General features: G+C 44.7%; 1 protein-coding gene across 4 annotated transcripts; it reads right to left on the bottom strand.

Moving 5' to 3' along the window:
- Positions 1–7,041: 7,041 nt before the first annotated feature.
- EVA1A (eva-1 homolog A, regulator of programmed cell death) lies at positions 7,042–54,698 on the bottom strand. Of its 4 annotated transcripts, none has more exons than XM_081796647.1 (3): positions 54,565–54,698; positions 23,725–23,898; positions 7,042–8,330 (listed from the first exon to the last, which is right to left on the bottom strand). In XM_081796647.1, exons 2-3 carry the CDS (start codon positions 23,768–23,770, stop codon positions 7,957–7,959), a joined length of 420 nt encoding a protein of 139 aa, XP_081652773.1. In that variant the 5' UTR covers positions 23,771–23,898; positions 54,565–54,698; the 3' UTR covers positions 7,042–7,956. The 4 variants fall into 4 exon arrangements, with proteins under 4 accessions (XP_081652773.1, XP_081652772.1, XP_081652776.1 ...); XM_081796646.1 differs by lacking the exon at positions 54,565–54,698 and adding an exon at positions 31,064–31,214; XM_081796650.1 differs by lacking the exon at positions 54,565–54,698 and adding an exon at positions 24,185–24,590.
- Positions 54,699–72,089: the final 17,391 nt, after the last annotated feature.

Consider the following 72,089-nt stretch of genomic DNA (forward strand, 5'->3'; position numbering starts at 1 on the left):
CCCAGTTCTTCCTTCCCTAACTGATAATAATTGAGCTCTTCCTTGGGTGCCTTTGCCAAATGTTCTATTAAACCATCAATCTGCAATCAGCAACATGTTCTACACACTAAACTTCCTCTTCAACTTCACCTCTCCCTCTTACCCAGCTTGTCTATAGGAATTTCCTATATTTCCTGAGACTATGGTGAAGCCTATGATTCTTCTACAACCCAAGGAGCACAGGGTTAATAAACATATCATTTCCTGTTGTTCCTATTGCTGTTGTAACAAACTATCACCAATGTAGTGGCTTAAAACAACACACATTTATTATCTTACAAGTTATGAAGTTCAGAAGTCCAAAATGGGTCTTAGGGCTAAAATCAAGGTGTTGGCAGGGTTGGTTCCAACTGGAGATTCCCGTGGAGAATCTGTTCTTTTTCCAGCATCTAGAGGCGGCTTGTGTTTTTTGGTTCATGGTCGCATCACTGAAAACTCTGCTTCTGTCATCACACATCCTCTCTGACTTAAACCCTGCTACCTCATAAGGACCCTGTGACATGGGGCTTACCCAGATAATACAGAATAATCTCCTATCTCAGTTATCTCCTTAATTTAATCACATTTATAAAGTCCCTTTTGTCATGTAAGGTAACATATTCACGGGTTCCAAGGATTTGGATGTGGATATCTTTCGGGAGTCATTACTCAGCCTGCCACAGTTGAGGAGGGGATAGAATTCTGCATTTATCCTATTTTTTTTTAAGATTTTATTTATTTATTTGATAGAGAGAGAGATAGGGAGAGCAGGAACACAAGCAGGGGGAGTGGGAGAGGGAGAAGCAGGCTTCCCTCGGAGCAGGGAGCCGGATGCGGGACTTGATCCCAGGACCCCGGGATCATGACCTGAGCTGAAGGCAGACGCTTAACGACTGAGCCACCCAGGCACACCTGTCCTATTCTTTATCATTATTTCCAGACCATTCCTCTACAACAGTGTCAGCAAACTTTTTCCATAAAAAGCCAAATGGTAAATATTTTAGACTTTGTGGGTCAAGGCAACATTGAAGATATTATGTAGGTACTTACATAACTAAACATTTAAAATGTAACTATTTTAACATGTAAAAACCTTTCTTAACTTGCAAGTGGTACAAAAAACGTGGTAGGCTGGATTTGGCCCATGAGCTGAAGTTTGCAAAATTCTGCTTTACAAGCTCTTATAAAGTACTTCCTTAGAAGCTCATGCCATTTTGCTAAATCACTTCTGCTTTATTTTGCTTCTGTCACTTACAGATATCCTGGTCACTCTTCAATACCCACTGATGAATTGCCCACCTGGAGAAGTATTCAAAAAGGTAGGAACAGCCACTTGAGTCCTAGATATGCAAAAGTCTAATTCTGCAAAATAACGTAATATCCTAAAAAGAAAATTATATTTCTGTTTATGTATCTCTCCTTCCTATCAAAAGTTCCTGGTTCAGAAATGCATTCTTCCCATTCAAGGAATCCACTAGGGTATATCCACATATTATCCTGAGTGATAACAGTTTTTCCATTCTGAGGACATATATGAGACTTGGTGTCATAACACAGTCTAAAGAATCAAATATTCTCCATGAAAAGACCAGAGACTATGGATAAAAACACAAATTTGGGGGAGTACAAAGGACAGATTTTGGTTCATCACCTGGTCTTTTTGACTATGTGGAGCTGGTTGCACAATTCTGAATCTGAACAGGCTCCCAAATATGGGGCCTGGCCTCAAGCCCAGAGAAATCTTTCTTCTTTGAGTCTCAGAAGTTCTTTGTGTTCTTCAGATGGGAGCTGGAAGGGAAGGTCATTTTTAATTTCATTGATGCCACTCTTAGACCCTGATCTCTGCCTACTGCTGAAAGAAAGAATACAAAAAGGAAGAGAGAGCTAGGGAAAGAGACTTTCATATGACAGTTCCCTCTCTTAGAGACTGAATGATGGTTTTTCCTACAGAAAGGAGATTTTAAAATGCATCTGAGGGTCAAGTGCCTCAGATCAAGTGAAGCCAAGATGATCTTGTAAGTAGGAATAATAAAAGATAGATGATGTAACGATTTTGGAGGCACACTCCCAGTGGTTAAGCCTAATATAAAAGTTTCCCTTTATTTGGTTCAAGCCTGAGGGACTGGAATATTGGTCATCAGTGAGGTTAAGAATAGCCATTGCAATTTCTTTTCTTTTTTTTTTTAAAGATTTTATTTATTTATTTGAGAAAGAGAATGAGATAGAGAGAGCATGAGAAGGGGGAGGGTCAGAGGGAGAAGCAGACTCCCTGCCGAGCAGGGAGCCCGATGCGGGACTCGATTCCGGGACTCCAGGATCATGACCTGAGCCGAAGGCAGTCGCTTAACCGACTGAGCCACCCAGGCGCCCGCCATTGCAATTTCAAGAAGGAATACCCATTCCTTATAAACCTGTAAAAATTTTGTATGACTCTCAGTGCTGGATTAAACGTGGAAAGTGCCCTGAGAGTCCTACCACCTGGTCACATCTAAGCTAATGTAAAAGAAGATGGGAGAGATTCTAAATTGGAAAGAGACAAGAAAATGGTTAACAGTAGAGGAAAGAATAAATGATAAAGCAGATAAAGCAGACCTTCATAAACTTAAGAAAAATCATCTTCATTGCAAACAGTTAAGGCTCTGAAGCTCTGTAGAACAGCACACTGCAATTAGCCCTATTTCCCATTCTCTGAGGCTTTGTGTTATTTTATTATTCAAAACTATCTAATGAGAAGCTACTATGATCCAGGTCCTGCATGCACACTGAAAATACAGAGGTGAATAAGGTACTGTACAGCTGCCAAGGGCTTAAAGGCTAGGGCACAAAGGCAGGTACAGAAAAATCACATAGAGTGTGAGTGCGCAAGCAACAGAGGGGACACAAGGGAAGATTTGATTCTATCTGGAAAATGTAAGGAAGATATTCTTATCCCAGGGTGAAAGAGCAATTCATATATTTAAAACTTAAAGAAAAATTCATGAATTTTTAAATCTACAATTAGGATAAAATGAGGTCATGATGCAGATTCTCAAGCAAGACCTGGGGAGACTCTTGACTCTTACCCTGAAGCCTAATACTTACCAGTACTAAATTTGTGAAAGATTAAATCCAATATTTAGGGCAAATAAAGAATATATCCTGATCTATAAAGACTGATTTGGACTGGCAGATAATTAGAAGACTGACACCCCTTCCTGACCACAATTTTTTTTCAACCACAATTTTCAAGAGGAATCCATTTTTCAATATGTGCTATCTCAATATAGGTTGAGAAGATGAGGAAAAACATAATAAATGAGGCTCATTTTGCTCTGCCCAAAGCTGACTAGAAGAGTAAGTATAGCTCTCAGAACAGCCACTCTTTTTTTTTTCTTTTTTATTTATTTATTTATTTATTTGAGACAGAGAGAATGAGAGAGCCAGAGAGCACATGAGAGGGGGGAGGGTCAGAGGGAGAAGCAGGCTCCCCGCCGAGCAGGGAGCCCGATGCGGGACTCGATCCCGGGACTCCAGGATCATGACCTGAGCCGAAGGCAGTCGCTTAACCGACTGAGCCATCCAGGCACCCAGAACAGCCACTCTGATAAGAATGATGCTGAAGCTGTGAAAGCTATGGCAACAGGCAGGAAGTGCTGCCATTTTACTTCAACACAGTGAATACTAGAAATGTATATGTGTAAATAAAATATTAGCATAAAAGGGAAAAAGTACCATGAGAAAAATAAATAAGTATGAAAATATTTAGCATCAAGAGTGGAAAGGCAGGAACAAGTTAACCTTGACTCTAACATGAATTATTGCAAAGGGAGATGGATGGATAGATATCCTCAATGAATATAAAGTAAGCCCAAATAAAGCATAAGAACTTAAATGTATCCTTTCATAATAACAGTTCTCAATAAATACTTAATAAAGGCCACATATGACAAGCCCACAGCTAATAACATACTCAACAGTGAAAGGTCTAAAACTTTTCCTCTAAGGTCAGGAACAAGACAAGGGTGCCAGTTCTCACCAGTCCTATTCAACATAGTACTACAAGTCCTAGCCAGAGAAATTAGGAAAGAAAAAGAAATAAAAGGCATCCAAATAAGAAAGGAAGAAGTATACTTGTTTTGTTTGAAGGTTGCATTATCTTATATATTGAAAACCTAGAAGACTCCACCAAAAAACTCTTAGAACTAATGAACAAATTCAGCAAAGTTACAGGATTCAAGACACAAAAATCTGTTGTATTTCTCTATAATAATAATGAACCATCTGAAAAAGAAATAAAGGAAACAATTCCATTTACAATACCATTAAAAACTTAAGAATAAATTTAACCAAGTAGGTGAAAGATCTGTACCTAGAAAACTGTAAGACTTTAATGAAATATATTGAAGAAGACACAAATAAATGGAAAGATATCCCATGTTCGTGGATTGGAAAAATTAATATTGTTAAAATGTCTATACTACCCAAAGCCATCTATAGATTTAGTGCAATCCGTATCAAAATTCCAAAGGCACTTTTTACAGAAATAGGAAAAAATAATCCTAAAATTCATATGGAACCACAAAAGACCCCAAATAGCCAAATTAGGCTTGAGCAAGAAGTAGAAAGCTGGAAGCATCACACTTCCTGGTTTCAAATCATAGTACAAATCTATAGTAATCGAGACAGTCTGGTTTTGGCACAAAAACAGACACATATACCAATGGAACAGAACTGAGAGTCTAGAAATAAGCCCACACATATATAGTTAAGTAATATTTGACAAGGGAGCCAAGAATACTCAATATGAAAAGGATTGTCTCTTCAATAAATAGTGCTGGGAAAGTTGGATATTTACATGCAAAAGAATGAAATTGAGCCCCATCATACACCACTCACAAAAATTAACTCAAAATGGATTAAAGACTTAAATGTAGAGGTGCCTGGGTGGAGCAGTTGGTTGAGCATCGAACTCTTGGTTTCAGCTCTGTTAGTGATCTCGGGGTCATGGGATTGACCCTGCATTAGGCTCTGCGCTTATCACAGAGTCAACTTGGGATTCTCACTCCCTCTCCCTTTGCTTCTCTCTCTCTCTCTAAAGTAGGTAAATAAACCCTTAAAAAAAAAAAAAAAAGACCTAAATGTAATATCTGAAATGGAAGAACTCCTAGAAGGAGCACTATACAAGCCAGGCCAAGTAGTCCTTCCCTGTGATTTTAATTTTGAACCTTGAGGCAAGATGTTTCTTTCCTTTCATGTCCTTATATTGGAATGATGTTAAGTCCAAAAGTGCCTAGGGTGCACTCCCCGCCAGTAGTGAAGGTTCAGCTGAGGGGGTTCAGATATGCCATGAGTGGATGGTGACCACCTGTGCCTCACAGTGCAGAAAGAAGCCCTTAAAGGAAGTGGGTGGGGAGCTTCCTAGGGTAAATGTACTCCTAACATCTTCTCAGATGTTTAACTGTCAGCCAGTGCTTCTCTGAGGAACCATGGAAGACCAGGGAAGCTTCATCAGAAGCATCCTTTCCATGCTGTCTTCTGAGCTAAGTAAACTGTGAAACTGCCCCCCCACCCCCCACCCACACACACACAACCTGTGAGCTATATGGGAGCTTGGTCAGTAGCAATTAATCCAGTACACTGTAGAGGTATACATAGGTCACAGTTTCATCTGAAGTAGAAGAAAATGAGACCAGCAACAGAGAGAAGCAGAGATGAGAGCTGAGAAAGAACAAACTTTTGATAGCATTTCAGCATCTGGACCCCGTCATCCATGAAGCCTGATCCAACACTACTTTTCCCAGTTATATGAACCAATAAATGCTCTTAAGTTGGATATTATTCTGTTGCAAATGAAATGGCCTAATGCAGAAACTGGAACAAGGAATGACAGACCTAAATGTGTAACTGCTTGGGTCAAGATAAGGAATATAATAATTGAGGTCTCCCTATCTTTGGCTGAAAAGCTGAAATCCTTAGTATATGGAAGTGAAGCAGTGGGTTAAACTGTTATCTAGTATTTTGTGCCTTAGGCAAAGTCCCCACCACCCTAAAGATAGGAACTTTATGGACTTGGTAGAAAGGCATCAGGATATTGGGGTGAGAAAGCCTGATGACCCAGAACCTTCCCAAACACCTCCATCACTGCAGCGCCCTTAGCCCCTGGCCTAACAAGGGTCATATCCTTCCCTATTATCAGCTTTGGGTGAATTCTGGGGATGAAAGCAACACCTTGCTGTTTCACTTTTCTAAGAGAGACCAAGGTGATGTTAATCTGAAGCCCAGGCAATTATTGCCTAGGGACTGAAATCATAAGAATGGGAACCCAGATTCAAAGACACTGATTTACAAGATTTTTGGCATTTGTTACTAGCCAATGGGGCAACCCAAAATGATATAATCAGATCAGCCACCAAGGTTTCAAGCCAACTGTATCACCTCCTGGGCAAACAGAGATTTGTGAGTGTTCACTTCTTAAGACAGCCTTCCAAGCCCTTATCACAGACAGTGGGTTGCTAAAGCAATAGAGACCCCAGCAGAGGAAGTCTCCCAACCATCCTTTCAGTCTTGGTGATGACGCCGATGGATGTCAGTAGGAAGGCTTGGGAACGCCCAAACTGGCTGACTAAGGAACCCACTGCATGTCAAGAGAAGGGAGCCGACAGAGATTGAACTCACTATTCCTGTCTATAAGGCTGGAGGATGCTGCTTGCTTCTCTGTAACCCATTTCTAAATGTGTTTCAGCCTTGCTGTCTTTCTTCTCTACTGACTTCCCTTCTCCATATGGCCACCATCTTATTCTTAGCCTTGGACAAGCCTATCCTCTGCTTAACAACAACTCAGCTACATTGTAACTATAATATGCAACACACAGCAATGAAAGGTCCCCAGTTAGTCACACAGGGGCCATTTCTTTATTCTCCAGTTTCTCCATTTCTCCCAATTCTCCAGTTGTTGAAAGGGCCTGGCAAAAGACCATAGCCACCTATGTAAAAGGGCTGCCATTTAAAGTAAGCATTACAGCAGAGATGGACATGAAACAAAAAAAGATTTTATGTAGCATTTATTTTTTTTTTTAATCTCATCCTAATTTTGGCTTTATTCCTCATCTCCTATTCCCATTCTTTTCTTGGAAATCCAAACTTTTTTTTTTAACAAAATGTTTAAAATCATAATTATCTAGAGTCATAACAAAATTTCTTCTCTCCAAAAAGGGGGAAAACACAGCTTTTATTCTTATGCACCATCCTCAAATACACACATTAATATATATTTTATAAACTATTTAAAATAAAACCCTTCATCCTTTGAGGTTATTGATATTTTCTAGCTCACTGACACATTTCCCATAATACATTAATTCTACCCATTTTCATGAATGAGGTGGGAACTATACTAAAAAATAGGATTTTAATCCCTGAGGTGCCAGTTAAAATGGACAAGGTTGCCATTGCAACACAAGATTTTTAAAAATCAGCCTTAAATAATAATCATAAATCATGCTATCTGGATGAGAGTCACCTCCATAGCATGGGGTCATTTAGAAAATGGAATTTAACTGGGTTGAGTTCACCCTGCTACTTCTAGCCTTCATGCCATGACAATCTTCCTTTTGTAAAGGAGTAACACATAGCAATGAAGTCTGCAGAAACTTCTGAGATCCTCAGAAATCAAGAGAAACCACAGTCCCGTTTCTCTATTCTCCATCCAGATTGCTGGAGAGGGTTTTTCAGCACCATCCTACGACCTGCAAAGATTGATGAACTGACTTGGTTTTTCTACTTCTGCATACATTTAGTCGAAAAGGAAAGCTCAGTCCTCCTGGCTAGAAAATGGGCGTGCCTTCTTATCTCTGCCCCCAGGACTGCAGCAGAACTACGTTCAGCTCTGTGCCCACCCGCCCTGCAGCCCCTGGCCCTTGCCGACGGCTTCCTGCGGCGCGCGGGCTTGGGCTCCCGCCGCTAGTAGTAGCGGTTCAAGCTCCTGGTCCCGGGAACCTCGGGTTGGCCGTTCATCCAGATCTCCCTGATGATGCGCTCCCGCTCCTCCAGCCGCTGGGCGCGCTCCAGCTCCTCGGCCGAGGTGAACACGTTCTTGTTCAAAGTCCTTTCGAAGCGGCGGTGCCTCCTGACCGAGATGTCAGACGCCGTGTCTGAGCTGCCATCCTCGCTGTCGCTGCTGTCGCTGCTGTTCTCTCGGTCCTGCAGGAACTTCTTCCGGGGACGCTGCCGGCAGTCCGTGTGGCAAGAGATCCTCATCACCAAGGCAGCCAGGGTGAGCACCAGCCCAATGCACACGCCGGAGACAAAGTACAGAGCTGCTCGCTCGGGATTTTCTGCAGGAGGAGGAAGAAGAGGCATTTGAGAGATGACGACTCCATGTGCGGAGAGCACATAGGGCTCCTGCCCGCCTTGCGCACCTCTCACCACCCCCCAAAGCTCCGACGGTTACAAATATTGCCTTCCCATGTGACAAACTACATAGTGTATTCAAAACATAATTATCAACGAACGGTGAATCTGGGTATAGGGCGTATGGGATTCTTTTTTTTTTTTTAAAGATTTTATTTATTTATTTGAGAGAGAGAGAATGAGAGACAGAGAGCACGACAGAAGAGGGCAGAGGGAGAAGCAGACCCCCTGCCGAGCAGGGAGCCCGATGTGGGACTCGATCCCGGGACTCCAGGATCATGACCTGAGCCGAAGGCAGTCGCTCAACCAACTGAGCCACCCAGGCACCCCCTTTTTTTTTTTTTTAAAGATTTTATTTATTCATTTCACAGAGAGAGATAGTGAGAGCAGGAACACAAGCAGGGGGAGTGGGAGAGGGAGAAACAGGCTTCCCAATGAGCAGGGAGCCCAATGTGGGGCTCGAACCCAGGACCCTGGGACCATGACCCGAGCCGAAGGCAGACGCTTAACAACTGAGCCACCCAGGCGCCCGGGTGTATGGGATTCTTTTCCTCTATTCTTGCAACTTTAAGTTTGAAGTAATTTCAGAATGAAAAGATAAAAGAAAGAAAAGTATTATTTAGGATGTATTATAAGCAAGCAACTGTACCTAAATGTCATTTGCTTAGGAGGTGTATATGTGTTTAAAGCCTATTTTCGCCTACAGAGGAAGATTCTTGGCTTCTGAATTTGCTCCTGCAACCCCTGAAGAAACTTTTAATCACAGATGTAAGCAGCTTTTTTTTTTTTTTTTTTTTGACGACAAATTTATAAATAAAATCCAGGACCAATGCCTCCTTTATTCTAACTATACCATCACAGGCCTAAGTCAATACATGTGGTCAGTTCCTGAGATGCCCCCCACCTCTTAGTATTCTGACTCTTATACAAGCCCCTTCCTTTGAGGGCTGGACCTAGTGGGCCGGACCCAGTGATCTATTTCTAAAAAACAGAATATGGCAAAAGAGATGGATGAGTCTAAGATTAAGTTACAAAAGACTAACTTCCAAATTGCTTATGCGTTTTGTCTGGCTTTTCTCACTCACTTGCTCTGATGAGGCCAGCTACCATGTTGTGAGCTGCTCTACAGAGGGGCCCATCAGCAAATTAGTTTTCCATACTCTCTATTCACTGGTTAGTATGAATCAAAACATATATTTTTTTTTGTGGGTTTTTAAAGAATATAAGTGGGATCATATATAATACATATCTGTTTTTTTTAAATTTAAGAATGTTTCTTAGAGAGATTTCCAGATATGCCAATAGCATTCTTTTTGACTGCTGCCTAGTCTTCTGTAGTATAGACATATCAAAGTTTAACTATTTCCTTATTACTATCACATAAATGGTTTACAATTTTTCACTATTATGAGCAATACTAATGTCAACATGCTTGTATCCTTGTACACATCTCTTTATATACATGTAGAATTATTTCTACAGGTTAGTTATCTAGAAATAGGACAACTGTATCAAAGGGCATAGGCATTTTGAAGTTTTATGCATTCTTAATTGTACCCAAAAAAGGTTCTATCAGTCTAAATACAGCATATTGAATGCATGTGTTTATGATGCCTCCTTCCCTTTGAAACTTCTACCAAAATGACAGTGATGTGAATACAATAGATATAAATTATAGGTACAAAGAGGAGAGGAGAGAAGAAAATAGAAGACACTAGTAGCAGATACAAGGGTAGTCAACAAACAACATAAATGTGGTGAAAGGGGGTGATCAATATCATGGTGGTGTAAGATATCCCAATTTTTGTGTCCCTTTTTTTTAAACAGCTAATTAAGCATCCATCCACAAACAAAAGTGTCTCTGTGGGGACCCTCTGATCCAACAGCATAGGCCAAGAAAGCCAGGAGGAGTCTCTCCCACCCGCCCATCAGATCATCCAGTAATAGACAGACTGCAGACAGACTTTGGTTTGGACTGTGGAACGAGCAACCCCAACCCTGACCCTTCCCAGCTGTGTTTGGGGGAAAATCTTGAAAAGTGTTGACCTGGGCAAATACCCATGGATGAAACAGAATTCCAGCACATCAATGAAGGAAACAAACAAACAAAACAAATTTGAAGGAACTTTTCCAGTAGTGCCCCTCCCCGCCCCCCGAGTTGACACAGCACAGAATTGAACTATCCCGTGGCACCACTCTGTGGGGGAAAGGGGAGCAGTGTGTGAGTGCCTGGCTACCCTAGCTTTGCCAGATGCTGCACAGGAAACCCATTTCCCTCCAGCAACATCCAGAGTACTAAAGTGGGACCTCCATGACTGAGAGGAGGGAAGAAATTGGGAAAGAGGCAAGTAAGAATATCAAAGGGCATTATAAAGGGACACAGTTCATGCTGACTGAGCTCAGCATGTCTGGAGAAAGTCCACCCACAAGCCTCTGGGAGAACCTCAGCCAAGGATCTTCCTACCACCTGGCAGACATCCCTAATACCCCAAGTGCTAAACCCATACCTTCCCTCACTCTAAGGTGGTTCCTTACTTGGGCTCCAAGATGGGCAGCAAAAGTTGGGTAAACCAGAATGCTATCAGAAACACAGACCTGGAACTGTGGGCAAGAGAGAAACCACAATCTTGAGCTGTAGCACCACCTTCTGGAAAAACAAAAGAGAGGTTTCCAGGAGCCAACCAGGTGAGCTGTAAGATCCAGAGAAGACATAAAAGCTTAAGAATTCTGCCACAAGAGGGAGCAAGAAGTGTGGAGCAGGTGTATAAATACAAGGTCTGAGAGAACCCCATATACAACAGGACCAACAAACAATATACCCCATCTGAAAGCAACTAGTGAAGAGTTGAGGAGGTGTCTTTTACTTCAGAGGCAAAGCAGCAACACAAAATTACAAGGAACATGAAGAATCAAGAAAACATGTCATCATCAAAAGATAATCCTTCAATAAAGACTTCAAAGACATGAAATCTTATGATCTAGCAGATAAAGAATTCAAAATAACTGTTTTGAGGAAACAATGAGCTACAAAGAAACACAGAAGATAATTCAGTGAAATCAGGAAAAAATACATGAACAAAATGAGAAATTTAGCAACGAGATAGAAACCATAAGAAAGAACCAGACAGAATTCTGGAGCTGAAGAATTCAATGATTGAAATGAATAATGCAATAGAGAGAATCTGCGGCAGAGTAGATCAAATGGAAGACAAAATAAGTGACCTAGAAGACAGTGCTTTTCAAACAACCCAGTGCAAGGCAAACAGAGAAAAAAGAATGGCAAAGAAAGCCTATGTGATCTATGGGATTCGGTCAAATGTACAAATACTAGCATAATCAGGGTTCCAGAAGGAGAAGAGAGGAGGAAGGGGCCAGAAAGTTTGTTTTAAAATATAATAGCTGAGAACATCCCAAAACTGAGGTGACACTTTGACATCCAAGTTCACAAAGCTAATAGATCACCCTAATATCTCAATGCAAAAAGACCTCCAAGCCACATTATAATGGAACTGTCAAAAATCAAAGAAAAAGAAACCTAAATGTATCTAGAGGGAAAAAAAAAAGTATAACTTATAAAGGATTAGGCTATCAGTGGATTTCTCAGCAGAAACCCCACCGGCCAGGAGAGAGAGAGTGGACTGACATAGTCAAAATGCTGAAGAAAAAATTACCAGCCAAGAATACTCTATATGACAGTTATTCTTCAGATATGAAGGAGAAATAAAGACTTTCTCAGTGAAACAAAAGCTGAAGGTATCCTGCCTTACAAGAAATGATGAAAGGAGTCCATCAAGCTGAAGTGAAAAGATGCTAATTAGTGGCACAAAAACATCTGAAAGTGTACAACAAACTGGTAAAGGTAAGTATGCAATCAGATTTAGAAAACTCTAAATCTGTAATAGAATAGTGTGTTAACCACTAAACTATGGTATAATTAAAGGAAAATAGTACTAAAAATAATTGTAACTATTATAATCTGTTAATGAACACAATATATAAAAAGAGGTAAATGGTAACATCAAAACTATAAAGAGGGGAATAAAAGGGTGGAGCTTTTGTATGCAGTTGAGAAGTTTTCAATGTTTTACCAATGAACATGATGTTAGTTGTGGGTTTGTCATATATGGCCTTTATTATAATGAGGTATGCTCCTTTTATACCCAATTTGTTGAGGATTTTATCATGAAAGGATGTTGTATTTTGTCAAATGCTTTTCCTGCATCTATTAAGATGGTCAAGGAAACATAGGGAGATGAAATCACTGTCTTTAAGAGATATCTGCACTCCCATATTCGCAGCAGCATTATTCACAATAACCAAGACATGGAAACAACCTAAGTGTCCATCAAGAGATGAATGGATAAAGAAAATGTGTTGTGACCTTAAGTACATTATTCTAATTGAGATTAAGTCAAAAAAAGTAAGATAAATACTGTATGATATCACTAATATGTGGAATCTAAAAAAGACCTCATAAAAACAGGGTATAGTAATGGTTAATAAACGCTGGAGAGTGAGAGAATTGGGTATGTGTTGTTTAAGGCTACAAATTTGCAACCAGTAGATAAATTTAAGTCCTGGAGATTTAAAGCACAGCCTAGTGAATATAGAAAACAATATTGTATTATAGACTTCAAAGTTGCTAAGACACTAGATCTTAATTGTTTTCACCATGGAAAGAAAGATAATTAGGTGATGTGAAAGACATGGTAGTTAATGTTATGATGGTAATCATACTGCAATATATAAATGTATCAAGTCAACACCTTGTAACCTTAAATCTACATAATGTCATATGTCAGTTATATCTCAATAAAAATTAATTGATTGCTTGATTTAAATAAATAAATAAATATTCAGTGAGGGAGGATGAAACTGAACCCTGTCTAGTTGATATCCAGGAAACATTGAGAGGATTGAGGGAGCTCTTGGCCTTGAGGAGCTTAACAGCCCAGCAGGGAAGCAGACCCACCCATTCCCATACTAAAGGGAAGAGTTTCTATAGAAGCATGAAGAGGGATCTCCAGAAACACAAAGGTGAGTGGAAAAGCTAACGTTCAGATATGGGAATCTGAGAAGGCTTTCTAGGAAAGATACCCAAATCCATGCTTTTACCAGGATGGAAAACCACTGGGCAGACCAGCATCAATTTGAAACCTCATCTCAGTCATCTTTTAAACACTACTTACCTACCCTGCTGAGTTGTGGTAAAGGTTAAAGGTATTACAGATGACCAGCATAAAGGGATTATCCAAGATCTTGGCAAGGAGAGGCATTCAATAAATGATAACTCTATTTATTTATTTTCTTCCTTCCTCCCTCTCTCCCTTTCTTCCTTCTTTCCACGTTCTCTACCTCCCTTCCATCCATCCCTCCATCCATCTAATCTTTTTTCCTCCTCCTCCCTTCCTTCCCTTCTCATCCCACCCTTTCTTCCCTGGAGTGTGTCTCCATGTTTTTCAAACCCTGCCCTCACCACGCCCCCATTTCAGAGGTTAACTTTGAAGATGGTTACTGAACTTTATCTTGGGAACCCCTCTTCTCCCTCTAGCTTAACTAGTGCATCCTATCCTGCTACTCCAACCAGAAAACATACTCTTTTGCCTACAGCTTTCTTAGACATGGATTCCCAGAAAAGCCCAGTAAAAGCAATGAGAGAGGGCAAAGAGTTGACTGGGCCTCACTGGTTCCTGAGGAGGTGACTCAGGGCTGATTTTCACAGCTGATATAATTTGTTTTGTTTTTCTTCATCATGCTTCTGCAAAAATCAAAACTGTAGCTCTATTGTGGTTGTTTTCTCTAGTCTGTGCTCCAGGTCACTTCCTCCTGGCCAGTGATCCACCCTGGTCTTGGCCAGATCCAGACAGCTGTTAATTGCCCAGGAAGTAGAGTGGGGAGGGCTATTGTCGGTTGTTTTCCCTCAGTAAATAAAAATAAATGTATTGCTGTATCTTGCTTCCTGTAGGGTCATTGTTTTCATGGGCAGGAAGAGGCTCTATGTGGAGATCCTGGGCTAATTTCATTTGTAACCTCGGAGGTCATATCATGCCCAGCAGACTCTATAGGAGAAGAGCAGCATCAGTCTAGGCCAGATCAGCTGGTCTCCGTGCAAGTGTAACTGGTTCCCCTGCCTAGACTTTTGGCCTCAAAGCTTGCAACCCCCCTTTTTTTAAGATTTTATTTAATTAATTTATTTATTTGTTTGTTTATTTATTATTTTATTTTATCTTATTTTATTTTGAGAGAGAGAGCATGAACAGGGGACGAGGCAGAGGCAGAAGGAGAGGGAGAAGCAGACTCCCCACCGAGCAGGAAGCCCAGCTGGGGACTCAATCCCAGGATCCTGGGATCATGACCTGAGCTGAAGGCAGACGCTTAACCAGCTGAGCCACCCAGGCACCCCAAGCTTGCAATCCCTTGATTGGAAAGAAAAATGTTTACAAATAGGTTTTAAAGAAGAGTAATGGGGCTTTTGTAGAATCAGGGGGTATTCAGCATAATCTCTTCTCTGAACTCTTAAAGCATTGCAAGGATTCCTCTTTATGAGATTCTGCCTCTCCCCATAGAGAAGCAAAAACTCCCACTAACACTTCTGCCCTCTCTGAAATGCTGGAGAAAGCTGCCCTCTTTCTTCCATCCCTGACTTGTTCTTCCTTGGGAAGAGGAGGTGTGGGAGAATCGCTGCCCCACTAGGCTGGCTCTGGAGTATATATACTCCCTCCCTTTCGCCTCTTTCATCTTCCCTTACCACCTGTCCAGGCCATAAGCATCCCTAAAAGAGGCCTTCCTTTGACCTTACCCATCATCCTAATGCACCCTGCTCACCTTCCTTCATCTACAGCTGGAAAGATCTATGGTCCTATGGCCCTAGGACTAAGGGGAGCTAGGTAGAAGGCCCTGAATATTCTCTGCTCTGGCGTAACCAATGCTGCAGTTGATACCCTATTCTGATTATTTGCTGACTCCTTGAGTCTGGAAGGGGGGGAGAATGTGATTAATTAGCCCCTCTGATCTAGGCAGCACTTTATGTAGTTGTATTATAGTTAGTTATGTAATGACTATATTTCCCATACAACAGTGAGAAATTTGTGGGCAGAATCCACCTGTTTCACTTTGGATTTACAGAACATGCAGCACATTGCCTTGCTCATTGTGTGTATCTCACAAATATTTACTGAATTAAATCATGAATACATAATTTCTAAAAGTCCAGGTAATAAATCTATTATATATGGATAAATATGTATAATAGATGTACATATGTGTATATATGTGTGTATACATATAAATGTGTGTGTGTGTGTATAATGGTACAACATTAAAAGAGTAAGGGATGAAAAAAATTTATAAAATCACCATAAGCCCACAACCTGAATATAACTACACACTGTGTAGTGTAGTGAAGTGAATTTTCTTCTGTTCTTTCTTCCTATCATATAAATATGTACATATTTATTTATATTTACTTGGTTGTATTTACATAATTTATATTTTTATCTGCATACTTTTTTTGTTTGCTTGTAAGACTATGTTTAAAAGCAGTTTTAGGTTCACAGCAAAATTAAGAGGGAAGTACAGAGATTCCCCATAACCCTCACCGCCACATACCCATAGCCTCTCCCATTATTAACATCCCCCACCAGAGTGATACATTTGTTATAACTCAGGAACCTACACTGACACATCATAATCACACAAGGTCCATATTTTACATTAGGGTTCACTCTAGGTGTTGTACATTGTATGGGTTTGGACAAATGGATAGTCAGAGTACTGTTGTGTATAATGCTACTTCCTTTTCTCCTTGTTTCATGTGTTGCCTTATAATGCATTCTCAGAAAAGGAATATTTGTGTTAGAGGATACGTATTTTTATACCTCTTGATACATATTGCCAGTGGCTTTTCAAAAGTAATACATTAAATTTTCTTGCCATCAGCTGTGTATGAAAATACTACTTTTACCAAACCCTCTCCAGGAGAGTATAGTCCAACTGTTAAAATTTGTTCTAATATGATAGGTCAATAAATGGTTTCTTTATTCCACAGAAATTTACTGTTAGTCTGTAGTGTCTTTGGGGCTAAAGACACAAAGGTTCTCAACTCTCACAGGATTCCCAGTATAAAAGGGAATAACATGAAACAGAAACTACAGTACTTTCTTCAAACCCCAAATTTGTGACTATCAATTGAGTTATGCTGGATTAGACTCCCTCACTGCTAAGAGACCACCTCTCTCAAGTCAATCTCATGGGAAAAGTGATTCAAATTCTGGCTGGCTACTACATAGTTCACACCGCTGTACTTACAGTTACACATTCAAAGAATATTAGGTGATGGACATTAAGGAGAGCATGTGATGTGGTGAGCACTGGGTGTTAAACGCAACTGATGAATTATTGAACACTACATCTGAAACTCATGGTGTACTCTATGTTGGCTAATTGAATTTAAATTAAAAAAAAACAAGGAATATTGTTTAAATAAGAAAAAAAATGGGGGCGCCTGGGTGGCTCAGTTGGTTAAGCGACTGCCTTCGGCTCAGGTCATGATCCTGGAGTCCCGGCATCGAGTCCTGCATCGGGCTCCCTGCTCGGCAGGGAGTCTGCTTCTCCCTCTGACCCTCCTCCCTGTGATGCTGTCTCTCATTCTCTCTCTCTCAAATAAATAAATAAAATCTTTAAAAAGAAAAAAAAGGAAAAAAATGATCCCCCAGTACATCTGCATTGGGAAAAATTACTGTAAATAAAGCTAAAAGACAAATGCCAAAATTATGAAAAATATTTGAAATATGCCACAGAGACAAGGGGCTAGTATATAAAGAACACCTAGAAAGAGCATTAAGAAGAAAGACCAACAACCAATACAGAAAATGGACAAAAGATTATGGACAGTTCACAGGAAAAGAAAGACAAATGGCCATTCAATGTATGAAAAGCTGCTCACCCAAAGCAGGACTTGGCACACTATGGCTCCTAAGCCAAACCTGACCACCGTGTGTTTTGTTGTCAGCACACAGCTGTGCCCATTCATCTATGCTCTATGTCTGCTTTAGGCCAACAGCACAGGAGTTCGGTAGTTAGAACAGAGACTGTATGGCCCACAAAACCAAAAATATTTATTATCTGACCCTTTACAGAAAACGTTTGCTGACCTGTGACCTACAGAAACAGAAATTAAATGACATTTAGATATTTTTCATTTATCAGATTCTCAAATCTCAACAGTTTAAAAATAGCGTTGCAGGACCTTCTTATGCATCTTAAAAAGAGTAAATGGGTAAAACTCCTTAAGTGGCACTTTGGTGATATTGACCTTAACTAATAATTCATACACCTTTTGATCCAAGAGTTCCACTTTTGGGAACTTATTCTACAAATGCACTTGAACATGTATGTGTGCCCACAGTTCTTTTTATTGCAACTCTGTTGCCCTGTTTGAAAAGATTTGAACTACTCCCACTGGCCAAGAGAGGACTGGTTAAATTATGGTTCATCTGTACAACGGAACAGTATATAGTCATCTAAAAGGAGGAAGCTCTCTATACGCTGATATAACATATCTTCATGATAACGTTTTTGGTGAAGAAAGCAAAGTACACAAGAGTATGTATGATATGCTACCTGTGTTTAAAAGGGGCGAGGATGAGACTGGATGTTCATCTTTTCTTACCTGTGCACAAAGAACTCTGGAAGGATGCAGAAAGGACTGATGATGGCTCAAACGTAGGGACTGGATGGAGGGGGCAGCTCTGAGCTAAGACTTCTCACTATATATCTTTTTATATCATTTGATCATTTAGCCATGTTTATTCACTGATTAGTTGAGCACCTATTGCCAGTGCCTCTAGAATAGTGCCAGACACTATTCTAGAGGCTGAGGAAAGAAACAAAAATCTCAGTGTTCCTGGGAGCTTATATCCTACTGGGAGAGATAGTAAATAAACAAGATAAACAAATAAAACAGGTTGTATGTTAGATGGCAATGAGGTGATAAGGAGAAGAAAACAGTAAAAATAGGAAGGAGGATATGAAGTGTCAGATGTGTGCTGGAGGGGAGCAGGCAGGTGGAGTGACCAGAGGGAATCTAACCGAGAAGGTGACTTTTAAGGAAGAAATGAAAGGAAATGGAAGAGTGATCAGGAGAATGTATTATCAATTCAAAACATTAAATTAAAGAGCAATCATTCCATTTAATCTTTCTAACGACCCTATTAGAAGTTACTTATGAGGTTATTACTATTAATGAGATGATTACCTTCATCATAAATTATTATATTATGATCCCAAGGGGTTGCTTGCACAGAGTTGAAACAAGAAATGTTAACTGCTCCAATCCCAGTACTGAGATACAGGGAAACAAAACGTGTGTGGAGGAGTACATGGATGGGCAGGCACCTAAGCCAGGGTGGGAGAGTGAGGAGAGAGGATGGTAGAACCTGAAGACTGCGAGGAAGTTAGCCAGTCCAGGACCGAAGGGAAGAATTCTTGGAAAAGGAAATGACTGCAAAAAAGCAGAGGTGAGAAAGGTGCAGGAAGTGGTTTAGAATAATTGGAATGAGATCTTGATCAGGGAGCTCTACAACTAAACAAGAGCACCGAGAAGTCAAGTTCAGACACTAAAAGCCCTGAGAAACCACATAAGAAACTGCAGATTGGAGAACTCACCCTATCCCCAAATCTCTTCTCCCTTGCTTGCCTCTACAGCATGTTTTCCAAACTCAGCACTGTTGACCTCTTGGACCAGTTAATTCTTTGTTGTAGGGGGTTGTCTTGTGCATTGTAGGATGTTTCTCCACTGCTAGATGCCAATAGCAGCACCCCCCACCCCAGTTGTGACAACCAAAAGTGTTTCTAGATATCTCCTGCAGTCCCCCATAGGGCAAAATCATCCCTGGTTATGAACCACTAGTCTAAAGGTTGAAAAAGCTGTGTCATTTTTTTCAGCTAGATGGTCAGGTAACACAGTTCTGGCCAATGAAACATGACATCTACTGGATCGTCCTTCCTTTTTCAACCATCTTGAATGAAGGCAAGAGCAACAGCAACCACTTTGCAGCCATGAGATGACAAGCATAAAAGAAAGGACATGAGAATCACAGAGATGGTGGTCCCTACATCTTTGAGCCACTGCACCACCTTCCTCCAGACTTCTTGTTATGAAGGTAAGATACCTCCTATGTGTTTAGGCCACCAAGTTGAGGCTTTCTATTATTTGCAGCTGAAAGCAATCCTAACTATAAACCATACAAAAGTGTTTGGATTTCATCCCAGAGATAATGAGGATCCACTAAAGTGTTCTAAAAAATAAAAAAGAATTACATCATCAGACCTAGTTTGGAAAGATCATTTTGCTACAAAATACAATCTTTGCTATGAAGCAAGATGGGAGGCAGATAGACCATGGAAAATGCTGTTATGCAAGATAAGCAAAAACAGAATGGGGCTTGGATCAATTAATTCATTGATGGTGGGAATAAAATGGAGGGGACACATCTGAGAAACACTGAGAGGCAAAATGGACTGACCCTAAGCAACTGGATATGTGCAGTGAGTAAGATACATCTTCTGGCATAGGTGATGCCCTACATGGTACATAAAAGAAAGAACAACTGACAGAGAAGGACAATATTCCATGCAAGCCAGGTTGAATTTGAAATGTTTATGGCACACCAAATTGTAATGTTCAGGGCACTTAGATACACAGGTCTAGAAGTCAGAAAAGAATAAGGAAGTGGTAATTTTTAAAATATATGGATGATATAATTCTAAATTTTTTTTAAGATTGTATTTATTTATTTGAGAAAGTGAGTGAGCACAAGCAGGGGGGAGGGGCAGAGAGGAGAGGGAGAAGCAGACTCCCTGCTGAGCAGGGATTCCCAACGATCCAGGACCCTGAGATCATGGCCTGAACCGAAGGCAGATGCTTACCCAACTGAGGCATCTAGGTGCCCTAATCCTAAATTTTAAATTCCAATAAAATAACATTACTTATTACAAAAGTGGTATCAATGAAGTATAGAATACCTAAACATACAGCTAAGCAAAAGAAATTTAAAAATACACAGACACACTCATAAAATCCCAGCATCCAGATATAATTTGCAATAAAATGTACTTACATATACATGTGAATATACAAACATAAATGGCCCCATACTGCATATGCTATATGGTAACAGGCTTTATTCGCTTAAAAACACATCATAAACATTTTTCTATTTCAATTAATATTCACCCATTTTTCTGATTTTTTACTATATAAACAGTTCTGAGATCAATTGTCCTCATAGTAAAATTTTTGCCCATATCCCTAGTTATTTCCTTAGGATACATTCCTAAATGTGGAACTTCCGGCTAAATGGTATACATGTTTTTAAGGCTTTTGACAGATATTCCCAAATCACTCTCTAGAGAGGTTGTAGCAATTTACAATCCCATAACACTGTGTGTGAGTACTCATTTCTCCACACTTTCTCCAAAACTGAAATTATATACACAATCACTCAAATCTTTGAGAATTTTATAAAATAAAAATGTTAACCTCATTGTTGTTTTTATTTGGCATTTGTTTAATTGCTAGAACTCAGGCCATGTATGTTTTATCAGCGATTTGTAATTTTTCCTTGGCAAACCGCTGATTCTTGTTTTTTGTCTACTATTCTTTGGGAAATCTGATCTTTTATTGATTGGTAAAAGCTCTTTATATGTTATAAACTTTAACCCTTCTTCATTAATGCTGCATTTTTCTCTTAGTTTGCATTTGCCATTTAATTTTAGGGTACATTTAGATAAACAGGTATTTAAAATTATTCGAATTGTCGGGGCACCTGGGTGGCTCAATCGTTAAGCTTCTGCCTTCGGCTCAGGTCATGATCCCAGGGTCCTGGGATTGAGCCCTGCATTGGGCTCCCTGCTCAGTGGGAAGCCTGCTTCTCCCTCTCCCACTCCGCCTGCTCGTGTTCCCTCTCTCGCTGTGTCTCTCTCTGTCAAATAAATAAATAAAATCTTTAAAAAATAAAATTATTCGAATTGTCAAGGTTTAAAATGGCTATTGTGAAGAATGAGAACAAGATGTTTCCAAAAGCAAATAGAGACTGAAGTACTACTTGAAAGGCTCAGCTGAGGTTTGATACCATGAATTTCTAATGGTTTCAATCTGCAAAGCTGTAGCAGCATTTGGTTATTTCAGGCAGAGGGCAAAAGGGGAGAAAGAGGGATTTACTTAGAGTTAGTGTTTTGCCTGTTGTTTTAATCAGGAGCTAGACAAAGAAGAAGGGAGTTGTGTGCATTAGCAAATATGTTGCTGCAATGATGGACCACATGGACGAAATAAGAGGCAACTGATGCTCCGGAAGAAATTAGGAGGGATCAGGGGCCCCTGTGTAGCTGAAGACCACATACAGCTGAGTGAGAACCTAAGCGAGCTACAAGATTAGGACATTTTTTACAATTTTCTTTGAACATACTTTTTATTATTGCCTTCAACCCATTTGTTCTATTTTCTCCTTTTAAAACAATTATTTTGTATCTGTTATATTCACTTTCATATTTTAAATTCTCTTAACTCATTTTCTTTACAGCCAGGGATTGTTGCCCATCACACTCAGAATTCATTTTCAGCCAGCAAGTCTATTTACTGGATCTGACCCATTTTATTTGAGCCACTTTACTTTCCATTTCCTTGCATTCTCTTTATTTCAGTCCATATTTATTCAAAAGGAGCATTATCTTCCTGTGTCCCAACCAATATTTAATTCCAGAATATGGGGTGAGGAGGAGAAAGGCTGGAGCGGGGATGCAATCTATCAGCCCTAGCAAGATCACAAGACACACGGTAAACACCAGACCATTCAATGAATTACCACGTTCAATGGTCACAACTCAGGGTCATGCTGGCTGAAATGGAAAACTGCCAGGTACTTCCTGTGTCAAGCAGAACTCCAAAGCCCAGGAGCCTGTATGCTCTCACCCAAGATATGTTCTTGCAACAGTTGATTTGCAAGTGTCCTTGGAGGCCTTGGAAACTCCAGGCCCTCCCTGCCACCACCCACTTCATTTTGGGGATGTCTTCACTAGAGAGTTGAGAGCATCATCATTCAATTGTTTATGAAACATAATACCAGTATGGCCTTGAAGAAAGAGCAAAACTGAGATTCCTCTGATGTGTGGTGCCAGGGGGAAGGAGGCCCCAGGCACCAGACTTCCTAGGGTGGTGAGGAGCTGACCGATGACCCAGGCCTTTGCTGACCCAGAAAGGGAGAACCCTGGCCTTGAGGCCTGTGTAGACTACATGCTGCATCTTGCCGCCCCTGAGAAGTCCTCCTTTCTAAAATCGGGTTGCATATCATCTGAGATCCTCTCTCAAAGAGAAGCCAGGGGCTTCCTTTATCCTCAACCCTGGCTCAGATTTGCCATTGTAAATAGAAATATCGGGTTTTATATCTGAACTCTGAGGTCACCACATATCAACCCTGGCTAGAGAACCAGAAAGCAAAATCAGTCCTCTGATTAGAGGAATTCTAATCAGAACATCAGCCCCTTCCTTTTTATACAACATCCTGAGACAACAGGCAAAACAAAACATAGTGAAAGCAAACTATCAAAAAAAAAATGTAAAGCTCATTCAAGCAGCAGAAAATTGGTTTGGTCATTGAAACCATTGAGCATTTTCATGTATTTTTTTAATTTCAGCTTGATTGAGGCATATTTTCATGTATTTTTAAATGGCTCCTCTTACAAGAACAGCATCTATTCTCAAGAAAGGATCTTGAGGAACAGTAAGCCATCTTCCTAAGAGTATAACTTTGAATTAAGGAAGGGACAAATATCAGGCTCTCTCAGACTCACATGCTTTGTGTCTTCATGTCTCCCAGGAGGTTATCACACACCTCATACAGCCCCACAAACACAGACCACACACACACACACACACACACCTGGGCGGGACTGAGAACCACTGCATAGAAATGAGCAGGCTGAGGATACTCCAAGAGCTCCTCCCACAGGGAGTCAAATGCATAATGACGGGAAGACAGTAGCCCCAGGCTACTTCATTCACTCGCTGGAGCTCAAAGGAAACCAAACATTTTTAGCAAGATAAAGCTTTTAGAGTCCCCCCCACCACCACCACTGATTACCAAATTAGAGAATGCCAAGCTTAACTTTCAAACCAGAAGATCTTTCATCTCAAAATTCAGCGCAGCAGAATCCCTCTGCTACAACTATGTAGCATTTCTCTCCTGAGAATAAGGCCACTGATGGCCACCCAGGGGATAGCCTCAGCCCTCAGCCCTGGCCCAGCCAAGACTGGACAACTACCTGAGACAAAGGAATAGGCCGCTAGGATGTTGCTGAGCAAAGCCATGTTCACGCACTCAGTAATCACCAGGTCTGTGCTACGGCAGAAGGGCGGCCTCGACGTCGCATCCAGAGGAAGCCTCTTGGAAATGCTTGAGCTGGACCAAGGCAGCACCTCCCTCTCTTCTCTTCTGTCTGGGAACACAAAGTGAGTGATGAGAACACATTCTGCTTTCCTGAGGCCGTGTTCCAGGTAGACTGGACTGAAGAACAAAGAACCAGCCAGCCTTCCCAGCCAGGGATCTGGGGTCTTGTGCCCTTTGTTCTAGCTAGCTTCTTGACTTTCAAGGAAGCAGCAACTCCTTCCATTTCTGGTTTTCCTGGACTTTCTCCTTTCTCTTCCCCATCTCCTCCCCAGTTCCCTTTTAACACTTTCCCCTCACCTTCCTTGGAACTTTTTATTGCATTCTGTCTGGCTCACCGTGGAGGCATAGCCCATCAGCACTTCGGTCACTCACTGTAACCTCTCCTCTTTGCCTGGCTCTGCTTTCTCCAGCATTGACAGTATTGCTGTACTTTGATCAGTTTGCCTCATCCTACAGGTCACCAATCGTGTGTCTTTGGTAAAGGGTCAGAGCTGGCTGTCCCAGATATACCGAAGTGGTTCCAGTTCTTAAATGCCCACAAGAACTTGGGAGCTTGAGCCCACTCTCTGCCCCCAGTTTCATGACTTTACCTGTGACCATGATGGGCCAACCACATACACACATATACATACACACACACACAGACACACACACACACTGCCACAGCCTGCCCACCAGCAGAACCGTCCCACCGGGGTTCAGAATAGGGACTTGGGATCTCAGTGTTAAGCAGCTCAGCCTCTGGCTGATGGAGCACATCCTCTCCCCAGCTGCTGCTGCGGCGGCCCAGACCTGGCATTATCATTACCCAGTTCACTCAGAGATGCTCTCGCTGAGATGAAGGGATGAAAAAGTGGCAAAGACCCTGACAACTCCTATTCAATGCTGCCCTAAGCTGAGGATGGGGAACTGAGTCACAATGAATGGAGGGATGTCAGGTTGGGGAATGCTAAAGAAGCAGAAGCCTCCAGTCCTTGGAGAAGAAACAGGTTCTCAGGGGGGTCATGGTCTCAATAACATGGACCACACAAAAGGGCCTGGGGAGCTGCAATTCTGCAGGTGGAGAGACTGGGTCACAACAAAGAAGACAGCTCATTTTCTGGTAGATTCCAATGGGCTCAGGGAAAACCACAGCAAGGAAAGAAAGCCCAACCCAGAGGCTGAGCTGCTTAACACTGAGATCCCAAGTCCCTAGGGGCAGGTCCTTTGAATTGACTTCTGATAGGCAACAGTGCCATGTTTCCAATGTGTTTGGTGTCAGGGTCCATGAGAAAAGAGTGGTAAGCCGGCATCTTGGTGGCGCCCGTGTTTCAAGCTAGATGAAGAGGTATCCCCATTACACTTCTTAATACAATACACAGCCACTTCCATAATATCTGACCCCTACCTTAGCTCCTAATTCATCTCCTACTTGAGTCTATATCCATACACGTACACACAGAAATGTAGGCATGCCTAATGCTCCAACATTACCAGCTTACTTTTAGTTACCCAAACACACCAAGTTCTTTTATCTTTTTTTTTTTTAAAGATTTATTTATTTATTTATTTGACAGAGAGAGACACAGCGAGAGAGGGAACACTAGCAGGGGGAGTGGGAGAGGGAGAAGCAGGCTTCCTGTGGAGCAGGGAGCCTGATGCGGGGCTCGATCCCAGGACCCTGAGATCATGACCTGAGCCGAAGGCAGACGCTTAACTGGCTGAGCCACCCGGGCGCCCTCTTTTATCTTTTCATGTATTCGATCATGCTTTTCCTTTTGCCTAAAATGCCCCCTCCTCCCCTTATCAGTCTGGCAAATGTTTCCTTTAAAAGAGATTCAAAAATCCTATAGCAATCTCAAAACCCCAATGACTTTTTTTTTCAGAAATAGAAAAATCCATACTAAAGTTCATACAGAATCTCAAGGAATCTCAAATATCCAAAAGAATCTTGAAAAAGAACTAAGTTGGGGCGCCTGGGTGGCTCAGTTGGTTAAGCGACTGCCTTCGGCTCAGGTCATGATCCTGGAGTCCCTGGATAGAGTCCCGCATCGGGCTCCCTGCTCGGCAGGGAGTCTGCTTCTCCCTCTGACCCTCCTCCCTCTCATGCTCTCTGTCTCTCATTCTCTCTCGTGCAAATAAATAAAATCTTAAAAAAAAAAAAAAAGAAAAGAAAAAGAACTAAGCTGGAAGTCTCACACTTTGATTTCAAAATTTATTACAATTTATTACAAAGCAATAAATTTGTAAGCAAAACAGTGTGGCACTGGCATAAAGACAGGCATATGGACCAATGAAATAGACCAGAGAGCTTAGAAATAAGCCCTTACCCCTTGTCAAATGATTTTCAACAAGGGTGCCAAGACCATTCAATGAGGAAAGAACAGTCTTTTCAACAAATGGTGTTGAGAAAACTGAGTATCCACATGCAAAAGAATGAAGTTGAACCCTTACCTTATACCATATTAAAATTTAACTAGAAATGGGTCAAAGACCTAAATGCAAGAGCTAAAATTATAAAACTCTTAGAAGAAAAAACAGGAGAAAAGCTTTATGACATTGGATTTGACAATGATTTCTTAAATATGACACTAAAAGAACAGGTGACAAAAGTTAAAATAAACTGGACAAAAGTTAAAATAAACATCAAAACTTAAAACTTCTGTTCATCAAAGGACACAATCAACAAAGTGAAAAGGCAACCCACAAAATGGAAGAAAATATTTGCAAATCATATTATCTGATTGGGGGTTAATATCCAGATTATATAAAGAGCTCCTAGAAACTCAACAACAACAAAAACAAACAACCTGATTAAAAAAAATAGGCAATGGACCTGAACAGGCCTTTCTCCAAAGATGATATGCAAATGATCAATAAGCTTATGAAAAGATGTTCAACATTACCAATCACTAAGGAACTGCAAATCAAAACCACAACGAGATACCTCCTCACACCCATTCAGATGGCTAGTATAAAAAAATGGAAGGAAGGAAGGAAGGGGAAGGAAGGGAGGGAGGGAGAGAGAGGGAAAGAAGAAAAAGAAAGAAAGAAAGAAAGAAAGAAAGAAAGAAAGAAAGAAAGAAAGAAAGAAAGAAAGAAAGAAAAGAAAGAGAGAGAAAGAAGAAAGAGAAAAAAAGAAAGAAAGAGAAAGAAATAAATAACAAGTTTCAGAGAGGATTGAGAGAAATTAAAACCCTCATATTGTTGATGGGAAAGTAATATTGTCGAGGCACTATGGAAAACAGGGTGGCAATTCCTCAAAAAATAAAAACTTGAATTACTATAAGATTAAGCAATTCTATATCTGGGTACCTATTCAAAAGAATGGAAAGCAGGGACTCAAACAGATATTTGTACACCAATTATTATGAAGCATTATTCACAGTAGCCTAATGGTAGAAGCAATTGACGTATCCATCCACAGATGAATGGATAAACAAAACGTGATACACACACACACACACACACACAATGGAGTATTACAGACTTAAAAGGAAGGAATCTGTGACACATGCTACAACATAGACGAACCTTAAGGATATTATGCTAAATGAAGTAAGCCAGTCACAAAAGAACTGTAATGAATCGACACACTGTATGATTCCACGTATATGAAATACCTAGAGTAGTCATATTCATAGAGACAGAGTAGAATGGCGATTGTCAGTGGCTGGGGAAGGGAGGAATTGGAAGTTATTGTTTAGTGGGTACAGGGTACAAAGTTTCAGTTTTGCAAGATGAAAAGTATTCTGGAAATGGATGGTTGCACAACAGTGTAAATTCACTTAATGCCACTGAACTGTAAGTTTAAAATGGTTAAGCTGGTAAATTTGTGTTATATGTATTTTAGCACAATTTTAAAATAATAATAAAATTAAGGTGCTAATGAGGTACAACAGTGAATTTTGAAAGTGTTACTCCTTTTAGAGAATCCTGCAAACAAATTTTGGTTTTAAGTTAACAGGAATGGCAGTAGAATTATTTTATACTGATATTAAAATTGAAGTCAATAAAATTCCAATTTATATCACACTATAAATGTAGCTTAATTTTAAGTAAAAAATGTTATTTCACTTTTAAAATTGGGTAGTAAATAATTGTAATCTATCACATTTAGAACCTAAGAGGAAAAGCATATCACACCATTAGATACAAAAATGTGTTTGTGTAAAATTTGATAAAAATTCATGATTGAGGGGAAAAAAAAGGAAAGGTCCACTGCAACGAAGCTCCACATCACTCAGACCCTTTTCTTTGGCTATCAAAGTATCCAGATATTCTTCTAATATTGCACCCACAATATTGTAATTGGAATGGTCAGTTTACAGGTTTTCTTCTAGACTGAAAAGGCATCTGATGTATCCTTGTTCCGAAAATTTAGCATGGTACCTGATGAAAGAAGGTTCTTAGTAAATTCTGGCTGGCTGAGAAACAAATAGAGCATTCAGGCATGAGTTTTTATGCATAAGTCTCTGAGGGTGTTTCTAAACAGGTCTGAAGGTGAGCCACCTAGAAGACCAAAGGATACCAGGGCTGACTGGCTCTGACTGGGTGCCAGGCAGAACACTTTGTCAGGACAATGAGAGGTTCACATTCAAGATGGAAGCTTTACTGTGGCACAGAAATTCTTCCTACGAGTCTCCCCATGCCCCAGGCACTAATGGAGAGGGTTGCAGGAGCTAGAAGTAAGAAGAGGGATAAAAAAGACAGGCCAAAGGTAAGGAAAGACAACCTCTGGATGGCCCACCCAAAGGAGCGACCAGGAAGATCCTCCATGGTCCGTCCACGTGGCACAAGTCAGCCTCTAGCAGGGGTCAAGGAGTAACTATTTCAGGCTTCAGGGGCCATGGAGTCTCTGTCTCAACTACTCAACTTGGCCACTGTGATACGAAAGCCACCACAGACAATATGTAAATGAACAAGTGTAGCTGTGTTCCAACAGAACTTTATTTGCTACATAGGTGGTAGATCCAATTTGGTCCATGAGCCATAGTTTGCAGACCTCTTGTCTAAAGTCTTACTACTTAAATTATGGTTCGAGGACCAGCAGCATTGACATCACTTGGGAGCTTGTTGGATCTACATAATCTTGGACACCATCCAAGACCTTTGGAATCTAACTCCCATTTTATAAAATGCACAGTAGAGTTAACAAAGTGCTCTACCTGACCTCTGTGATCCCCTTCAGCCTGAGCACTAAGATACTTTAACAGCACAAGCCCAGGAGGCACTTAGTGCCTCCTTTATAAATCTGACCTAGGGTGTGAGGGCGAGTCCTCACTGGCCCTGCCACACAGGAAGTTCTCCGGGTGGTTATGGGGCACCTTAGTGAGGACACCGAGACAGAGGGCAGGGCTAGGCAGAGGAGATTCTGCTCAGGACAGCTGCCAATGAGACATGGTCTGCAGAAGTTAGAAAAGTGATGAACCCCAGAGCCAAACTCTAAACCAAACCCTTCTCCCTGACTCTCCCTTAATGGGGATGGAACAGTCCAAGTAGCTCTGGACACCTCCCACTGGTGATTTGCCCTATCATTAAAACCTTTCTGCAACTCCTACTGTGATGATTAATTTTATGAATCAATCTGACAGGCCATGGGGTGCCCAGATTAAACATTATTTCTGGGTGTGTCTGAAGGTGTTTCCAGATGAGGTGGAGGGAGGAGGATTCTGCCCCCCTTTTTCCTGTCTTACTGCTTGAGTTAAGACATCTCATCTCATCTTCTCCAGCCTCAATTTGGACTGTCACCATTGGCTCCCCTCATTCTCGGGCCTTCAGACTCGAACTGAACGATACCACAGGCTCTCCTGGGTCTTCAGCTTGCAGATGGCAGATCCTGGGACTTCTCAGCCTCCACAATCACATATATATATCCTTGTGATAGGATATATATATCCTACTGCTTCTGTTTCTCTGGAGAACCCTGATCAATACACCTACCAATATAAAGGTAAGGGGCATGAAGCATTCATCCAGCCCCAAGTACAATTTTGTGGTCTGTTCCTCAAGGAAGTCCCTTACCACTGGCTAGCTCCTAGAATCAGTGATTCTCAAGTTTGGGCAGTTTGCCTCCCACAGGGGACATTTGGCTATGTGTGGTAACATTTTTGGTTGTCAAAATTGCAGTGGGGGTTAATACTGGCATCTAGTGGGTAGGCGGGAAGGATATGCTAAACGTCCTACAGCACACAGGATAGCCCCTCACAACAAAGAACTATCTGGTCCAAATGTGAATGTATCAAGGTTGAGAAACCCTATTCTAAAACAAACATCATTACTTCATTTACTGGTCTAAGTGATTCTCAGTGTTTGTGAAGCTCGTATGCATCACCAGTACCGTTAGGATGGTGTCAGGAGAGGGTTGGCAGGCATTGGTCAGGACACGAGTCCAAGCTCTGGGCCAGTAACTCAATATTGCCAGTGTCCAGGAGAAGAGCTCACATTAACCAAGTGCTCAAGAGAACACATCAACCAATAGCAGTTTATTAATTCATAACTGGGGAGTCAGCTGGTACATGAGCTAAATCAGGTCCTCTTCTAGACAACTGGATCCTGGGGATTATCTTGGCAAGGACAAAATTACAACTATGGAGCTGCCTACTTGCAAAGCTAGGGCTTTCTCCTGGTGATAACCCATTGCATTAACCCCACACTACTCTAGGGGAAGTCGTGTTTAGAGGACACTCCAGGGCCAGTCAACCAGCATCACAGCATACTCTCTTTGGACAGAACCCACCAATTCTTATAAATCTTACTCTCTGACAGCTTTCTCTCACCCCTGACTCAAAGCTCCTTCAACTAATTACTGACAAACTGCAACACAATTGAAAAAACACAGCTTCTGTCCATCACTTACTTCCCATAATTCTGTCTCCCTAAACACATGCTGGTCTCCTGATGAAGATGACAGCCTGTCTATGAGCACCATCTCTTAGACGGAATGGCTAATCATATGCATTGGACATTATTTTCACTGGCTTCCATTTTAGATGTAACCTCATTCCCAGTGCTGCAAAATCATATTCTCTGGAACCCTGAGTCCACTCATTTATATTGAGTGTAATCACTTAATTGTATAAAATGAAATGTGCCTGAGAATGACAGATTTCATCTTATACTTCAGTAGCAGCAGTGAGTAGGCCCTGGTGCATAAGCCGCTGTGCAGGTGACTATCTCATTACACAGTGTGCAGGGGTGGGGGTGGGGTGAAAACTCATTATCCCCTTAGCTACCTGGGGAGGGATGTGCTGTCAGGAACAGAGGATTATCTGGCAAAAACAGTTCATCCCTGGTGATGTTGGTGCCAAACAGGAGAGGTTCTGAAACTTGGTTGGCCCCAGTTGGCTCTGAAAGAAGAGAAATGGCACAAAAAAAGCATCAGAAAGCCATCACATGCTCAGGAGATCACGTCATACCTAAGACCTAGTGTCGCCATGAACCTAGCTGAGAAGCCCAGGCAAGGTTTCCCTGGACCTCTGAAAAGATGCAGTGGCATCTCCTGAGAGGATAAAACCCACTGGCAGAATTTCATATGGAATTTGAACCAGACAGCCAGAGAAACCAAACTCCCAAGTTCATAGCAGAAAAGGAAGCTAGGGGTAAAAGATCAGAGATGCATGCTTCCTCTTCCCTCCTGCAGCCAAAGCCCACAAAACAGCCAGAGTGGGATGTGTCCACGAGGCCCCTCATCAGTGAAATTTTCAGGCCAGTCTCTCTGAACAGGAAGGGAGGGAATTTGGCTCCCAGATAGCAGTGCCCCGATGGGCCATGAAATGAAGTCTCACACAGCTCTGTGTAGGCACAAAAAACCTGGAAGTGCTGATGCGTGGATTCCCACAGCCAGAGTCACAAGGCCTCAAGCTACGTTCAAGCCAGCTAGGGAGGCCAGCAGGGGCCTCTGAAAGACTAGATCCGCACAGCTTCTTTATATTGCCGGCTTCATTGAAAAGTGCGTAGAAGGAATGAAATCCGTCCCAGAGCTCCGGAGGTGCCGAGCGGTGCCCCTGCTCCAGGCGTACACACGCAGTCATTTGTCCGCACACACTTCCTGCTGACTCCCGCAGCATCTGACTTCTGCTTGTTCCTCTAGTCTTATAGATAATGTATCCCGGCTGCCTCAGCCTCACAAAGGATTTGTGGCACCTTGCTATCTCCATTTTCCTGGTGAAGAAATTAAGGGCAAGAACGAAAAAGAAACTTAAAGGACAGGATCAATAGTTCTTTAGAGACTCGGGCACCAAAGCGTGGAAGCAGGTCTTTGAGACCCACTCACCCTCCCCTCTACACTAGTGAAAACCACACAAGAACTGACCCCAATGTGGCCACATGGCGTCTGAGAGGCAAAGGCTTGAATGGAAAAAGAGCTCCCAGACCACAGGATGGGAAGAGGACATACATGGTCCTGGAGAAATCACTGAGTAGAAAGAAACCTGCTTTTCTCCACAGGACTGATACACACCGGTGAGTGACACATCCAACATGCTAGCCTGCCAGCCACTTGGCTTCCTTTGCTCCACCAAACTTCCCCTCCAGCCCACTGTAGCAAACCATTTCCAGGCACACAACCTGGACCTTGTTTTCACCTGGAAAGGTGCCACCTCTGAAATCTGGGCTGCGAGCTCCTTAAGGGCAGGGACCATGTCTTCCTTCTGCTCTCTGTTCCCAGAGCCTCCCACAGTTAAAAGCACAGAGCCAATGTTGAGTGACTGTGGGTGATTGACTCACACTCAGAAATCCCACTTCCAACCAGAACATTCTATCTTCTACTTTTCTCACCCCTGGAATCAAAGGAATTTCCCTGAGACCTCAGACTTCTTATAAAGAAAATCTTTGGGATCAAGAACTAGGCAAAGAATTCTTAGGCTTGACACCAAAATCACATTCCAAAACAGGGAAAATTGATAATTTGGACATCATCGAAATTAAAAACATTTCTTTTGTGTTAAGAGGATGAAAAGACAAACTATAGAGGCGGGGGCAGGGGGAATATCTGCAAATCATTTATCTGCCAAAAGGAGTAGTATCTAGAATATATAAAGAACCTTCAAAAATAGTGACAACACCAAATGTTGACAAGGGTGTGGGAAAATGGGGGCACCTGGGTGGCTCAGTCTTTAAGCATCTGCCTTCGGCTCAGGTCATGATCTCAGGGTCCTGGGATCGAGCCCCGCATCAGGCTCCCTGCTCTGTGGGAAGCCTGCTTCTCCCTCTCCCACTCCCCCTGCTTGTGTTCCCTCTCTCGCTGTGTCTCTCTCTGTCAGATAAATAAATAAAATCTTTAAAAAAAAAAAAAGGGTGTGGAAAAATGAATCACTCATACATTGCTCATGAGAATGTAAAATGAAACAGCCACTATGGGAAAAAAATTGGCAGTTTCTTCAAAAAGTAGACATGCAATTATCATACAACCCAGCAGTTGCATTGCTCCTGGGCATTTATCTCAGAGACATGAAAAGTTAGGTTCACATAAAACCCACATAGATATTTATAAGCTTTATTTGTAATAGCCCCAAATTGGAAACAAACCAAATTTCCTTCAGTGGGTGAAAGTTTAAACAAACTGTGGTATATCCATGACATGGAATACTAATCAGAACAACAACAAAAAAAAAAACCCCAACTTTTAACTCATGCAACAACCTGGATGAATCTTCAAAAAATTATGCCGAGTGAAAAAAACTCAATTTCAGAAGGGTTGCATATTGTATGATTTCATATATATAACATTCTTGAAATGTCAAATTATAGAAATGGGGAGCAAATTGGTGGTTTCAGGGGTTAAGGAGGGGGTGGAGTCAGAAGGAGAGAGAGTGCAACTGTAAAAGGGCAACAGAGGGATCCTGGTGATAATGGGAATATTCTGCATCTTGACTCTATCACTGTCAACATCCTGGTTGTGATATTGTACTACAGTCCTGCAAAATGTTATCATTAGGGAAACTGGTTAAATGGAACATAGGATCTCTGTATTATTTCTAACAATGGCATATAAATTTGAAATTGTCTCCAGGGTCATCCTGAATCATAATCTTCACATTAAAGTTTAAGAAGCACTAATCTAAAAGACTCAACCAGGACATCATGGGAAATTCAAAATTCTTTCTCATGAGCAAGAGTTAAAGGGAAGGAGAAGAAGGGGCACCTGGGTGGCTCAGTCGTTAAGCGTCTGCCTTCGGCTCAGGTCATGATCCCAGGGTCCTGGGATCGAGCCCCGCATCGGGCTGCCTGCTCCGCGGGAAGCCTGCTTCTCCCTCTCCCCCTCCCCCTGCTTGTGTTCCCTCTCTCACTGTCTCTCTCTCTCTCTGTTGAAAAATAAATAAAATCTTAAAAAAAAAAAGGGAAGGAGAAGAAGATGGTGAGAGTTTTCTTCTTCTAGAATATGAAGGAATTATGCAGGAGAAATTCGATTTGGTTCACATGGCACCAGGAAACAGAACACAGGCTAATGTCGGAGAAAGCACACAAGCTTCAGGACTGATCAGACCTAAATATAAACCCAAGCTCCATTATCCCATATCTTTAAGACTGGACAAGTTAGCTGACCTCCCTGACCCTCTGTTTCCTCATCATTAAAATGAGGCTGATTCCTACCTCAATCCATCAATCAGCATCTAAGCAGAAAAATAGAAACTGTTTCAAGTATTTGCAACAGAAGGAATTGAATGCAGGGAATGGATTGCAATGATAAAGATAGAAGAACAGGTGGAAGGTGACAGAGAAGCTGAGGGATGAAGCCTGACATGATAGATGACAAAGTCAACAGTTTAAAGAACTTCTCAAATTGACATAATTTTAAAAAGAAGAAATTAATTGGAATAAGGATGGGGCCATGAGGCAATCAAGAGATCAGCAACAATGGGCAGCAGATGGTTGAAGGGACAAAAGGGACCCAGGAGCCAGGGTCACAAGGAAGAATCTGGAACCACAGAAATGTGGGCACTATTAGAAGAGATGCTTGAAGAAGAGAGAGAAGGAGGAAATACTCTGGCCTCCTCCTTTCCTCTACCCTCTAACCTCACACTGGGTTTGGCCAAACCCAGCAGGAAGCCAGAGCACCTTGGAGTCTGAGAAAGGCAGCCTCCAGGTCAGCCCCTACTATCCAGGGCAGAACAGGGATCAGAGGGCAAATAGGCCCCGGTCTGGTCCACCCTGGGGTGTTTGTGAGAATACAGAGCATGTCAATGCCTGACACATAGTAGGTGCTCAATAATGGTAATTCTAACTTTTATGCACCGATGTTATATGATAAGCATTTAAAGGCACATTTTCTCATCACTTTCTATCTAAATATATAGCAACAAAAGCTGGGATATCTGGCTCATGCCACATGGACTCTGCCAAGAATGCTTTTTTTTTTTTTCCCCTCCAAATGAGCTACATATCTGAGAAATGTGAAAATCAGCCTGGTCCTAAAGTTTCATCGTATAAAGCAAATGTTGAATTTCCACAGCTGTTGGCCTCAGCCTACCCAGAGGAATAGTTTCAGTGAAATATTAATCTCTAAGAAAGCCACACTGGGGTAAGACTGCACAGTAATTCAAGCAGCATGTGCAAAATTTATTTAGTGTTGGCCAGGAATGGTTTTAATTATGTGAGGTCTTCAGAATGAGAAGAAAGTGACTGAAGATGTTTGACTAAATCAGTCACAGAGGCTCTGGAGGCTCCCAGCTCCCTCCCCAGTCTCAGTTTATTTCTGCAGGCCCCAAACCATACACACAGAGGAAGCTCCCATGAACCTGGATGATAGCACTGCCAGAACCCGGATGCAACCAGCGGCGAAAACCACCAAGACAGGAAGCATCAGCACCTGTAGCGCGGAGACCTCCCTGTAGCACGAAAGCCAGGTGTCTGGTTGTGGGAGGATAACCAGGGTAGAACACAGGGAGGGGTGAGAATCCAGAAGGAATTTTCAAACCCTGGGAGGCAGTGTGCAAGATGCTTTCATCAAAGGTCCCAGGTGGATACAAGGTACAGAGTGTGCTATGCACCTGCTGGACACCTCCCATTTCCTGGAAGTCACTTGGTGAGGTGTGGTGTTGGACTTGAAGTAGCACCTAGGAGTGGAGAGAAGGCCGGGATCCAGCCCTAAGGACAGTACACGCCCTGAGGACTGGGCCTTCCAGACAGCAGAGTGGAGCCAGTCCTATGGGCCTTAAAAATGGTCACCGACCGGAAGCTGCAAGGTGTCCCGTAGGCTGGTGGGACAAAGGAAACCCAGAAATTATCTTTGGAGACTGGCTTTCTGCCTCTGGGTTCTGACCATGGATTCTAGGGCCCTGGCACCAGCCTGGGGGCAGGGGTTTCTGTCCCAGGAGGGCCGATGTGGATAAGAACATAAGAAAGAGGACAGGCATTTGAGAAGACAAGCAAAGGCTGGTCCTGTGAGGGGCTAGAGATGGACACCAAGGTTCTCATCATTAGCCCTAGGTCAGCCCATGAGGGGGTCAGTATTTAGTGCCTCAGGTCAGATAAGCCTGGGTGCCAAAGCGGGGCTGGTCCACGCCAGGAGGAGTGGGGCCGGGAGCCTGACCTCAAAGGGAGAGTCCAGAACGCTGAGGTTGGAGGAGGGGAAATGGGAGTCTCCACTTGGATTTGCCAGAGATCTCTCCAGCCCAGCATGTCCTAAATCCATTCCCCCGCCCACCTGTTTCCTCTTTCTCTACAATGTGCATAATCCCCTGAGCCTCCCAATCACTCAGGGTCAGACTTGGGGGTTATCATGGGCCCTTCCTCTCCCTTGCCCTGAAAATTCTACCCCCTATCCCTTCTGACTCTCCATGCCCTCTGCCACTTGCCTGACTCAGAAAAGCCTCCCTTTTCTCCACCCCCCCCACCCCAACATCATATATTGGTGCCAGGCTGAGCACTCGGAAACAATGTTCTAATAATGCCACTCCTCTGTCCTAAAATCACCACCTACAGAGTCACATTCTTTCCAACACAGCCCAACATCCAAGCAAATGGAATCACTCCCTACCTCGTGTACTTCCCAACCAGTTCTACCTCTGGGTTTCACTCTGCTGAATGTACTTCTCCACTTATTGTATTTCTGAGTCCTACCCATCCTTGCAGATCAACGTCACATCACCTCCTGCGAGAACATTCTTTGATCCGCCCCGGCATATACAATTGCTCCCTCTTTTGGACTCCTGTAAACCTGTGTGCCAATCTTTAGCATATAGCAAAAGTGTTTGCTTTTTATATTTTGCACTAAGCTATAAGCTCTTTGAAAAGAGGGGCCTTACATCATATTCTCCTTCATGGAGGAGGCCGAGGAAGATCCAGGAACACTGAGTTTGGCCGAAATGTAGGAAATGCAAAGAAGTCTGGGGGAATCCCATTGGAAAGGAAGGCTGGAGGCTCACTGTGGCCCTGGAACGCTAACTGCAGGTGTGTGGGAGTCCTCAGCTGATGTGTGCCCTGACTGAGCTTACCAAATGGAGAGGAGAAGGCCCATGACTGAACCCTGGAGGAAACCAGCCTGCCAGTGTCCGCTGGAGAAAGAAGAAACGGTCATGGGGACTGGAAGGAAGTGGTCAGAATCACAACATGCGTACCACACTGGGCATGAAAAGAATTCCAGCCCTGTGGGTCAGCCACACAAGCATGTGCTTGAGTAATTCTGACCAAATCCTGTGTGGCTTTCTCTTCAGAATGGCAAGTGGGGCCAGACAGGCTGGCAGATTGTGGCTCCTTAATGAAGGCCATTAAGAAAGGCGATCCACTTGCCATTGTATTCCTAACCAGTATTCCTCAAGCAGAGACTTCAGTCCACCACCGGTGGGTCCCCCAAGTCTGGTCTCTCTGAGGCATCTGCAAATGTGGGGACTCACAGAAATAATGCCCCACCGAGAAGCACTCAGATGGGCACAAGAAGCATTGCTAGTCATCTGACTCTGGTCTGTGTGGGCCTCCTGGCCCCAAGCTGACTTCTCGGTCCACTGCAATTATTAAAACCAGAGCATAAGTCAGAAGGGTGGAGCCAACACCCTGACGGCAGGGAGTCTGGAAGTCCAGTGTAGTCCCTCAGGGAGCTGTGGGAAAGAGAAATTCGAGGCAGGAGGAATGCCAGCCTTCCTTGGCAGGAACTGTGTCGATCCCTGGGGACACCGGCAGCTTCCACCCAAGACCTTCCTGATGGCTCTTCGCCAGGGGGAGCTAGTCCCACAGCCACACGTGACCTGCTGTGTGCCAATTCAATCCATGCAGAAATATGCTGAGCATCTGGAAGGTGAAAATTCCTGAGCTGGGCAGACATCTCTCTGACTGCAACAAGGAGGCCTGCCCCAGCCAGCTCCGCAGCCTCCCTGAAACCCCAACGGTCTCCCGCCTCACTCCAATACACTAGAGCTCAACCGATGTGTTTCAAAGGGTCCACAAATGTTTGAGTCCAATTACATTTTTTTAAATGTTTTTTTATTTTTTTTAAAGATTTTATTTATTTATTTGACATAGAGAGACACATCGAGAGAGGGAACACAAGCAGGGGGAGTGGGAGAGGGAGAAGCAGGCTTCCCGCAGAGCAGGGAGCCCAATGCGGGGCTTGATCCCAGGACCAAATGGAGATATAAGCAGATATAGTCAAATGTGTGATATGTCAAATGTGAACAATCACAGACCCCATGAGCTGCAGGTTAATATGCCCACTTCAGAATAAAGGTTCTCCTGCCAAAACAGTGCATACGTTTGAACACATGTAATTAATTAGGAAAGCCACAGTTCCAAAAATATCTTTTAACAATTCAGACCCAAGCAAGTCTTCTCATGCTGTAAAATCATGCGTGCAAGGGCTCTACCACCCCCCTGGCTCACGTGGGCCGTACTCAATTAAACGCCAGGCAAGCCTCAGGGATACCCATTGAGTGCATGCTCCTATCAAGATATAATTGTACACCGTGCAGTAATGAGTGATCACACAACATGCTGCACCGGGTGTCGTTGGTAGCTTTAGTGCTTGTTTTATTCTTAGAGTGTTTGGCAGGCTTTTAAAATTCCAACTCAGGGGCGCCTGGATGGCTCAGTCGGTGAAGTGTCTGCCCTCAGTTCAGGTCATGATCCCAGGGTCCTGGGATCGAGCCCCGCATCGGGCTCCCTGCTCAGCGGGGTGTCTGCTTCTCCCTCTCCCTCTGCCCCTCCACCCTGCCTGCTCATGCTCTCTCTCTCTTGCTCTATCTCAAATAAATAAATAAAATCTTAAAAATAAAAAGAAAATAAAATTCCAACTCAGCAATGCAGGGCCACGCTGTTACCATTCCTCCTATAGCTGACAAAGTGAAAGTGATAACTGGCAAATTAATGGCAAATTAATCTTTCGCTTTTTCTTCTTCCTTTCTTTTTTCTTTTTCTTTCTTTCTTTCTTTTTTTTTTTTGCTGTGTTAAAGGCTTTAAGTGATAGTAGAGAGAAACAGGCACTGAAGCTTCTGAAAAAAATTTTAATAACATAATATTTCATAATGATACAATATGTTTTGGGGAAGTATTTTCTGTCAAACAAAGATATAAATTGGTTGAAGAACCTGTTTATCTATTCCTTTCAATTAGATCCTTTATTATTAAGGAATGCAAACAGTTGTCACATAGTGTTTGTCACTATGTCAACATTAAAACCAGTTTTTCCTACATTCCTCTTTCAAGGTTCTGGGTCATCTGAATCAGAATAACCTGAATCTGCAAGGTATCCTGTTTAAAAGTGTTATTACTTCCAACGGCTGGCAGTCACAATTTTCTCAAGGCCGTACAGTTAATACAAAATACAGGGATGCATTAATAGTGAGGATGCTTTGAGGCTTCAACTGTCATTCCAAACCTTCCATTTCAAATTTTCATGTTCATTTATCATAACAGTCTCACTGTTTTCATTAATTAACTGTACATTATAAGCTAGAATTATCACATAAAATAACATATACAACAAAATATTGGGTTTTTTCTGTTTCACTCATTGATATGCCATGTAAGATTTCATTTAAAGAGTTTTAATGCTAAAAAAACTTTTTAAATCACTATGTCAGTCCATACATAGGAGAAACCCAATATATTCAGTGGGAAGGGGTTAAAGAAATAGATCTTCGTCATTAGAAGGGCAGAAACTAGATAAGAGTTGGTGTGCTTCCTCAGAGCCCCAGGTACAAACTTGGGGCTCAAGAAGATGATTGTTGAATTAATCAGTGTAGCAGAAATGGCATGTCCCTCACTCCTAATATTGGGAGAGGGAGACGTTTTGGAAATGGAGACACAGAAAAGGCCATGGAGGCAGTTTTGCTTGTCCTAGAAGAACAATCTTCCCACGGGCAAGGAAACAGACCTTTTTTTTGTGGGAAGCAGGGCAGACCAGAGAGATGACAGTGAATGGGTAGCCCACCTGTGGCCAATGACCATCAGGGCCAGCAGAGCTGAGGTGTCGGCATAACGGAATGAACGTCAGGAGCAGTGAGGTCTCTGGACTTGTGGTAAGAGGTGGTCAGACATATGACTTGGCGGGGGGGCGGTGGGGGAGGAGTCCAAAGGAAAAGTGCAGCTGGAAGTGAGCAGAAGCAAAGCACAGACTAGGAATCATTCATTGATTCATTCACTCACTCATTCATTGATTAAGCACCTAGTAAACACAAGCATACTACTAGAGGCTGGGGTTATAGAGATAAACAAGCCTCAATCAGTGTCTCTCTGGTAGAGAGGAATATTGTTCCCAAAGGGGAGCACAGGGAGCAAAGAAAGGATGGGGGGCACGAAGAAGAGGCAGCCCCAGACGTGAGTCTCAAAGAAGAAACAGGAGTTAATCAAATGGATAATAGCTGTGAGGGACATGCCATTTCTGCTACATTGATTAATTCAAATCATCTTCTTGAGCCCCAAGTTTGTACCTGGGGCTCTGAGGAATAATAGCTGAGGATGGGGAAGGGGGAGCACATTCCAACAGAGACAGCATTCACGTAGAAAGATGAGATTTGAGATGGAAATCTATACAGTTGGCAAACAGCAGGAGGAGCAAAAGGAATGAAGCACAAAGTGAAAGGAAAGGAACAGCAGGAGATGATGCTATTGAAGGGGCCTGGTGTTCTCTGTTAGGGAGCTTGAACTCTTTCCTGTCAGCACTAGGGAGCCAAAGAAGATGTTATGCTGGGGACAGCACAGTATTCAGAATCTGCATGCACACTTCCCTTTGCAATTGTTTTACTCCATTTGCTTGTGTGACCTCCCACGAGAACTCCCTGAGAAAGAAACTGTCTTTGTCACCTTTTTCATCTTTACATCCTTGGAGCCTAGTGTCATGCCTGGAATGCAACAGGAGCTCAACATGTACGTCATATGAACTAGTAAACGAATGAGCAAAGGGCAATGTAGGGAAAGCAGAGCCTACGAGGACAAATGCAGTTGAGTATGGCCTAGAGAACACTGCCAAGTGCAGAGGCTGAGAAGTCAGGATGGGAAACCATCTGAAATGTGATAAATGTGGAGTAGAGACAGAATCCATATGTTCCCAGTAGCATGTAGAGGAAGTAGACAGAAAGATGACCACAGGTGAAGATACCTTGGAGTGGGATCGGTCACCTTGGCCTCGGGAAGCAGTCCTGAACTCCTGGGCTGTGTTATGGGTTGAATTGTGTCCATCAAAAAAAAAAAAAAAAAAGATATGGTGAAGTCTTAACCTCAGTACCTCAGAATTTGACCTTGGAAATAGGGTCTTTGCAGGTTAACCAGGTTAAGATGAAGCCCTTAGGGTGGGCCCTCATCCGATATGACTGGTGTCCTCATAAAAAGGGGAAATTTGGACACAGACACACACAGAGGGAAGACAATGTGAAGACACAGGTAGAAGACAAAAATGCTACCGGAAGTTACCTGGTTACCGGAAACCAGGGAGAAACCTGGAACAAATGCTTCTCTGGTGGTTTCAGAAGGAGCATGTCCCTGCTGATACCTTTTCTGGTCTCCAGAACTGTGAGACAATACATTTCTGTTGTTCTAAGTAAGCCATTCAGTTTGTGGTACTTGATTATGGCAGCCCTAGCAAAATAATACAGGCTGGTAGTCAAAACAGATCAACACTTGCGGCAGACACCTGTGTTTATCTCCCCAAAAGGCATCTGCCTCTCCTCCTTGCTGCAGGAGCCCCACTTTTGTTTGTGTCCATCCGCCGGGGCCCAAGGCCCGGGTCATGCGATTGATCCACGTCAATCATGGTGGTCTCTTGCCATTCCACTTACCATGCGACCCAATTCTGGTCACTAGGTCTCACTAAAAGGACTGCTGTATCCACAGCATAATTCAATTGTTCTTGGCTACCTCTCTGTCTCCACAGTCTTGTTTAAAAAATGAAAGGCAGAGACTGTCTCTAGCTGAATCTGGCAGACACTAAATTAATGATCAGTGGGGTTTCTAGACAACCCGATGGAGCTGGTAACTGAATTGATTTCCTTGACCACACCTTGTCAGGTCTGTCCTTTCAGAGGCTAACACTGACCTCTCGGGTTTAAACCTACAAGTTTTCCCTTATCTGATACTATTACCTCAATGTGACAAATGTCTCCTGGGTATCTATATCAGCCAGTGAATCAGACAATATTCTAATCTAGGCACTTAAACTCAGGAATTTCTTCATCCATAACTTAATGCCACACCGTCTCCTCCATACAGTAACATGCACAAATCATCAGGCTAGAACCGTACGTCTGGGTTTGAGTTTTGCTGCACGTCCTTTGTCAAACACAGAAGAATAAGCTAACAGTTTCTGCAGCTAAAACACACATCCAGTCCTTGCTGTGCCGGAGGCTAATTGAGAACCTTAAAGGGCGGAATGGGTCTTCACAGGGACAGAAAGAAGGGAGAGGAGGGGGCTGGGAGACTTAGGGAGTAGGGCTTCATGCCACACCCCGCAAGGAGGGGAGAAGACTACATTTAGGAAGGGCACACTAGATCTGGGCTCAATATCAGCTCCACCATGTACCAGCTCTGTGACTCTGGGCAAACGACTTCGGATTTCTAAGCTTCGGTTCGGAAAATAGGAAATACAGCTTAGTATTCTTAAGAATTATGCTTAACAATGAGGTCATCTATGTAATGCACCCAGCATGGTGTCTTGTGACCAGCGGGTGACCTCCCAGGACATGTGCATGGTTCTGAGTCACACACACAGAATGTCTGAGATTTTTTTTTTTTCCTTCACTAGAAGAACTAGTCCACTGAACATTAAAGAAACAACGAGACATGTTCCCATCAAATGGGTCATGTAGTCCTGTCACTTTTACCTGGAAGCATGTCACAAACCATTTCTCCCCAGGATCTTTCATCTAGTTAAATTAAAGCAATGGTTCCTAACTGGTCTCCCTACCTCCATTCTCTCCCCATCCTCCAGTCCAACCGCCAGGGAGCCACCAGAATGATCATTCCAGAGCAGGGATTGGTAAACTACAGCTCACAGCAAATCCAGCCCACTGCCTGTTTTTGTGTATAAAGTTTTATTGGAACGGAGCCATGTTCACTTGTTTATGTCCTGTCTATGGCTGTTTTGCACTCACTCTACCGGCAGAGCTGAGTAGTTGCAGCACAGACTGTATGACCTGCAAAGCTTACAATATTTATTCTCTGGTCTTTTACAGAAAAACTTTGCTGGACCCTTGGTAACTTGTTCTAGAACACACTCCTCGGTAACTCACCACTCCCTCCAGTGAATTGCCTCCAAGAGAAAATCTATGTTGTGTGAGTTGGCCCTTCCCTATTTTCCTCGCTCCCCTCCCCCTATTCCCCCCTGCAACCTAATCTCCATCCTCGCTGAATGAGCATCCTCCAAACACACCAGGTTCCCTTCCCCCAGAACACCTCTATTCCCTTTCCATATAGAAGATTTCGACCTATTCTTTGATATTCCTTCCTTTATGAAACCTTCCAGCACTGCCCCCTCAGCCCTATCCAAAGGCACTCCTTCCTTGGAAATGATATCCCACCAATAAATGGCACGTTGTATACACTATGGGTCTTCATATCTGTCTTCCTCACTAGACACCCCCACGCTAAACTGTCTTCTCTCTCTCTCCCTCTTGGAGCACCCTGTTCTTTCCCAGCACAGCACTTACCAAAGTTTGTAATCATACATTTCTTTGTGTCTTTATCTCTTTAATGTCTGTCCCCTAACAATTGTGAGCTCTAAGAAGGCGGCCACTAAGACTTGTTGGATTCACCACATTACTGTCCTGTAGCCTGGAGCCAGCCACATAGTAGTTGTTCAGTTTGTTGAATGAGCAAATGATTGGACGAATGAAAAAAAAATTATTTTGCTAATAAATCAAATACAAATGAAAGAACCGAAGGCATCAAAGCTGTTACTTTCTGACCATGCCAGATCCTGCCTCTCAGACCCTTCAGGTACTCCCACGGCCAGACAGTAGCACCGGTAGCTCTGTGGATATTTGGAGCATGAATACAAACCCTCATTCTTGGAATCAGTGTGCAACATGTACATGGCCCCTTCCCATATCGGTAAATTCGGATTATGTGCAATTGGAAGAAAGCCATATGTAGGATTACATCATTGAGTCCACGTTTGCACTGAACTATGTGCTCTCCTGGCCATATCCTCCTGAAGGACATCCTCTACTCCTTGTCTATTGAGGAAAGATGGGCAAGACTCCCGGGAGCTTTTTCCTCTCTGTCTCTAGGGAGAGTGTCCTGTCTGTCCATCACACCCATACCCAGCCAAAGGGTGAGAGACCTGGGTGGGACAGGATGGGGAGGAGGTTAGGCTGGAATGATCCTTCCCTGGATCACTCACACCATGTCCTCTAGTACTAAGGGAACCTTCAAGGTTGAAATGTGACTCTTGAAAGACGTACTGTTCACTTTTCTTGAAATCCAGAGGTCAAGATCAAGCAAATAATTCAGCTAAGTTGCTGCTTCATGTAGAGAAAAAAATATGCCAAGGCCATTTCCTGTGTGGCCTTTCTGATTCTGGACAGTGTCTCTCTGAAAGCCCCATCCATAAAGGCCCTCTGTGGAGGTAGGTGCATTTCTCTGAGATGTATCCAGGAAGAGCAAAGATGCCATTTCAACCAAGGCACATTCATGAAGTTGGCAGCCAAACCCTCATTCTACCCTTGAGCCTCTGGGATGTCAGCACTGTGAACTAAGGCAGATCTGAATTTCTTGTTTAAGTCAGGCTCTTAACCCTCTGTGGCATCTACCTCTGGTCTGAACAACAAAAGAATCCTATGTATTAAAACACAGAGATTGTCTTTGGCTCTAGATAAATATATCTTCTCAGGGCCTGTTGGACCTGTGTCCTTTAAGCCTAGTAATAAAGCATTTATAAGAAAATGTCCGTCTTGTCCATTATTAAGAAATTCAGTGGCAGTAGCCAAATCATCTAGGGTCATTCTAAGTGTAGGGTTGTCACCCCAGCAAACCACCTTATAATAGTCTTCCAATTCCTATAAGATCCAAGCAACTCTGTCTCCTGCAGATTCACCTTCACCCTGATCTCCTTTCCCAGCAGTGTGGGGATGGGGAGGGGCACCGGCTTTGAAATGGACAAGAGACACGTGATGTGGAGCCCCAGCACACTGTGCTCTCTCAGAGAATATTTCAAAGACAAATTCAGTAGATGATGTATTATACATGAATCTGATATGATCTGGATTTAAGCACACATGATGACTCACACTGGGCACTGTGAAAAACATTTTCTCTACTCCCCCTAACAAAAGCTAAAGATCAGAAACACCTATCAGGAGCTTCTTTAGTGATCTCCAAACAACCACATGGAAGCTGTCTGGAACATGGGGAGAAATATTAAAAATCTGTGTGAAAAAGAATAACATAGAGATTCTCCCAGTGTGTATACTGCATTTACGGCCACTCTGTGGGGCCCACTCTGGCTCCGTCCCTCCCCTTGTATATAATAACAGGTCTTCCCATCTCTGAAACACTCCTTCTACCCAAAACCTCTTTCCTGTTACTTCCAAAGCCAAGCTTCTAGAAAGAATTGCCTACACTTGGTATCACCACCTCCTTACCTCACATTTGTTCCTTAAGCCACTTCATCTTTCAAACTCCCCTCACCAAGTCACCAATAGCTCCCCTATTCGAAAATCCATGGATATTCCACTTCTTTTCTTAGTGGATTTCCACATCACTTGATGTAATTGATTCCTCCCTCCTGGACACTCTCCTCTTCCACACAGTAGTCTCCCATCTCCTCCCTGCCTCTCTGCCTGGCCCCTCCCTGCTGCCTACAAACGGAGAGCACAAGCCCGGATCTGACTGCCTGGGCTAATATCCCAGGTCTATTACTTATTGCTGTATAACCTCGGGCAAGTGACCTACTGTCCCTATGCCTCCATTTATTCATTTATAAAGCAGGTACAACAATCGTCTTCCCTGACAATGGTTGTTGAGAGGATTAAGGCACATCAAGTACTTAGAACACACAGTATAGACTCAAAAAGCATTAGCCATCCTAATTCTCTTCCCATGCTCTCTCTCTCCTTGGGCAGCTGAGCCATACCATGATTTCATTACCTCTTGTTAAAAGTTTGCCCTTGAACCTTCTTTAAGACTTCTCTCCTGAATGTCAAACCTACAAACCATGTGCCCACTAGACTTGTCTCCCTGGCCATCCCTACGATGCTTCAAGTTCAGTTTGTCTGAAACTGAGCTCATCATCTTTTCCTGCAAATGCTGCTCCCTCCGTCCACCGCCCACCTCCCTCCTCCTCTTCCCTCCTCCTCCTCACCATCAAGTCTCCTAATGCATAGCCCCACTATCTTTCCTCTTGGTTGTCCAGGCCAAAATCCCAGAGCCATCCTAGACTCCTGCCCTTCCCTTACTCCCCCGCGCAATCAGTCACCAAACTCCGTCAACTTTATTGCCAAAGTATTTCTTGAGCCTGTGCCCAAATCCCCACCCTTATGGCCAATGTCTCTAGAGCCTCATTATTTCTCACTGGATAACAATAAATAACCATACTACTAAAAATAATTCTCACCACTATTATCACATACTGATTATGGATCGGTCATGGTAGCAGACACCTCACATACTTCATCTACATAATTCTGAACACCACCCATCCATGACAGAGAAATTGGGAGTCCCTGTCTTCAGATGAGAAGACGGAAGCTCAGAGAGGTTTAATAAATAGCCTGTTACACAAAGACGCGAAGACATTGTGGGGCGGGGACATAGACAGAGGTCTGTCTGACTCCAAACCCCAGGCTTTTCCCACTCTTGAAACTACAATGGCGTCCTAACCCATCTTCCTGCCCCTATCTCATTCCTCTCCAATATCGGCTCTATCGCCAGAGGGGTCTATTTTTACAATGAAACTCTGACCCAGTCTCTCCTCTGTGTGAAATCCTGTAGTACCTCCCCAGCGCATACAGAATAAAATCCAAATTCTTCAGCAAGACTCTTCCTGAAGTGGCCCCTTTGCTCGTTTACAGATCTGCCTCCCTTCTCTCCGTCCACACTCACTCCCTTGCTTTCTTGGAGCACAGCCGGCCTGCTCATCTGGCCGGGCAGTACCTCTTCCTGGTCTCTCTGCCTATGATGTCCTTCTCCTCAGCCTGGATCCCTCCATCTCAGCCTCCTGGACGCGTGTCCTCTTGGACTCACCTGCTATCCAAGCTGAGTGTCGGTGCCCCTCCTCTGGATGCCTACCACACTCAGTGAGTGTGTCTAGCACAGAATTTTACAGTGGCACAACAGTCATTGATCGAGCACCTACTCTATGCCAGAGCTCATGGTAGCCTCCAGGGATTCGGAAATCAAGACATACATATGTCTTGCATTCAGACAACCTACTTTAATGAGAGAGATTGGATAGCAAAATGCTGAATTCCTATCTCTGAGTGTCCCATGTCCACGCTGGACTGCTGAGGTTCTTGAGCAAAAAGAGTATCTTGTTCTTCCCCGTGTCCCCAGGGCCTAGAACTGTGCCTGGCACACAGGGTGCAGCAAACACTGACAGCTTCAGCTGAGCAGACACAGCAAAGCCACAAAGCTGTCTCTGCGAGCGCAAGCCTACATCCCCAGGGACGCCCTCCACTGTCACGGGTGTCTAACTGTCCAGGTCAGTGTTTTCCATATTTCTGCAACATCCTCACAGTGCACCCTGCTTTGACACGCGGCAGGGTCTACTGCTGGAGAATCTCCAGGCCGACCATCCCTGCCCCACGTAGTTGACCCAAAGGGACCAGGTCCACACAGCAGAAAAGTGTCAGTGCCGACTCCCCTTCCAGTGCTCATTCTGCCCACCCACAGTCTCGCCGGCACATCTCACTGGAGCACGGAAGGGAGCTGCTGTCAGAGCGCGCTCACCCAAGTGGCACAAAGGACAGGAGCTTCCGGAAAATAATGCACGTGTCTTCCAGTAAGAGACCCTTCCTGCCCCTTCCCATGGGCTGCCGTGGCCTGTCTTGTCCCGACAAGGTGAGCGAGTAAAAGGACGCGTCAGCTGTGTTTGTGGAGGAAGACAGCTTAGGCAGCCCTTTTGATCGGGGTCTCTGTGCAGAAACAAGATCCCCTGACATCTGTTCCCGGTGGCTACTGAGCGTAGGAATGACACGGCAGGAGGGCACAGGGCAAAGGGGAGAGGCTTACGTTACAGCAGGTGTTTTGTAAAAAGCCTTCCTTCCCCACACAAGTTTACAGTTACTTCTCCGCTGAGCAGCATTTCCGCCTCCTCTCACCTTAGAGGACAAAGTGCAAGCTGCCCGGATGATCAAAGACGAGGTGAGAGGGGGACAGAGGTGCTGATCCCCAGAGCAGAGAGCTTACAACTGCTTCAAACTCCCAGCAAGGCAAGGCTGCAGACACCAGGCAGGGGAGAGGAAAGGGGGAAAAAGGAGGAGGACGTGGTCATTCCCACTCCCAACTCACCCCCACAACCCACACACCTGGACTTGCCTTCTTGCAAACCAGATTTCCTAAAAGCATCTTCGATGATCACATGACCATCCCGAAACTGACTGCAGCAGTGGTGAAGGGCTTGGAGTCCAGGGGCCTGATCGGATCCCAGGTCTGCCTGTCAGCTGTGGGTGGGATCCTGATTCCTCCTCCAACACCCACCTCAGAAGGTGGTTGTGAGGGGCGCCTGGGCAGCTCAGTCGTTAAGCATCTGCTTTCGGCTCAGGTCATGATCCCAGGGTCCTGGGATCGAGCCCCGCATCGAGCTCCCTGCTCCGCGGGAAGCCTGCTTCTCCCCCTCCCACTCCCCCTGCTTGTGTTCCCTCTCTCGCTGTGTCTCTCTCTGTCAAATAAATAAATAAAATCTTAAAAAAAAAAAAAAGGTGGTTGTGAGGAGCAATGCCATGAAAGCAAGTCAAGTCCTTAACACGGTGCTGGCACCCACCCCGGGGGCTACTATTAATTATCGCCTACTAGCCACTTGCCCCGGAGGGATGTTGCCCTCAGAAGGGACCACCCCTCCCTCAGGCTCTGTTCCCCGACCCCATGAGGGAGCCTGCCTCTGCCCCCACGTCATCTCTGTCGCGGCACTAGCACACTGTGCCGTGTTGGTCGGGTTTCTTGTCCATCTCTCCATTCAGGCATGAGCATCTTGGCGGTCAGGATGGGACTTACATGCTGGGACATTCATCCACTCATTTCTCACTTACTGAGTGCCTCCCACGTGCCAGGGGTCACTGAGTGGTGAGTAAATGAGGCAAGTCTTGGGATGACCTACAGAAACATCTATATCCATGGTCCAATCAGCAAGCATATGTACCCATCACCCGTGGTGAGCCCTTTGCAAACCGCTTTGGGGTCAAAGAGCACTGCAAAGGGGAAGACAGCTCGCACTCAGGGAACGTGGCAGCCCTGGCAGTTGATCTACGAGGCCACGTGCTGGATTTCCTGTAAAGCAGAGCTGATCAACAACCCCACCCCACCCCTCTCTCTCCTTTCCTCCTCCCTCCCTCTCTAAGTCCAGAGAAACCTAGCAATTGTTTCAGACTTTTGGATGCTCTAAAGGTAACGTTCAAAAGCCTAGACTCAGGAGGGGCCATCCACATAGTTCATCAGCCAGGGCTTGAAAAGAACAAAACAACCCACAACCACCATTGCAGCTTTGTTTGTGAGACGGGTTTCTTTGCTTACTGGATGTCCCTCCCACAGCCCCTGGGCTCTGGTCCCATTGCCCTGGAGGAAACAGGCCAGTAGAGACAGGAGAGCCATCATGCAAAGAGCTCAGTACACCTAAGCTTAAAATGCCCCCTCCATTGTCTCCCAACAAACAGGAACGGACTCCCTATGGCTGAAAATTTAGTCACACCCCCGCCCAAGGCCCCATCACCAGCCCCCATCTTCACACACCTTGGCCTCTGTCAGGCCCTTCCTAGGATTTGTACCACATACATGCAGTTTCCTGTCTGTCACACCTATGCTCACTAGTCCCCCACCCAAACCCAGCAAGCTCCTACTTCTCCATTAAGACCCAACTCCAATATCCTCTTCTCTCTGAAACCTCTCCTGACTCCCTCGTGGCTGGTGCCTTTTGGCCCCCAATTCTCTGCTCTTATCTCTTCTCCACTTGACAGTCTGATGACCTGTTCATGTGTCCCTCACACATCACGGACTATGACCATGATGATAAGGACCATGTCCTCTTCATGTTTGTGTCTCTGGCACCCAACACCAGCCACTCACCCCATGCATAGTCCAAACCCACCCCGACACTTAAGATCATGTAGTCTAAACCAAATGCTCCTTACAGCACCAAAAAGATTTTCACCTAGAGGCAAACAGTGGAGGTAGATTTCACAGGGAACACAGCCTAAGACCTGAACAGCAGAAGGTAGCTTTCCCTAGAACCAGACACCCAAGCGTCATGAAGAATCTGCCTGCTGGTAGGTGAAGAGGTGCTACTCAAGATGGCAGCCAAGGTGTAATGTTCTGGGCCTCAGTGAAAATGCAGGTGATGTCCCAAAGATCTTGGGTCTGACCTTACTGCAGTCATTAGCACCCAGGGGAATCTGTTTCTCAGATCAGCCAGCTGGTGACCCAAGAGAGGGGCTGATGCCAGGAAGCAGTAAGAGTGTGGTGTCTGGAAGGGAGAAGGCAGTGCTACAGGGGACCTGAGGGGGTCTCTAACGTGTTGATGGACAGGGAGCTTCTCACCTTGCTCCATCCTCAAAGGCAACTTATTAGAGTATTTCTGTGACCCCTAACAAAACGCAAGGCCTTGCACATACCGGGTAACCTCATCCCACTGAAGTTTGGGGGACAACCTGCCAAAACGAGGCAAACTCAGGGGGACCATAGCTGTGTGGGTCAGCTGTGGAAGAAGCCAGAATACACCAACGTGCAGGTATTTGTGCAAGGCCATCTGGCCTACAGAGCAAGTGTCCAAGGGAACAGCGAGGAAGGGGCTCAGCTTTCAAAGGCAGTGCTGGATTCAGGGAAATCAAAGATTCCAAGTTGGTGAAGCGATCACCTGTAAACCTGGTATCCAGTATCACACACAACTCAAATGGGAGGTCAGTGACCAGTTCCAGACCTGGTTCTCCAAAACCCCCTGTGGGTCATTAAATTCTCTTAGCAGGTTTTCCCTTGACTATATAAATGGTCCGTTTAACACTCGGAGAGTAAATGTATTCTGAATCTGATCAAGGTAAGGTGGGAGACCCACCCATCACACGTTCGTTGCCGGATTTCACCAACACTTACGTGCTGGCCGCGCACTGCAAGGGGCACGGGCTTGGAAAGGACAAGCTGGAGTCAGACAGCTCCTCACCCCGTCTGCGCCTCTCTCCCCCGGGCAGGTGTGCTGACCCCACGCCCTCCTCCCCAAAGACTTGGTGCTGTTCTGACCCTAACCCATGGCACACTTAAGGCTCCATTTAGCATCAAGTTCACTGGTGCTGACCCGGCACTGCGACAGAGGACTGACCCCAATGTGCTGTCTCTCTGAGGCTAGGCTCCCAGCAAGGAGGAGAGGAAAAGAACAGGAGCCGTGAAAATCATGGCCCAGTCGTGGATCACAGGTGTGGTAGGGGTGGGAAATCCGGTGGACTTCGGCTCTTATCGACGCACACCACAAACCGCAGCTCGTGTTTACTGAGCGCTTACTCTGTGGGGAGGACCGAGCTAAACCCTCCACCTGCAGAGCGTGAAGCGCGTGAGCCCCAGGCCAGACGTCCGTGTGAATCCTGGCCCTACCGCTCCTCCGCTGTGCGACTTGGTGCAAACTGCTTAGCCTCTCTCTGCCTCCGTTTCTTTGTCGGGAAAACAGGGCAACACCGGCTCGAACTTTAAAGGTTCGTTGTGAGGATTAAATGAGTAAAAACATAAAATGCTAAACTTGAACCCTGTCCTGGCATGGAGTGGCAGTCAGTATTATCCCATCCGTTCGTTATGCCGGGCTGCAGCGAAGACAGATCATTTCTTCCCATTTGACCAATAAGGCTTTGAGAGACTGAGTCAGCTTGCCCAAGGTCACAGAGTGGGTAAGTGGCAAAGCTGGCATTTGAACGCACGCAGCCTGACTCCAAAGCCCGCAAGCTTAACCACCACCATGAGTCCAGCACTGTGTTAGCTACGAGGTACCCAGAGACCAGTGTGGGCATGAGCGAGGGATCCCTATGGGGAAGGGACACTGAAAGAAAAAGGCAGTGGAGGGCCCGAGCTGGGGCAGCAGGGAGTGACCGGGTTGCTTCGGGAAGTGAGGGCTCCTACGCTGGCAGTGGACTGGAGCTCAAGTCTCAGAGAATGATGAGGAATTTGCCAAGGAGGAGGAAGGGCATTCCAACAAGTCGGCACCTAGAATACCAAAACAGTAAGTTGGGTGGTGGTAGGGCAGGCACCTCAAGATGGGAACTAAGGCGAGGCTGGGAAGGTAAGGTGAGGCCTTACCATGAACAGCCATGTGAGCCAACGTCGGAGATAAGATGGGACCCTGCAAGACAGCGATTCGCAAACTTGAGTCTGTACGGGATCTAGCTTGGTTGCTTGTAAACCACCCACAGCTTCCCATCCCTTCTGTTAGCCCTGGGGAGCCAAAGACCGCATTAAGACAATGCAGTCGCATGGTCTGCTGTGGTTTGAACAACAGAATTCTGGTGCTGGACTGAGAGGAGATCTGGGGACAGAAGCTGGTATAATCGGCCAAACTGGAGCAGATAAGAAGATGAGAGCTGGGAATAATAGCACCCTTCATGGACTGATACATTACACCAGGGTTTCTCCACTCAGCACCACTGACATTTGGGGCTGGCTAATTCTTTGCTGTGGGGGGGCTGTCCTGAACATTATAGGCTACTCAGCAGCATCCCTGGCCCCTGCCCACCAGACGAACAGCATCCTCCCCCACTTACATGTTGACAGCCAAAAATGTTTCCAGACATTGCCAGATGTCACTTGGGAGGCTAAAATGGAAACCCCGGTTGAGAACAACTGCTTTAAATCCTCCCATCCCTACTTTACAGATGAGGAAGTCCAGCTGCAGAAAGAAAGGTACAGGAGGGCCTCAGCCAGACTCACACGCTGGTAGTCCGTCTCCAGGGCCTGGGCTCTTAGCCACTGAGCTGAACTGCCTGTCCAGAAAGAGATTCAGGCCAGCCTTCTGGGGCACAATTATGTATTTCTTGAGAGACTGGATGATGAGAAGAGGATGAAAGAGTTAGGTTCACAGGTGAAACGTCAGTGCTTGCCACTGAACTGTGAAGACAGTAGGTACTAAATAAATCGTTTGGATTTGACTAGAATCAAGATGCATTTGCTCAAAAAAGAAAAAGCCTGATTCTCCATGGTATGAGCCAGCGGTAGATGACAGGTTCCTGCTCACTCTGGATAGAGGAAACTCTCTGTAGGGCTGGACATGGGATGTGTGGTATAAATCAGCTGGTACCCAGATCCTAGCTGGGCCCCTTCCCAGCTGTGTGGCCCTGGGACACATTACTTAACCTCTCTGCGTCTCATTTTGCCCGTCTGTAAAACAGGGGGAGGAGTCCCTACTCAGAGGCTTGATGATGTGAGAATTCAGGCAGTTAATAAGAGCAAAACGGCAAGCTGGCACGATGCCGTTGGCCCTCCTCTCCCTCAGAGAGCCATCCTCATTACCTCCCCGCCTCCCTCGCGCCCGGGATTCAGTGCTCCCCCCACTCCTTCCAATCCTGGGGAACCGGGCCAGAGCGGCAAGGAGCGGACTGTGCCCCTCTCCACCAGCAGAGCGTCCCACTGAGGCTTTAGGGGGCGCCAACAGTCTTTCGACTCCCCAGTGCGCTCTGATTTCAGGGTCCTGGGGGGTCGCCAAAAGCGCACGGCGAGCTGGGTGCCTCCAAAGGGAGCGAGATCCGTGGGTTTCAACGCGCGCCCCAGAAATTTCGGGCAGGTTCGCACCCGGCAGGCCCGGGGTCAAAGGCAGTCACTGCCGCGGGCCGGCCCGCTCAGCCCAGGCTCCCGAGGCGGAGGAGGAGCGAAGCGCCGAGATTTGGGCAGGACCCGCTCTCCGAAGCCAGGCTGCAGAGGCAGAGAGCAGAGTTTGCGGATCGAGAAAAAGAAGCTGGGGGCGGGGGAAGCAAAGGGAGAAGAAGAGGAAGAGGAGGCAAAAAAAGAAAGGGCTGGGAAGCCGAGTTCTCTGGGGGACCCAGCCTGCAACACCTGGGCTGGGGGTCAGGAACAAAGCAGCGGCTTCAGGTCAGAAGTGCTCTGGGTGTTTCCGAAGAGAGGCGCTCCGGGGAGGCCCAGGCTGGCTGGGGATGCCTGGCGCCCCTGCGCCCTGGGCGCGCTCTCGGGCGCCGCTTACCTTCGCCGGGGCCGCCGGCGCGCACTTCCGGGGGCTGCGCTCGGGGCGCGCCGGGCCGAGCCGGGGGACCCGGAGCCGATCGCCGCGGGGAGGAAGCGGCCCAGCGGCGCCCGGGACTTGGGCGGGCGCTGACGCCTTGGAGAGAAATCCCAGTGGAGGAGCCGCCGGGGCCGGCGCGGGGCGCGGGGTCCTGGCCTCGGCGCTCACGGGCTGTCGCACCGAGCCCCGCAGACGCTGGAGGAGCCCGAGTCAGTGGGAGGAAAAGGTTGTCTCATTTCCTTCGGTCTCCCCCCTCCTCCACCCCCTCGGCTCCGGACCTGCCCTCCCTCTCCCCCGCCCCCTTCCCCAAGCCCGCGGCCCATGTGGGCGAAGGAAAGACGCGAAACCTGAACGGCTGCGGCGTGCGGCGCCTCCTTCCACGCCAAGTTAGTTCCCGCTCCCCAACTCCTGCCTGCCTCCGCGCGCTTCCGACCCTTTCCAGGGCCCCGCAAGGTTCCCCATCGGCAGTCTCCACCCTGTCCCGGAGCTCTAGCCTTTTCCCCCTGCTGGGACGAGTCCAGATCTGAAAGCAGATCTCCAAGCTCTTGCCAGCATCCATCCTCTCATTCCTGTCCCGTCGCCTGCTTTGAGCCCCGATTAAACCACCCAACCCAGACAGGATATTAGTACTTACTTTGTTAAATTTGATCAACTTTTTTTTTTTTTTTTCCAGTGGGGTGTTTAAAGCCTGATGCGTAATCTCGAAGGAATGTTCATTTTGATCAGAAGGAGAGTAGCTGAGGTCTTTGTTTGGCCTTGCTCGTTCAGAGTTGAGGTTTTGTTTGTTAAATTCAGCAACTATTTATTGAGAGCCCGATCTGCGTTGAGCTGGGCGCTGGAAACGCAGAGATGAACCAGAAGGGCATGTTGTTCCTTGACAGTCGTCGTCGTCGGCGACAGGTACAAGCACAGAGGAGGTCCAGGGATGCCGTGGTCTCTTAAGAGAGAGGTCAGGGACTGGAAGAGCCTTCTGTGGAGTAAAGACAGCATGGGCAGAGGCAAGAAGGAATGAGAAAGCCCCATGAGGAGGCCGTCTGGCAGAGAACGTGGCCAGAGCGGGGACCGGTGGTGGGGAAACAGGGAAGAGAATGTCGAATCAGTCCATCAAGAAAGGATAGGAGCCGCAGGGAGCAGTGGGGTGGAATTGACAGGACCTGGTGACAAGAGCTGCTGGGGGCAGATAAGGAGAGGATGAGGGGAAGAGGTAACTTCCATACCTCAGGCTGGAGTAACCAGTGACCAGTGGATGAACAGAATCCAGCGTGCCTTTTGGCTCTGCTACCCAAGGGTGGGTGTTCCTGAGATCGGCAGTATTGACATCAACTGGTAGCTTATTAGAAATCGGAACTTGCCAGTCCCACTTGACCTACCGAATCAGAATCTACATTTTCACAAGATCTCCAGAGATTCAGATATGCACTAGAATTTTGGGAGCACTGCTCTCTAGACCACTGACCGTGTACTGGAATGACTGTATATTAGACTGTGAAGCCCCTCCTGTATATTAGACACACCTGGGGAGCTTTAAAAACTAGTATGAGGCCCCTGCCGCACCCCCACAAATACTTATTTAACTGGTTTGGGATGATCTCCTTTGAAATGCTTTCCAGATGATCTAATACAGTCAGAGTTGAGAACCACTGTTCTAGACTTGTTCGAGAACTACTTCATTTAACCTTGAAATGTACCTCTTCAGAAAGGGAAAGAACACCCATGTGTAAATGAAAACTTAAAGACTAGTTATCTCGCTCTCACACAGAGTCGACCGGTCTGCTGGAAAGGGCCCTTGTTTCCTAAACTTAATCAGGAAAGCAGATTCTAGCCTCAGATGGCCCCTAAATTACTCTCCGGACTTGGGCACGTACTCCCCTCTCAGGCCTTAGGCTCCTTATCTGTAAAATACACACCTGACTAACTTGCAACGTGCCACGATCAGAGCTTCTAACTCTCCAGCTTTATCAGCAGGCATGGAAGGCGGTGTTGACAAGTGGGTTTTCCTGGTTTTAGTCTTATGTGCACCGGCCCCATGCACAGCCATGCATGAACAGGAGGAAGCCAAGGATTGTGTGCTGAGCACAGGGCCACACACATAATTGGTGTTCAATAAACGTGTGCCAAATGTACGAATAAATAATTAAATACACTGATGCCAAGAGATGGCATAGACTTACCACAGTCTGGCCCTAATCCGGGGCCTCTTCATTTGTCCCCCTAAACTGGAGGAAGGACATCTGGAAATACTCTGACCATGAACCTAGCTTTGGATTTAAAACAACTGCTGTTAAGAACTGCTAACATTTGTTGAATACTTAGTGCACACAGGCCTTGGGCTAAATACCCTGCTTAGGATCAGCTCATTTCATTATAATGAAGAAGGTACTGTGGGGCCCCTGCACCCCAGCTGGTTGTAGGAACCACAGAGATAGAGGCACCCCCTGCCTCTGGTTGTGCAGCTCAACATAGACTCCTGAGCCCTCTTGGGGGTCTTCTGTGGGTCATTCTCCAGAACATACGTCCTTGCGTAGAGACCAGCTTTGAAGGGGTGGCTCTGGAGTGACTGCCCCAGGGTCCTACAGAAACAGATGCGTCCAGAAGCTACCCCAGGCAGCCCATGGGCAGCTACGGCTGAGACTCCTGCAAGCTACTGGCTTCGTGGCCGCGCACGCGCGTGCACGTGCGTGCCTTTTACGTGGACTAGCCTTTCAGTGGCCAGACCCTGCGCCCGGCCTTGTCACCTGTATTTCTTTCCATCCTCGCGGCGTCTTGACAGATGAAGCGCTCCTGTTTTCTTATTTTATAAACGAGACTACTGAGGCATCATGAAGGGAAGCTCTTTTTGTCCCTGCGGCTCCTCTAGTACCCCGTCCCCCGCCACCCCTGCCCCCCGACCCTGCCCCTTCCAGGGAAAAGAGAGTCCTTCCTTCAAGTCCCATTCATTTGTATGGTTACACATCATCAAAACTCTCTATGCCTCGTTTTCCCACCTGAAAAATAGTTGTCCGTGATTGCCTTTTTATTGAGGTCCTGTGTGTGTGGCTGGACACCCCATAGCCTGAGAGGAAGTAAGGGGATGTAACCTGCAGGCTGAGAGAAATTGAAAGTAAGTGGGGCTATTTATCCCAAGATGAGATCTACTTTCCATCTCTAGGAGGACGTAATGAAAGAATAGCGTGACACCGGGGCGGTGTAATGGGCGGCTCAGCCAGTTAAGCGTCTGCCTTCAGCTCGTGTCAGGATCCAGGGTCCCGGGATCGAGCCCCGCGTCGGGCTCCCTGCGTCCCGGAGGGTCCGCTGCACTGACCTGAAGGGCGGAGGTGGGTGAGAACACAAGGCAGGGCTGAGATCCAGAGGACCAGCTGGGCAGGGACAGAGGCAGGAGGGAGTCTGTCTGCACAGGTACGGCGTGCAGCTCTAGTTCCAGCCCGGGGTGGGGAGTTAGAAAAAGGTTCATCCCAGGAAACCGGGGCATGAAGTGACCACGGCATGGTCCAGGCCTGGGGCTGTGAGTTGGGCTCTGGTGTGAGCAGCCTCGCGGGTGTGGCCGCCAGCAGGCCTGATCCTCCCTGTAGAGGATGCAGGAACCTCAAGGCGCTGGTGCTCAGAGCGGGGCTCCACCACCCCACACGCTGGTGTCGTGGGCTACAGCACAGCCAACTCAGGACAAGGTCCCTTCAGTTAGCCCAGAGGACATGTGGTCACTTTAACCATCAGTGTGGCGGGGCGGGGGCGGGGGTGCCGTGGCATTCCTTTGGCAACATCCTGATGCCAGGATTGCGTAGGAGGATCCCTCTGTGATGCCTCGCTGAGCCCATGGATTTGCTTCTGTTTGCCCAGGCCCCCAGACGCGTTCCTGCTGGTGCCAGTTCCCAAACTCCCATCCGTGTTGCTATGACAGCAATATGACCATTTTACCCAAAGTTCATTTTTACTACTGCTGTTGCCTCAAACAAAAATATGACCTCAGACTTTGATTATCCCCATTTTATTGTTAAGGAAATTAAGGCCCAACACCCAAAGGCAGACACCAAAAAAAAGCCAAGCTACCAGCTGACCTAAGGTGAGACCTTCATGCCCCTATGGTTCCACCCGAAAATAAGCTGCAATGAGGTATGTCTAGATATGTCCTCACCCCAAACCCGTGTGTCCCCGTGTGACCCATTTATCTATCAATGCAGTTCAGTTAACTGTCATTTCCTGGAGACCACCTGCCCTTCACAGGAAATTGTCCAAACACTGTAGACAACCTACACTTGACACTCAGTCCTCACTCGGGGAGCATTTTAAAATAACAGGCTGAGCTTCAGACCAGACCAATTGAATCAGAATCTCTAGAGGTGGGACTTTTTTTTTTTTTTCTTTTTAACTTCTACAGGTAATTAAAATATGCAGTCAGTTTTAAGAACCACTTCTGTAGGAAATGCGGAGACAAAATCTAGGTCCTAACAGATGAGAAATGTACAAAACAGTAAGAAGCTCAGTCAAGTAGAGGATGGTTTCCAAAAGTCATCAGGAAAAGGAAAATATTGAAATCACTCCCTTGTCCGAAGCACGTTAAGACAATGCCAAACTGACAACAATCCCTAGATTGATCTCAGCCTTGAGTGAGTGAGGTCATCCCCACATGGTCAAGGGTAGGAAATCTGGTTCCATCCCAAGAAAGTACAAATGACTGAAACCAGAATCCTTGCCCCTTCTCCTATGGCACTGCTATTTACAAGAAGCCTTCAAAAGTCCAGTGCTTATGAATTCCAAAAGTAGTAAATGATCTCCAGAAGCGTCAGAGCAAGGCAGTCATGTAAACCGAACAATGAAAGACAAAGGAAATTGCCTCATGGCCCAATGAGAGGCTAATGGATGTGCAGACGGAGACACCAATGTGTCACCATTAATGATGTCACTTCGGGAAAATCGGGAGGATGAGATTTTTTTTTTTTTTTTAATCCTTTGCCCTATGGTCATTTCACATTTACCCATCTTACAAAAGTGAGCTTGAAAAGAAAATGGGTTGTGTATAAAATGTGAGTTTGGAGAAGCAGGACGATTTCTTTTTCTTTCTTTTTCTGAACGCACTGTCTCACTTTTGCCATCACATTCCCTGGCAAAGCAATGGCATTTCTGTGAAGGCCCACGGATAGTCATTTAACCAGATGGCATTTCAGTTCATTCATTCCATGACAGCCTGCCGAGATGAAACCACTCCTTCGATAGTATCAGCTACTAATGCCTCCCAGACACCTCCCAGACACGGAAGCACGGAACACATCCAGGACAAACTTTCACCAGCTTTGTACAAGGTCTCATGGATGCGTTTAATCACCATATCAATCAATATTGAGGGTTATGTCCTCTCTGAAGTTCTAGTTCCCAGATGCGTACAACCAAATTATAATATCCACGTTCCCAGGCTTTCTCTGCCTTTTCCCCCAAGTGGAGTTTTACCTGTACACAGGAATATGAGGGGATTCTGGGCACACCAGTCAGGAGTTTCAAAGAAATTTTAATAGAATATAAAAACCCAAGAAATATAAACCAAACAGATGGGTCCCCCCACGCCGCCTGCTAATAAGCGTGCTAATCACCTCCCCCACTTTTCTTAAAATGCTTTGTGCTCAAAAGGGATGAGAGAATGAGAAGAAAGCATCAGTGAAGCATGGTCTCTCCTCTGTTTCAAAGTGGAGGCTTATCTCTCGTTGAATTATTTCCTCCCGGGTCCCAGTCAGAAGAGCTGAAGTCTAAATACTCTTGGCTCAACCACTGTGTCTTACTCGGAGTACTGGAGTAGAAATCAAAATATTTCTCTAGCCAGTGGCTGTTGCCCAATACAACCTTACCTCTGATTAATGATGGGTCTTGAATCAACACATATCCACCAGTTAAACCATAAACATAGCTTAGTATAAATTTTGTGTCTTCCCCCCCTCCATTTTCCATAGGGAGATTCTCACGTGCGGGCTGACACCTCCTTTCCTTCCTTCATTTCGGCCAACAGGGTTAAATAAACATGAACGGAACTTCAATAAATCATCCATATAAACACTCCCTCTCTCTAACCAATAGGAAGCCACTGTAAAAGTGAGAGGTTTCAATTATAAAAACATGAAAAGATGGAACTGTGAAGCATGCCTAATGAAATAGCTAATAGTTAATCTCTAAGACAAGGCAAGTTAGACCCTCTGGCCACAATATATATGACCCTAAAAAGTATCTAGAAGATAAATATCTTTCTACTTTTCTATTGAAAATATCATAGACTCATTATAAAACGGAGACATTGTACTATAATTTTAGTCTCATGACCTGTTAAAAAATTACACTTCAGATGTGGCAAATAAAAAGTCACATTTTTAGAGAAATAAGAAACACTAGAGTTCCAAACAAAGTATAAAATTTAAATTAAAGGGGCACCTGGGTGGCTCAGTCGGTTAAGCAACCAACTCTTGGTTTCGGCTCAGGTCATGGTCTCAGGGTCGTGAGATGGAGCCTGGCATCAGGCTCCACACTCAGCCCGGAGTCAGCTTCAACTTCTCTCTCCCTCTCCCTCTGTCTCTCCTGCTCATGTGTGCTCTCGCTCTCTCTCTCAAATAAATAAGTAAATTTTTTAAAAATTTAAATTAAAGTAGCTCAACCTACCAGCATAATTGAACTGGACATTGAGTCCTCTTTCAGCGCTCCCTTACAAGACTACCTGCAGTGGTTCTAAATTCCTCCAAGACTTTTTTCCTGTGACCGAAAGGTGTGAGCTTGAGAAAGTCATAAGCAAATTAGAGTGAGTTGGTCTGAAAGATAAGTGGGCAAACGTAGGACAGACGACAAAACGTACCCAACTATTCATTTCCCTGAAGAGAGTGCACTAGCCAGATGGTTGAGGGGGCCCCGAACTTGTGCACACCCCGCAGCACATCATTTACCCTGTTCTCTGGTTCATAAATTTCATGGTAGCAAGTTCTGGAACATGGTGTCCTTATGCACAGGTGTGCTAGATGTAATCGAACCAAATGGATGGCAGTCTGTTCATTAACCCGGTGCTTAAATCGGAGTGATTTCCATCATTAAACTGATACTTGCCACCGGCGACCCGTCAGCCCTCTGTGTCTGGGCACAGTGGATGGAGTTTGGGATCTACTTTGGATGTGAACAAGGAGTCTAAGATTAGGATCCTAACAGAAGAAGAGATAATAAATGAAAATGAAAGGCTTGATTCATTTGCTTCACTTAAATGTCCACACCTGGCATTCTTCAAATTAGCGAGTTTGATTAATGTATTTACCATACAATCCATTTGCTTTATTTTTAACGGTTTACTGCACTTCTCAGAAGCATAGGGTTTACTTGTGATGAGATGTGCAGAACGACAGAGCTTCCACGCAGATGTGTGACCTGAACCCCTGCCCCGGGCACATGAGAAGTTTGGTCCGGTCAGGGGTCTTCGCTGTGCTTCAAGCCCCTGCTTGCCAGAACTTTCTTCCTCACGCTACTACCTCGTCCCTTGTCTTTGATCTTCCCAATTGCCTCCTTCCCCTCAACCCTGAACGTGCCTGAACCTGCTCCATCATTTAAAGCACATTAATAAATTATTATTAGATAAGTTTTCTACATTATGTACCCATGTATTGATACTTTTCCATATATTTCTTTTCATAACCAAATGTCTCAAACAAATGGGTGTGTTTACTACCATTACTTTCTTAACCTCCATTCAATCCTCAGCTCACTGTCGTCTGGTCTGTCCCCAGCCCTCCACTGAAACTGCACTCGCCCACATCACCAATAGCCCCCAAATGTCAAACTCCAGGGGCTGTCCCTAAGCTGGTGTTGCTGATCTCCCTGCAGGACTGCCCACTCTTGGCCCCTTCTGTCTCCACACCCTTCCCCCCTCACTTCCGAGCTTGTCCATCTCCTACGACCCCTCCTACCTTTGTGATCCTTCCTTCCTCGTGACCTTCCTTAGCTGGCTTTGCTTCGTAACGAACACATCTATCCTCGTCACTAAAATCCTTCTGGGGTCTCCCACCTCTTCCCGGATGAAGTCTAGATTCCTTAGCCTGGGATGCAAAGCCCTTTGGGGCGGCCCCTACCTGCCTCTCCCACTCATCCAGTAACAACCTGTCATGCTTTCACCAGATCAGCCTCTTCACAGTCTCCCAAACATGTCATTGCTGTTTCACGCTTCTGTACCTTTGTACAAAATGTTCTCGACTCCACCCCCATCCTCCCCTAAGGAATTCCAGTTCATCTTTTAAGACTCAGAACAAAGGTGAGCCATTCTGAGTAGGCTTCCCTGCCCCCGAAGAGAGGCAGCGCTCCCTCCCGAGAATCTACAGCCTTTGGGACACGTCTCCCTCACGAGCTCTGCACCGTTGTCTCACCGGGATCCCAGTCTCACCAGCACAGTAGGTGCTTGTCCATCTGGCTCCAGAATTTGGCACAGTGCCTAGCACCTAGTAGGGGCTGCTACATGATGAGGGTGCAAGAGACATCCCACACTTCTTTTATTTCTTTACATTGCATTTGATTTGCCCTGAGCTTCCTACTCTCTCCATGGGGAAATGTAATCTCAGTCATTATTGGGGGCATGCCAGCTTCTCAGGGTCAGGAGAAGGTCCCTGGTGACTTAGACCATTAAGAAGATGCAAAGAGGTCCTCCAGACTCGGTCTATACTTGTCACCACATCTAGGTTTATTGTCCAAGCCTGCATGGAACCAGGAGGCAGGTTCTGTCTGCTGAGGCCTGGGCCTTGGAGTTTTTTCCCCACAGATGTTCTCAAGGCCACAGCCCTGAATGTCTAGTTATTTCTACACCCCCATCACCCCTCCTGCCCCAAGCAGCACCCATCGTGGGTGCTGTGGGAAAGCAGGGTCCAGGTGTTCAGAAGTCATGAACACCCCAGTGATCCCGTCCTTAGTTTCCTGTTCAGGGACTCCCTAGCTTCCAGTCAGGATGCACACCCTCTGAAACTCACAGCCACCCCTCCCCCAACCACACCCCCCATGCTCCCACCCCCCACTCTCACCCCCACCCCCAGCACAGAACAACACTGCGATTCCCCTCAGTGAATGTAGGCAGCTAAAACAAAAACAGGAATAAGGATGTCTTCTTCTATTGGAAAGCCTGTTTTCAAAGACAAGGGCCCCCCCAAAACAAGGGCTCACCAGGGTCTTCCCACCTTCCTGAGGCAGAGGAGAGAAGAGTACAGCAAAGAGAATGAGACATAAAAGAACATCTCAATAAATTATTCTGCCACGTAACCTTCAATGAATTTGTTTCCTCACTTAATTAAAAGCAGAAATGTCCGTGAAAAACAACAAGAATGAACTTGCTCTTCCAAAGAAAGACACCTCCACCGGGCAGCCCTCCTCATTCCGAAGAAGCCTCCTTACCCCTCCCCCCAGGGAGGGAGGCCTGGAGTCTCTGGGATCCGCCCCTCTGTGGCCCAGGACACCACTCACATGGCCAAGCTTACTGGAGCTGCCGACTTGGATTGCTGACGCGGGCATTTACAGCGGCAGCTGCACTAACCCACTTTCTCTCCTGGATGATTTTAATCTCTTTAATTTTTGCCCAGCCTGTGAGAAAACTGAAAGCCCGGCTGGGAAGGGGCGGGAGATAGAAGTTGCCGGTCAGGAGCCGAGTGGTGGTTAAATCCATGGGAGGAAATCCTTTCAGGAAAACAAGCATTACTAGTGAGGACAAAGCTGCCAATGTAACTTTGTTCCAAGAATAAATAGCACATTTTCCCTCAGTGTTTGCTTTTCTCTCTTTGATCCCCTGAAGCCCTCTGGAAATGCGCGGCCGGCATTTTTTCTCCCCTCCGAGGCGGAGAAGGAGCCACAAGCAGCCTCTTGAGACTCTCCAACGGAGGCCTAAGTAGGGGCTCCCAGGTACTTCTGGAGCCAGGAGGCCTGCGGAAGCTGAGGACCCAGGCGTTTCGGCCAGGTGGAATCACCACAAATAGGCCACCGTGTTTCCAAACATGTCATCGTGCTGCCCAGAAGCTGTTTAAAAGGGACTAATAACGGAGACGGTCTAGGACCAAAGCCACTGGGAGCCACGAGGGTTTGCAAACGGGGAGACAACGCAGAGCTGGTGTGGGTTAATGTTTAGCTTTGGTCCCGGGCGGTGGTAAATGCCTGCACGCAGAGAGGCTGATGAGAACATGCCCTCGCCGTGGGGAGTTTATGGTTCAAATGCTCTAAAAACCACAGTCCGTAGTTACATAGTTCTTTTCCCAGATAGCTTCATTTCAAGGGAGTTGTAGGCAGGCCAATAGCAATGAAAGATAAAGACAGGCCTTGGTGTCAAACAGACCTGCATTCAGTTGTGGTTCTCCCACCTGCTGGGTGTGAAGTGAGGCCAGTACTCGGTTTCCTCCTCTGTCGGATGGGAGTGATAATGCTCATCTTATGGGACAGTCAGGGAACACGGATAAAGTGAGGATGCATGTACACTTAGTATGCTTGACTCTAAGGGGTCAATAAATGTCAGTTCCCTCCCACCACTGTCTCCACACAGTATATCATTCAAATAAGACAATACTTACGAAGCACCGATTAATGGTAAGACCCATACCAGGTTGATGCGAAAAGCCACGAAGTAGAAAAACCCACTCACTGGGAAGCTACAAATAACATTAGTATTCAAGTCTGGAAGTGTCACGTAACAGGTACATGCATTGTCACATGTGCAGGAGGCCCTAATCAATGGCTGATCTTGACAGTCAGTTCTAAGGGTCCCTTAGAGGGCAGAGGTATCCGAGGGAAAGCTTTATGGAGAGGAACAGGCTTGCTCTGAACAGAGAGGCAAAGAACAACCAGATATATTTGGAAACGCTTATATAGACTTATGCTCCTTAGGATCCCCTTAGGGGAATTTTGGGAGATATTTGGAAAGGAAATTGAGGAATATGATGATGGCAAATTCATTGTCACTATTCCTATGGAGAGGTAGACTTTACTTCTCCTTTTCTTGAATCTGGGCTGGTTCCATGACTGATTAACAAATAGAATGTAGCAGAAACCTGGGGTGCAGTTGGGGACTTAGCCTTTAAGAGAATCAGTAGCTTTTGCTTCCTGCTTCTTGGAACTTTTGCTCTTGAGACACTGTCTCTCAGAACCCAGACACCATGCTGTGAGAAGCCCAAGCCATGTGTAGGCTCTTTGATCAAAGCCCCAACAGAGGTCCCAGCCAACAGACAGTATGAAGACTAGCCATGTGAGCAAGCCATCTTGCATATTCCAACCCAGTCGAGCCCCCAGATGACTGCAGTTGATACCACATGGAGCAGAAGTTCCCCCCAAGTGATCCCAGTCAACCCACAGAATAGTGAGAGACAATAAAATGGTCCATGCCGTTAGATAAAAATTTGGGACTGGTATGTTATATAACGATAGATCATTGAAAGAGGAAAGTACTTATGAGAGGCCTTGACTGCCAAACACCAAAGTGTATACTTCATCATCATCATCATCATCATCATCACCAAACTACTAGTAAATGATCACTATGTGCCAGATGCTATGTTATAAATTCTTCATATATTCTTAAAATGTAACCTGTTTTTAAATTTGTGTGGTAGGTACTATTATTCATATTTAATAGCCAAGCAAACGAAAATTTAGAAAGCTTTAGAAATTTGCTCAAGATTATACAGCCATGAAATAGTAAAGATGGGATTCAGCCGGTCACATCTGACCACCCTCAAACCTGCCGTCTTCTTGCTGCAGGAAGAACAGGCAATGGGCACATTGATAATCTGGGGAGATACAAACAACACTTCCAGCTGGAAATTGGCAACCGGTTTGAAAAACACAAGCTGAGGTGCCTCACTGGCTCAGTCAGTAGAGTATGCAGCTCTTGACCTCAGGGTCTTGAGTCCAAGCCCCACGTTGGGCATGGAGCCTACTTACAAAACACGCACACGCATACACCCAAGCTGCCTGGGCTTGTCAAAATCCAGGCCAAAAAATGGCCATGAGTCTACCTCCATATTCGGTGACTGCATAAGACGATTTAGGAGGCATAAGCATGAAAAATTTTAAATAAGGGGTTGGTCAGGAAAACAGAAGCTACTTGTATTGGTTATCTCTTTCTGCATAATCACACACCCCCCCCCAAAAAAAAAAATCTTAGTGGCTTATAATAACAATAACCATTTATTATTTGTCAGTTTCTAAGGGCCAGGAATTTGGAAGTGGCTCAAACTGGGAAATCCGAGCTTGGGATCTCTGGGGAGGCTGACTGGGGTTTAAGTCATCTGAGGACACGCCCGAATCTAGAGGACCCACTCCACGGCAGCTTGCTCCCACGGCTGGCAGATTGCTGCTGGTTGTGGGTGGGGCGTCTCGGCGCCTCATCAGACAGGCCTTTCCAGAGGGCTGTTTGAGTGTCCTTATAACTTGAAAACTGGCTTTCCCCAGAGCAAGTCTTCCAGAAGGCCAAGGCAGAAGCCACAACGCCCTTTATGACCTAGTCTCAGAAGTCACACACCATCCCTCCCATCTGACTCCACGGGTTACACAGAGCCCTCCCTGATTCAGGTGGCCAGGGCTTTGCCCAGTCATGAGTACCAGGAGAAAGCAATCACTGGGGCTCTCTCCGCGGCTGGCTACCACATTCCTTGATCTAATCTAAGTACTAAAGACTTTAAAACAGGACATCTGAGGCTTTCACATCTGTTTGCAGGACAACGAAGCACAGGTCAAGGAGGCTTTGTGATGATCTCAGCCTGCATCACCACCACGAGAGGGTCTAAAGAGCTTACTTGGAAGCCGCTTCAAATATCAGAAACCTTTGAGAAATTCCTACCATCCACCTTGGCCAGCAACTCTGAAGCAAGAGATTCTCTAGAGGTTACTGTTGGCCATTTAGGCTGACTACTGTCTCCAAGAGGTTCATTCACTGGACAATACCCTGCAGCTGCTGAGAACCTCGGTCTGCTTCCGGTGAGTGTGGCCTCCCCCATTCCTCTGCCTTCCAGTCTCATGCCTTTCACTGACTGACACTACCCGGGATCACAGAGAGAAGGAAACTCTGGGAAATGTCATTTCTGGCCTCTCTTTTGTGCTGCAGGCAATCCGTGGGTGAAAGCAGGTGGTAGTGATGCTGAGCTGCCCACAGATAGTCCTGACAGAACTTTGGGGGGTTTCCTGTCAATGAAGCATGAATAATAGTATGCATTTTGGCTTGAGATTCTCCCTTCTACTCCAAAGACAGTAAAAACAGTTTAAAAAATGTTTTTTAAGTAAGACAAGTTATGCTCACAAACAAGGTAAACATTTCCATGAATGAGAGAGCAATGAACAGGGGTGAAGCCCTAAACCTCTGGATTCAGAAATGGACAGAGAGGGTTAGAATTCTACCCCTTGGGGCACCTGGGTGGCTCAGTCATTAAGCATCTGCCTTCGACTCAGGTCATGATCCCAGGGTCCTGGGATCGAGTCCCGCATTGGGCTCCCTGCTCAGCGGGAATCCTGCTTCTCCCTCTCCCACTCTCCCTGCTTATGTTCCCTCTCGCTGTGTCTCTCTCTGTCAAATAAATAATAAAATCTTAAAAAAAAAAAAAAAAGTATCTACCCCTTTAGGGATGTTATGGATTGAATGTTTGTATCCCCTCAAAATACATATGTTAAAACCCTAATCCTCATGTGATAGGATTAGGCATGGAATCTTTGAGAGGTGATTAAGTTTAGCTGAGACCCTGAAGGCAGAGTCCCCATAATGGGATTAGTGCCCTTACAAGAAGAAAAACCAGAGCTCAGTCTCTCCAGGAGCACACAAAGAGGTCACGTGAGCATACAGTGAGATGGCCCCCATCTGAAGCCGGAAAGGCAGGCTTCACTAGGAATGAAATCTGCCAGCACCTTGATCTTGGACTCCAGAACTCTGAGAAATAAATGTCTGTTTTTAAGCCCCCAACCTACTGTGTTTTAACTTGGCAGTCTGAACTAAGACAAGGAATTTCAACTCCTAAAGGGTGATGGGACTTAAAAGCACACCATGCCTGACAAGAGGCCAGAGCTGGGCTCACCTCATGAACAAAGGCTACTGGAAGCTGAGAACCACACTGGACTGTGGCTTGTTAAAGTGGAGTATCTATGGCCTTGTTTCAAGTGATTGTCACCCATCCACATCTTGAAGAAGAGAAAGGCCTTCCATGTATTATCTTCTCACTGAAATCCACAGCTTTCTTATATTAGTTCCATCTACTTAACTCCTGCAAATTATGTTATTAGATTTACCAATAAATTTTACTAGCTTTGCCTCATTTCTTACAACCCAAGTCTTCAGTGCGAATTTGCATGTCTTTTTGCTGAAGTACATCCTTTAGTAACTTTCTCCAAGGTCTATGAAAAGTTAAGTGCTCATGCTTTTTTGTTTTCTGAAAATATCTTTATTTTCTCTCCCCTTGTACGATAGCTTGATTGGGTACAGAATTCTAGGTTGGCAGAAATATTTCCTCATAACTTTAAAGGTGTTACTGTCTTCTAGCATCTATAGCTACCAATGAAATGTCTTCTGTCAGTCTAACTGGTTTTTTCCTTTCTATTAATTGGTAACAACTTCTCTTTATATCCTTCATGTTCTAGAGTTTCCATTAATATGTCTAGATGTGAGTTTATTTCATCCTGCTCAGAACACTGTCTGCTTTACAGTCTTAATACTCATATTTTTCTATAGTTCTAACATTCTGTTACTACTGCTTCTAATATTGATTTTCTGCCGTATGCCATTCCCTTTATTTTGTACTTCTTTATATCCTATTTCATTTGTGTTGGAACCTTTTTGCCTGCCCTCCACATCATCATATTCATATTTTTTATCTCTTTAGCTCTATAGCTTTCCATGTGATTTCTACCATACTATATCCCAATTCATCAATTATCTCTAAAGAGTTCCCAATCTAGAGCTTATTCTATGTATTGATTTGTATTTTAAATTTCAGAGAATATACTGACATTTCCAGGATTTTTGATTCTTTTTTTTCTATGTCAAGATTTACTTATGTTCAGGATTCACATCTAAATTGTTTTTGTTTCACAATACTTGTTCTTCTTTATGGATATTATTCTGTTCCTTAACTCTTTGGATATTATATTCATTTATTTAATAACCTATATATAGGGCTAGTATATATTATTATAAGGTGTATATATATATATATATATATATATAATATATACCTGGAGAGGTAATTGAGTAAAATTCAGTCTTCCAAAGTAAGACAGTAAGAGAGAAAGGAATTCAAATTTATTGTAATGTTTTACTTATTTTAAAAGAGTGAATTTGAAGGAAGAAGTAGAAGATATCTGGTACAATATTCTTATCAACTTAACTTATAAATTCTATGCAATTCTGATCAAAATCTCACTAGGTAGGGGCACTTGGGTGGCTCAGTCATTAAGTGGCTGCCTTTGGCTCAGGTCATGATCCCAGTGTCCTGGGATCAAGCCCCGCATCGGGCTCCCTGCTTGGTGGGGAGTCTGCTTCTCCCTCTCCTGCTCCCCCTGCTTGTGTTCCCTCTCTCACTGTCTCTCTCTCTGTCAAATAAATAAAAAAATAAACAAACAAACAAATAAATAAATAAAATCTTTAAAAAAAACCTCACTAGGCATTTTCATTGAAATTTGTCCATTTCTAAACTGCATATGGAAAAACAAAAAGCCAAGATGTAGCCAAAATAATTCTGGAACAAAGAACTTACCTTAGAAGCTATATAGGCACACTGTAAAGTAAGACAGCAAGAATAACAGCCCAGAGATGGACAAGCAGATCAATGGAATAGAATAAAGAGCCCAGAAATAGGGGCACCTGGGTGGCGCAGTCAGTTAAGTGTCTGCCTTCAGCTCAGGTCATGATCCGAGGGTCCTAGGATCGAGTCCCACATCGGGCTCCCTGCTCAGCAGGGAGCCTGCTTCTCCCTCTCCCTCTGCCTGCCGCTCTGCCTACTTGTGCTATCTCTCTGTCAAATAAATAAATAAAATCTTCAAAAAAAAAAAAAAGCCCAAAAATAGACCCAGTATAAAGCAGATGTATAAAATTCTTGCTATAAAGTAGATGAGACATTATAAATCATTGGGGGAAATACTATTTAATAAATGGAACTGAGACAACTTAATTTCCATATGGACATTTTCATAGCTAAAACAATACCACTGAATCTCCATTAACACCATTCAAAAAATAAATTCCAGATTGATTGTAAAATCAAAGCATCTGTATGACCTTGGAAAGGGAAGGAACTCCTAAACAGAATACAAAAAGCAAAAATTATAAAAGACTGATTAATTTGATTAAATCAACACTAAAACTTTAGTATAATAAATCCACTTTATTGAGAGTGATAGACGAGTGTTCCTTCCTTGTATTCACAGAATAACAGGAATGGATGATTAGCATATGAAATACTAGTACAGGGAAAATGAAACAAAATAACACTGAGCTTCCATTTAACATTTCTCAACAGGACAAAAGCTGAAAGTCTGACATATTCCTGTTGGCCAGGATGAAAAAAACAGGAATTGTCAAAACTGCAAATGCAAGTACTATTTGATTCAAACACTTTGGAGAATTGTTCCATAAGAATTGGAACCTGGAAGTTGACTACCCAGTCATGTTAACTGTAGGTTAATACCTCAAGTGAAGTCCTGCCCCTATGCTCTAGAAAAGAGCTCTCTTTGCAGTCATAAAGTATTGGAAACATCCTTCATCAGAAGGAAAATAGACAAGTACTGATATAAAGAATAAAATACCAAGACAATTTGTGACTGAATTATATATTTTATATATCAGCAAAAATAATTTTAACAACATAATGTCGAGTGGGGAGAGTTGCATAACACTGTGTCATACGAGACCATTTCTGTACACTTCATGAAAAACAGTTATATATTGTCTGTTGATATCTATGTACATTTACACATGACAGATTTGTGGTAGTCCTTGCTTCTGGGGAGGAAAGGAGGTGAATGGAGATGAGAGCAAAAGACAGTTCAACTTGATTGTAATATTTTATTTCTTTACAAAGAAAAAGAAACAAAAGCAAGTAGGACGAAAAGTTTCCATTTATTTGTTTTTGAGTTCAGCACATTAATGTTCATCATCTGTAGTTCTTTTGTATTTTTTCCCCAATTAAGAAATCAAAGATCTATTACCCTATCTATCAGAACATGTGAATCCATCAAGATGTTTTGATGTTTTCCTGTGTTCCTATGTTGAAGGTGCACTGAGAGTCAAACAGAATAGCACTGAAGCTGGGCTAAACTAGAAGCCCCAGAGTTTGTAAGAGAAGACCACCATAATGGAGTTGGTGACCCAGAGGTGGTCAGAAGGCTCCATATTCTGCAAGAGCCATGCTAAATGCCACCAACCTGTCAACTTTGGCTGCCTTAACGGAGTCTTCTTGTCCCCAGAACCTATCTACCTCAAATGTTGACCACAGCCAGGTCAATACCTGGGCAAAACTTAGGAAAACCTGACCAGGGCTTCAGAC

Source organism: Leptonychotes weddellii, chromosome 10, assembly GCF_054177405.1.
Source record: "Leptonychotes weddellii isolate Sample4059 chromosome 10, ASM5417740v2, whole genome shotgun sequence".
NCBI classification, from domain to species: Eukaryota; Metazoa; Chordata; class Mammalia; order Carnivora; family Phocidae; genus Leptonychotes; species Leptonychotes weddellii.

Bases quoted from the DNA above. Each gene is read 5' to 3' on its own strand.
- EVA1A (XM_081796647.1), bottom strand. From the start codon at position 23,770: ATGGCTTTGCTCAGCAACATCCTAGCGGCCTATTCCTTTGTCTCAG. The intron at 8,331-23,724 runs GTAGTTGTCCAG...CTCCTCCTGCAG, and splicing joins GGCCTATTCCTTTGTCTCAG to AAAATCCCGAGCGAGCAGCT.